Source organism: Uloborus diversus, unplaced genomic scaffold (assembly GCF_026930045.1).
Source record: "Uloborus diversus isolate 005 unplaced genomic scaffold, Udiv.v.3.1 scaffold_709, whole genome shotgun sequence".
Taxonomy (NCBI): domain Eukaryota; kingdom Metazoa; phylum Arthropoda; class Arachnida; order Araneae; family Uloboridae; genus Uloborus; species Uloborus diversus.
In genome coordinates this window covers 1-72,089 of record NW_026558911.1, presented here as the reverse complement: position 1 = coordinate 72,089, position 72,089 = coordinate 1, and the positions used below count along the sequence as shown (strand labels likewise).

Here is a 72,089-nt window from a genome sequence, read left to right as displayed (position 1 = left end):
CTCGGAGGCATTCAACTCTATTGATGTCTTGGAGAAGTCGATTTACAGTGATACTTGAAACGAATGATGTCTAAGACACATCGAATTCTGCAATCTGCAGTGGTACTTGGAATGAATGACGTCTGGGAGACATCAATTCGAAATAAAATGAATACCACCCCCACGTTTTCTAGACCAGTAGTTCTCAATTTTGTCACTACTGAAGATCACTTGGTACGTTTCCAAATACTAAGAGGCAGGGCCGACAAGAAGCCATGTCTGCCTAATCGGAAACTAGGGACCCGACCCTTGAAGAAGCCTTCGGGGTAGTATAAATTTGGCAAGTTTTAGGGATGGAGATGGGGCCTGGAGACCAAACTGACTAGGGGCTCATCTTGACTTTCAGCGGTCCTGTTAAGAGACCACAAATGACGGAAATAATACTTTCATAACAATTATTGAATTTGGTGAAATGAGATAAATCCAAAATTCTTTAAAAAATTTAATAACAACTATAAAAATGATATAGATTAATTTTCATTAGGCTGTTCGCGGACCACAGGAAAGTTGCTCGCAGACCATTATAACTGTTCTAGTCAAGGTCAAGGACTCAAAGTCATTGTGAAGTTGCCGTAACCGTAAGCATCTTTCTTATTATGTTATAGTGTTGAGCCCTTAGAGTCTATTGAAAAAGGGAGAATCGTACCAACTACCAAGTACCGACTTAGCAAAATGCATGAAAAAATATAATTTTGTGTGGTATCTATTCACAAAATGAACTAATTTTAACAACTTTTTGTAAAATGAGTTGACCAATACTGTAATTGACCTGAAAACGGAGGATTCAATTCGGAGTGGCAAATAGGATGGGAAATCCAAGAAGGGTAGATATAGGGGGGAGGGGAGACAGAACAACACAGTCCGCCCCTGTAAGGGATATTTCGATGTTCCAGAGACGATATCTATGAGGAAACTTCTTCACAGTTAATTCTCGGTATACTTAATTGTTGACGTTCGTTGCAAACGATTATCCCTTTTCTGATAAGGTGAAGATAGTCAACTAAATGAAATACCGAACCCCGGAAACTGAGTGATAGCACAGGTAAAGCAAGCAGAAAGAAGTGATTTGCCGTTTTGCTTTTAACAACAGATCGACCATTTGCAGAAAAGCAATCATAATCATGAAATGAAAATGGGAAGAGGATGTAATGGATGTAAGGGAATTGCAGACGAATTTTCTTACTGCTTAAACGGTCGTCCCAGAACCTCCATTTGTGCTTATAAACAGAGTTGCGAAGTCCAAGATCTGATGGTTGAATAGGCCAACTAGGTCAGGGCCTAGAGCCCTGCCTTTTAGGGCTCCCTAAATTGCTAAAATTGCTTTAGTCAATAATCTAATTAAGCTAAAACTGTACCGCTTGACTTACATCACTCCCCAGTGCCCCCTGTTCCTGTTATTTGTCATGACTTGCCCATGCTTGACTTACAGGGGAACTCCAAAAAACTGTTTGGCTTAAGATCCCGATTTTTTTTTTTTAATCGGGCCCTGGCGGTGTAAACTAGTTATTTCAACACTCTTTTAGGCCTTCAATGCTTACTTTAAAATATCTTTTTTTAATATTTAATCAAGATAAAATTTACGTATTAGTTCAAAGCAATTTTTAGATTTTTGAAAGGCGGTGAAAATTTGGAAAATAGCTTCCAGCAGTTAAATATGACTGTCACCTTTGGAAGTTTAAATGTGCTTTTAGCCTCTGTTATGGAGGACGCCATATTGAGTTATTTTTCAACAAGATCTTTAACGGTTCATCCGAACTATTTCTCATTTATTATTCATAATATTATTTCAAAATTTAAGTACAATTGGGTCGTTACCAAAAATGTAAAAGTATTTTTTTCTGATGCCGATGACATCACAAGTGATGAAATGCCATTCAGTGTTGCCATTCACAGTGCAAAATATTTAGTTCGCTTCTTTACTCACGTGTATTGGCAACGATATGGTTGATAGCAAGCGTAGAGCGCAATTTTAATTCGCTGCTTGATTATCATAATGTGGAAACGTAGTAGAAAGATGCGGCAAAGTAAATCATTTGTGACGTCACAAAGACCACGCCTTGTTTGAAAAATTGGACATTTAAAAGAAAATAAGTAAAAAATAACTGTTGGGAAAATGAAAGCATTTTCTGGGTCCATGTTATTTTTTTTACTTATTTTATCAATTTCTGTGACTAAAAGTAGTACTTTTGATTCAAGGAAACAACCCCATTGTTAAAATGTTATTTATTAACACAAATGTAAAATGGCAGCAGAAAGAAATAGAAATCATTGCTTAGAATAAAAGAGACACGAAGCTAATTTTTACAATAACTTTCTAAACGAAAATTTTTTTAAAGAGTAATTTTAAGATTTATATATCAGAATGAAAGATACATTAAACTAATTAAAAAATTTCTGGATGTAAAGTCGTTTTAAGATTTGGACAGCAGCCAAAAAATTCCCTTTTAAAACAACTATTAGAATTTTATTTGCTCACATGCAAAATGGCAACAGGAAAGAAATAAAAACTCCTGAACAACGTAATGTTAATTTCCGTTTTAATTAATATCTCCGCTAATTAAAGTCGTAAAACTACAAAATTGATCCTATTGTTTTCTTTGGAAAATTTCGAATTGATCGGGATGTCGTTCGACTCTCAACTCGCAGCGATTCTCGAGAAGATCGGTCTTCAGATGGACAGACAGACGGACGCGAACATAGTTCAATAGTATGGATGAGAAGGAGATAGAGAAAGAGATAGTTGTTTGTGTTTTTTTGATTTCCTTTTTCGTAGATCCAATTATAGCGTCTCATATTCGATTTTTCTCCACTTACACCTCGACCTGTATGTTCTGAAATCGGTGTTAGTACGGTTCCAAAGAGAGCGACAGAGAGAAAAAAAACACGGCTATGTCCTCATTCCACTCATACATTCATGTGAAGGTGCCCAAAGGAGTGAGTGACTCTTCGTGAGAAGGGGGAGCGCAGAGTTTAAATAAGCAGCTTTTCGCAGAACGACAATCACTCAGGTAACAGGAAAGGTAGAACCTTGGCCCAGAGTCAAAAATGTTTCGAACGGGGCCATCGGTCAAATCTCTCCTCTTTCACATATCGCATCATCTCACTACAGGCAAGGATGTCTTTTAAACATTCGTACTGGGCTTATTTTGCATGGGTCGTCCCGGGAGCTCAGTTCCTGTCCTTTTCAAGTTAGTTGATTTTTTAACTTAGGGGCTGATCATAGGTGACACAATTTTTTCGCACAAACTTGATCCTTGGTCATGAAGTGCCACACTTCACCTTACCCCCTTCTCTCTCTCCTTGCCTTATATCACGCTAGACGCTATATGTGTGTTATGAACACATTGTTTTCAAAAAGTTGCTTAATTTAGACATGGGTGCCACACCACCCCTAAGATCAAGGATTTTCATTTTTTTTTTGTTGCCAGATGTTTTTACATTGGTCTTTAAACTTTATTTTACCAGCAGACAAGCGTTCTAAAATATTTTTTTGTAAATAATTTATCGTCTGCTCTACTAAGAAAAGCAAAAACAAAAATAAAAGACTTCGCAACTCCAGGGTCGAATACGTTACCTTGCGGCAATTTATAAAATTACAGGAAAAGGGTAACACATTGCGTTCCACGTGTGTCTGCTAAGGTAAACATAGGCAGTTTGTTAGGAGTATTTTTTAACGCATTCAAAGTATCTTAATGCTTTCAGTAATGATTGTTTTCAGCAACAGAAAATGTTTTGTCCCTGAATAGTATTCTCGAGCTTCTCAAAATAATGTTCGTTTTCATTATTTCCCTCCAAAAAGTGAATAGATTGTCGTAAAAAGCGAAAGTGGAAACAAAAGAAAACTCTGGATTAACAAACCTCGCATTAGCATGAAATTAATAACGAATATGCTCGTCTGTTCGAAGCGTTTTTTTTTTAAAGAGGATAAAGTATTATAATCATATCAGAGGATAAAACATTATTTTACTGCAGCATTTAGTTGGAATGGACAGTATGCAAAATATTTTCTTGAAAATATTATAGCAGAACGAAATGAAAAATGTTTAACCGAGAAAGAACGTTTAGAATTTGAACTAGTAAAAACAAAAGTTGAGAATTTTAATCTCCAAAATAGTGCGCTAACTTTACTTTATTGCTTACATTATTGGCTGAAGAGTTTCGCCAAAAAGTTTTTTTGGGTGATAGTTTTAGTATTGTGCGAGCAAAGAACACCTAGCAAAATTTTGCTTATCAGTTAAATCATTTTTATAATGAGTGAATTAAAAAGGTAGAAAGATTACAGAATTTGATAAGTTTAAAGAAATAATGGAAGATCAGTAAAATATAAAACTACCTCCATATATTCGTGAGAATTTTGTTTATGATTTGCAAAACATGACAGAATTAAATCATTCAATTCAGAAATTAGAAACATACGAAACAGAAAAAATTAAAATGCACCGGTTCAGCAATTTGAGAAATAACTCAGCTACAAATGCGAAACAATTAGCGCTATCCAAACAAGACAAAAAAGTATCATCTTCCTCTTTTGATAATCAATTTCAATATCATGTACTTAAAATTATCCAGCATTAAATGTTATTCTTGTCAGACTTATGGCCACAATGAAGATGTAGTTATATCAAGAATTGATAAATATCGAATTCAACATCGAGGAAATGCATGCTTGAGAACTACGAGCTACGTGATTCGCATTAGTTTCTGACGTTTAGTAATGCTTCTAGGTTTCTCTTTTTTTTCTACGTGGGCCAGAATATCCCTAAGACTTAAAAAATTAATTTAAAAAAAAATTAAAAAAAAATCATGGATACAAACAAAAATTACTAGGCTTATTAGAATTTTATACACTACGGCATGCGGTTTTTTTTTTAACCTTTTTCATTCGCCATTTGACGGTGGTTGCAGTGCCCCCTACAGTTTGTTGAAGTTGCGAATACAGTCGACTCCCGCTACAACGCGATTCGACTTACGCGAAATGACTATAACGCGAATTTTTCACGAGTAACGAATTTTAGAGCTAACGCGAGTTTTTCGCCCAAAACACGAAATTTTTAATTAGAAAGTATCGGCTTCGTTATAGGCTTCTAAATATTGATTTCGTGAATGTTATTACATCCCTTTAAGCATCACTGACAGCGAAAGTTCTCACACCAAACTATTCTGAGCATCACGTTGTTAGTGCATCAAATAACCACCTCAGCATCTCTCATTTATTATTTTTTGCATTCTAAACATTACAGTTGACGAAATATAATGGCACCTTAGTGGCACCTTTATCTAAAGTTTGTGAAGATGGAATGAAAAAGAAAGTTTCTAATTAAAAAAAAAAAAAAAAAAGGCTAAGATTCTTGATCTGCTTGAACATCTATAAAATGTTGACGGTAGCGTGACAATAAGTATGAGTGAATCTTCCGTACTTAAATTAAAAGGCAAAACAAAAAAAAAATCCCGTAAAATTTCGGAACTTAATCCAGCGGCGTAGCGTCGGTTTCTTCCGCTCGGGGCAGGGACCAAATTTGCCGCCCTCTTACATTCTTCTTCTAAATACTCCCCCCCCCCCCCAAAAAGTGACATTTTTAATATTTTACAGAATGAAAACAGGATTTTACTATCCAAAACATGTTTCACATTTTAATACAAACTTACGTCATCAGGAAATATTGTTGATCGAAATATTTTTCAAAAAATTATTGCATTATCAGCGATAATATTTTCCTTAAATCAAAACATTTTAAACGTGATCAAAAACTGTATATACTGGTAGTAATTCTTAATAATTTTATTGGAAAGAAAAAGAAACAAAAATGTGATTATATAAATTACCTGATAGATACATATATATTTATGCTTGAAAAAAAAATCTTTTTAACCTAAACTATTAATTTTCTACTTTTCATCAACGGAAAATCTTTAACAACACTATCAACGTCGATTGTATCAGTCTGCTCTGTAAAATCGTTATATAAAATGACCCCTTGAATCCAAATATGACCACCGTTTCCCCCCGTCCCATTTTACAGTTTAGGAGATGGGGCTACTTCCTCCCCCTCCCATTTTTATCTGTTTTCGACTGTTTAAAAGCCGTTATTTTTATTTGGAGCGGGAGAGAGCATAGAGAAAAGAAAAGTTTAAAAACATAAACATTTGTCGCAAGGAAGGACCCTCAAGGTGGTACTCCTCCTAAAAACTTTTCAATAAATCATCAAAACGATATTTTTTCTTTTTTCCCACAATTTGTTTTCGATTGTACTTCTAGATGCAAAATCAAAATATCGGCTTCACTTCTATGAGCGCCATGTCTGAAAAAATGTACACGTTGAAGAAAAAATAATAATAATATATAAAAAATACATATTTGAAAAAAAATAAATAAATCTATGTTGCATATGAATCGCACCACCGACCTTTAGTCGCAAACCTTTCCAAAATTTTTATATTTATTAAAGTTACGATCACACATATTATTAAGATTTCGAATGAAATTAAGCATGCTATAATTTAGCATTAGTATCTTCTTTATATAAATAAAACACAAACTCCGAATTTATATGTCCAGAGTTAGCTCGAAAAATATCGGACCAACTTTAGTATGCCTAGGTTAGTGCTGGGAAGGTTTATAGACCTTTACGAAAAAAAGTCGATAAATAATTCTTCGCAAAAAAGGTGCACGCAGGAGCGAACTGACCTGCTGGCCAATGTGCCCTCGAACGTCATCTGTAAGTTTTCGTTTTTTTGGGGGAGGGGGGGGGGGGCGGGGGGGGGAGGTTACGCCCTCAAATTTATGCACTTTTTTTTCACACTAAAAACCTTTGCGACCTTAAACCTCATCTCTTTCGTTTTTTTTTTTTGGTGTCCTATGCGCCTTTTGTTATATATTTTTTTGCTTCCTCGAACGTGTTCGTTTGCTTTCCTTTTCTTTTTCGTCCTCAAACCTGTGCGCCTTCGTTTCTTGTTGCGCCCTCAAACCTGTGGGCCTCCTTTTTCATTTTGCGCCTTATTAAGAGAACAAATTTTCGTAGCCATGGTTAGAAATCGTTTGCGTGCATTCAAGGCGTCTTAAGCATAAAACTCAACTCTGCGAACTCCACCTTCCAATGGCCTCCGCAAGCAAGACCAACTTTTCTCTGAAGCTTTTTTGCAATTTACGACTGTTAGAGCTTTACCAACTGGAATAATATTTTGGAAATTCTATGGTGGAAGAATAGCTCAATGATTTGTTAATTCAAAGCTTTAACTGCGTTAATATTGCTTAAGGAGGTTATGATGGCTTTAGCATATGTTGCTACTAGCCATGCAGATGCATTAATGATTGTGTTATGTAATGTAACTTGCATCTGCAATAAGCTCTTTTTCTTTTTTAGAGAGTATTAAGCATCATTTCAAAATATAAAACCTGATAAACAAGCTGCATTATAGAAGAATTTGTGGGCTGTTTTTAATACTAATTGCAATTCATCGCATTGAAAACAGATTTGATTAAAAAGAAACAAGTAAGGTTTGATTAAAAAGAAGCTTTAAAATGAAGGTATACTACGTTCACTTGTGCAGCCAGAATAATTCTTGGAGTGGGGGGCACAGCAGTCCTGGCAGGTATAGAAATGCCCTACTGGGATCGGCAATTTAAGTTTTGTGAGAGATTGAATACCCTCCTCCTCTCAGGTAAAGATTTAGAATCCGTAAAACCCCTCCCTTTATGAAAATCTGGACATGGGGCTGCACCACACATGTCTTCAACACACACACACGCCTATCTATACACCAGACATGACTACACACACGGGCGCCTTCACACACATACACTCGTGAATCTTGATTGAGAAAAACATAATTTGAATTCATGACGTAAAAAAATCAAATTTAAAAACAAAAAATAATTTTTTTAATTGCGTCTTCAAACGTATGCGCTTTTGGGGGTTTTTTTACGCCCTCTAACCACCTGTACACATTAATGTTTTATTATTATTATTATTATCATTTTTAATTAATTTATTATTTATTTATTTATTTATTTTTATGCGCCTTTCGGTAGTCAAGGTTGGCGCCCTCTTAGGGGACCCAGTCCGCCCCTGACTGCTTGTCGATCTTTGTGATTTAAAATCCTCTCCAACGAGTCTTGAACACTCTGTTTCTTGTCTTACTATGTCAGCTCCAGTGATAAATGGTCCACATGCTTGTTGGTACCCAGTATTTCGTGCTTGTGGTTCAATGAGAAAAATTTCTTGAGACAATTTTGAACTGAAGAGTTTAAAAAAAAAATTTTTTTTTTTTTTGATGTTGATTTAGTGAGACAAAATTCGCTATCCCTAGCAAAGTGCCGTCTCAAAAAAAAAAAAAAAAAGACTTTAAAGAAGTGTTGCAGAATTTGCCGCCCCTAGCAAAGTGCCGCCCGAGGCGAGTGCCCCCTTTGCCCCCCCCCCCCCTTACGCTACGCCACTGACTTAATCTCAATGTTGAAGCTTACAGAGCAGTCTAGCAAAGTAAATATTATGAAAATGGAAGCTGCTCTTGTACTGTCGATTAAAGACATCTGAAAGAGGGGCTGTTGCCACAAATTGAAACGTTGTAAAAGAAAAGGCGAAGCAACCGGATTTAAAAATGTATTAGATAAGAATAACGATCTGATCATAGAGCATAAATCATCATTATCTTCATTTTTTAACTCATATTGTTAGTGTTTGTGCAGTACTATTACAGTGCAGCATTTTATTATTCTTATGTATTATGCGTACCGCTTTGTTTCATTTTACGTCTTTCCCTCGTATCGATCATTCATTTTGTGCATCTTTAAGTATTTAATGCTGAATAAAACAGTTTTTTATTTTTTAAATACAGTAAAAGTTCTTTTTTTTTTTTTAAGAAACAGTATTGTATAGTTGAGGAATGCTTTAAAGCAGTTTGAGGGGTGTTTGTAAGTGTCTAAAAGAATTTGGCTTGCTTCTAAAAAAAATTGTATACATATATTTTTCCACAACGCGAAATTTCGGCTTACGCGAGGAGTCTTGGAACGCATCCCTCGCGTAAGTCGGGACTCGACTGTAGAGTTATGGCACTGCTTTGATTGATTTTTCTCTTTCTGTGCATTCGATTTCTAATGACATAACATGATATCACATAATGCTATGCGTGCAAGCTCAGATTGCTCAGCTGTGAAAGGGATAGGCCATTAATGCTAAATGATTAGAATCGGATACTTTTAGGTTACAATTATTATGAGTGAAAACAAAACAAGGTCTAACCTTCTTTCACTAGTAATTGAACTACTTATGAATTCATAAATGTTGAATGCGGGCTACAAAGGTTCGAAAGAACTGATATTGATTTGCACAGAACATATTTTTCTCTACTTAATGAGCTCTTCAAAGAAAAACAAAGAAGTGAAGAAATGAATCGCTTCATGTTCTAATGATGTTTTTAAGAAAAATGAATGGCGTAATATTACTTGTGAGGATCACTCTTGTACTTAGAAAGGAGATACTTAAGAAACAAAGTAGCGAAAGTACCGAAAGATGTATTTTCTCACACACATTGTTTTTCAATCTTCCTGAAAGAAAGTACACGCAATGTGTCTACTAACTGCAACTGAAGATCTCGCAAGAAAGGTACAAATCCATTGTTTTGAAAACTTTTAGGAGTCGGGAAAAAAAAAAGTTTTAAGATTCATTTTTAAAGATTTTATTTTTAATTTAATATTATAATTGAATTTACTTCTATGAAACCAATTTCAATGACATTTTAGTAAAATATAATATTACATATGTGCAATCAATTGTTACGTATTGGAGATGTCCCGTACCTAATCTAAATACATTTTGGATAGGACAGCAATTTTCGTTAGGACAGGAGTCACTCATAACAGCTTGAAAGACGATTTTTTAAAAAGTGCAGAGTTATATAATGATTAGGTGTTGGCATCTTACGCCCAATGGCGCAGGTTCAAACCTGACTCCAGTTCAAGGATTTTCAAGATCCAGAAAATCAACTGCGTTCGATCATATCGTGTGATTATGCATTATATAAAAGCTCCCTTGAGTGTTCGTTTGGCTTTTAATGCTCAAGACAAAACAAAATTCCTCGTGCAGTTTCGAATCATAAGAGCCCAGATGCCTCCTTCTGATTTGAAAACTGGGCATCGAAATTCTCGGGTGGTTGCCATCCGCCAATATTGGTGCCACATAAAAAAAATGGTTGCCTGCCTTTGGGGAATACACTGGGCTGTGAATGGTTGGTAGCCGCTATGCAGCCCCATTAGAAACAAACAAAACATTTTTTTTTTTGTAAAATACTCTCCTTTTTTTTACTTTTTGGTCGGAAGTAAGGAAGTACCAAGAAAATATTTTTCACTCAAATTTCAGATTCCAAGAAACACTGAGCTCAAGTTCAATAGACTTTGAAGCTCAGCATCTCCGTGATTTTTTGCTTTCTGACACATCAGGAGAGTTGGTGGATATTTGCTATATAGAAAGCTATCACGCTTTTTGCGCAAGACAAAGTGAAAGAAAAGCTGATCGTTACGAGTACAGTAAAACCTGTAAAGTTGACCACCTTTGTAAGTTGACCACCTGTCTATGTTGACCACTTTTGTCAGGAACGGAATTATTCCTATCTCGTATAATGAAGGAAAACCTCTGTAACTTGACCACCTTTCTATCTTGACCACCTGTCTATCTTGACCACTAATGTACCCCAAATTTGGTTTGGAGTAATGTAAAAAACCCTTTGTAAGTTGACCACTTGGTTTATTTTTTAAAACTTAATTTAGCAAATTATTTTATTATTTTTTTATAGCTTTCCAAGAATATTTTTGATGCCAGACCAGCATTTTACCAACTAAATAAAACAGCAGCATAACTAAATCTCCTTGTAAGTTTAACCACATTGGAAAACTACTAAGAACCAGATTCTCCAAACTTGTTTTTCTTTTGTTGTTCTATTTGAGTTTACCTTTTGTACTCTCTGTTCAATGAAAACATATGTCAGTAGAAAAGTACAAAGTATTTTTTTCCAGTTGCAATATTTTTTGGCAACACTGGAATTGTGCTAGAGTAAAAGTTACTTGCATTGCAGTATTTCTGGTGCAAGGGATTAAAAAATAGGACATTTTCATTTTCAACTGCCTTATAGAGATGAGAGTCCAGTTTGTTGCTCTTTGTGTTATAATTTTACATAAAATGGCTTCAAAAAGAAAATTAGTTGAACTTGAGATTGATAAAAAGTATGAAATATTAAAATTAATTGAAAAGGGAGAAATCCAGAGAAAATTCGCTGACACATTTCCAAAACTAGTGTCTAATAAGAGCGCCAAACTTCAATAAGGAGTTATTTTGTTGAAAAGTAGATCATGGTTATAAATGTATTAAATGTGTATGAGAAAAAAAATAATCAAAAAATTTGTTAATTTTGATTAGCTATGAATTTTTAGGAACTGTTAATATCAAATAACATTTTATAAACAATGATATTCTTTTTTTTTGATCAATTTACTGAAATTTTAAATTTACATGACACATTATACGTCATTCTGAGAAAATAACCTCTAAAAATATTTGAATAACATTTTAAATTATTGCTTCAAAGTAATGTTAAACAATGAAAGTGAGTTGAACGGAAAGAGTAAGTGTCAATTAGTCAAAAAATGAATACATGGTGCAAGAAATGACAAAAAAAGAAAAAATCATTACCCCCTTTATAAGTTGACCACCTGTCTAAGTTGACCACCAAAGTACTGCACCGCAAGTGGTCAACTTACACAGGTTTCACTGTACCACCTGCTAGAGTACACACATGGCAGCTGCGTGTTGCAACGATTAGGAACGATTTTAGAAGCGACAAGTCTCATTTTTTGAAGCAGCGATGACGTAACGAATCAGTAACATTTGGGGCCCTGGTTCTTGTCGGTTCGAAACCTTTAAAAAAAAAAAAAAAATTCTTCGAACGGAGGGAGGGTGAATGTGCTATCTGACGTCAGTGTTCTGAGTGGTTAAAATTATAGCATTATGCTCTCATATCGCATTTCTGGTGATCTCTATTTCGTTCATGAAACTTTTACCTGATTAATGCATTTGCAGGGGTACCGACCTAAGGGGGAGGGGGGTGGGGTCATGGCGCAGACTGCGCCATTGAAATTTTAAGGGGGGTTGTTTTGAGGGATATTTTTCACTTTTCTAGGGTTGCTCTTGCTTTTTTTGGGGGGGGGGGTCTTCGTGATATTTGGGGGGGGGGGGGTTGAGCCCTTGCTCTTAGTAGGGGTAGGCACCCCTGAAGTTCGTATGGGAGCTTACAGGATCTCAGTTGCTTTCATAATTTTATGAAATTTTACAAATTGGACGAAATTTAAGCTATTTACTTACAAAAATAAGTTTTAAATAATATAGGGTTCTCGCCCTTTTTTTGTTAGAACTTAATTAGCTCTGCCTACACAAGTTAGGTAGACTAAATACAAGCCTATTATATCAATTCGAAGGAGATTGTACCTCTTTGACTTTTGAAACAGTTTAAACTAGCATTTTTGTGCGTGAAAGTATATAAGGTTGGGAGGGGGGGGGGGGGGGGAACGGATTATAGCTTCAAGCCGAAATTCGTCGACTGTCAAATTTATCTAGATAGTGTATACGTTCATTAGTTCTTTGACTAGTACTTAATGCTAGTTAACTAGTAATAGCTCCCCCCCCCCACTTCCGACATATTTTTATTATCATTCAATGACAGGTTCATTTACATTCTACTAGAGATGTAGAATTTCCGCTAAAAATTTATACCAACATTGTAAAACTTTTGAAAATAATTTTTTTTAGTTTGTTGCATACACTAATACATATGTGTAATATGCACACAACATTAAATGGCCATATAACTTAAACATTTCCCCTATTTGTATAATTCTGCACATAAATTTACGTTTTTGTGAGAAAACTAGCAAATGATACTTGATGTACAGAGAAAATAAATTATCTTATAGCTTACTGCTTTGTCAATCTTAGTTGTTTTTATGTGGAATAAGTAACATTAAAAAAAAGAGAGAAACATTAAAGTTTAAAGATTATAAATTAATGAGAACCCAATTTGTGCTGGAAATTTGAAATTTTTCAATTTTTCCGAGTAAGAATAAACTTTTTCTGAAGAAAACGTAACCCTCCCTCCCCCATAGTTTTAGGCTTTTTTTCCCTACCACTTTCCCATCTCTACATTCTACTGAGCATAAATTCATGGGGAAACCACAAGTAATTATCGTTATAGAGTATATCGTTGTATCGGATACTACCGCAGCGAGGTTTTACTGTAATTAGAAATTAACATTCATTCGAGTCATTAACTGCACGCTTCTTGTGAGAGCAGACTCTCACAAGAGGCGTGCAGTTTGTGAATGAATGACTCTAATAATTCGGAAGGCTGAACCGATTGCGACACCAAATCGGGGGAAAACAGTTCGGAGGCTGTTACGTTAATTACACTTCAAATGAAGAAGAAACCATTTGCTCACTAAGTAAATAATAAGACTCCTTGAACTTTTCGAGCGATGACAAGTCTCATTCATCGTTCGAAGGGTTCGTCAAGTTGCCCCACTTTCCCTTGAAAAATTCAAACGTTTCTTGAAAGAAAATGGCTTTTGCCCTCATCGATATCAGTTTTTCTTTTTATGTTTTCGAATAACAGCAACAAGTGTTTATTCGAATATTTTTTTTTCTCAGGTTATCATTTCTCTGGATTCGAAGGAGAGCTGGTTATGCGAAATTTGACCATGGAGCATCCACCTGCCATGGTCACCTGAAAGAAGGTGATCAAGTCAAAATATTTATTATTCATTCGATATCTTGGCGATCTACTTAGCTATCACGGCCAGGGACAACAGGGGAGGTGATGCCCGTGACATTTTCCATTTTCTGCCACAATGAAATGCAATGAGATTTAAAAAAAAAAAAAAAAATTGGTTAATATTTAAATAAAATTGCTTAAAAATCAAATTTAAAATTAATTAAAAATCAACCATATACATTTAGAGTATCATTCACTGTTATTGTTCTTTTCGATTTCACGTTTTTTTTTTTTTTTGTGAATCATATTGCAGAATTTCTAGGAGGCATTCTGTACTCCCACGGAAACCAGGGATGCGGAGTCGGAATTGGACAGATTTTGGGGTAAAAGAGTCGGAGTCGGGAGTCGAATATTTAAAGTTCTAGGAGCCGGAGTAGGTTTTTTTCACTCAAAGTCCGTAACACTGCCACTGCATGCGGAGCCGAAGTCAGACTGATTTTTCAGGTAAAGGAGTCAGAGTAGGAGGTTCTAAAATTTCCAGAGTCGGAGTCGATCATTTTCCCTTCAACTCCGCGGCATTAAGAAAGTCTTTTTATTCCCGCCATTTCACTTTTCCAGAGGGCAAGCAATGCGCATTTTATCGGAAAACAACAAAAACCACACCCTGCTTTTATGAGTAAAAACATTAATTTTTCGGAGCCAGGATGTCAATTGCCTTCACCTCTCCCCCGTCAACACCCAAATGATGGGCCTGACTCCTCCTTTGGTCTCTTTAAAAAAAAAAATATTTTTCTTTTCATTACGGCAGCTTTTTTATGTTGCTCCTATAAGCATTTTCAGTTACAGATGTAAACATATTTGCAATATTTGTAAAGCCAAGCTGCGACCTTCAGTTACACATGACTGTTTCATTCTTCGAGATAATAATGGCTCGAGAAAACAAGACCTGAGTCACGAGGGTAAGAAATGTCTCCCGCAAATTTATTGTTTGTGTGTTCTGGTGACATCTTGGTTTTGCAGCAATGCGAATGAATGAATGAAATTCGATAAGAACGAAATGTGTTCCTCTTATCACTCGAGTGCAGAGCGCTCGCCTGGAGTCAGCGCGTGCGTGTGATTGAAAAAAAAAATTACTTCCAATCAATAATACTTAAATGTAACGGTACCTTCAACTGTAAAGAAATTAGACATGAGGAATGAAATTGACTGTAGCTATTATTTAAACATTTAAAATCGCCCTATTTTTCTACTTAGTGAGTAAGAGCGGATATAAGGCGATCATCCCTCCCTTGAGGGATTTTCCACTGGTAAATTTTCGACATTGAAGTTCAAAAAACGAAATTTTAGGCGATCTTTGATAATGTTAAAGTTGGGGGAAGAGAGTTTTGGGCTCTTCCCCGGAATGCTTTAGAATTAAAGTCCGAAATATTCGTGATGAACATTTAAAACAGGATGCGTAGTACAGGGTTTATAAAAAAAATACCATACCCTTGAAAATTTCTGGATTCGCCCTTGTAATGAGTGAAACAATAATTAACAATGAATTAAACAAAATTTACAGAAAAATAAGAATAAGAAATTTTGACATGGCTCTTGTGCAACACTTTCGCTGCTGATAACTAACTTCTTGTTGAAAACGATTAAGCATCAGTTAGGCTTTCTAACAGCGATAAAATCACAATCTAACAAATTTTTGCTATCTTTTATCAAAAAATGGTGTGGGGGGGGGGAGCTTATTGGTCTATTTGGCCATATTTGGCTCCCCCACCTTACTTCTAAATTTGATGGAAAACTTTTTACAATGGACGAATAACGAATGATGTTATCACTGATTTATTCTTCCATTAATATGTAAATTTCATCGTTGATCCCATGAATAATTAACACAGGTTTTTGTATTATTTTTCTTTCTTGTACGAGGCAACTGAATACGGAAGTATTACACTGGGGTTCCTCCCCTCCCCCAAGAGTGAGGGCGCACAACCCCCTAAATATCGCGAAGACCCCCTAAAGCAGAAGCCCCTAAAAGGGAAACATACCCCTCCAACCCCCCCCCCCCCTCACGTGGACATCGCTGTATTACATGAGTTCACGAAAATTTTACTCTTAAATTTCAGCCTAAATTTTCCTTATAATCTCCCCTGAATAAGTTTCAATTTTGTTTGCGGCAGAAAAAAAAGAAAAAAAAAAAAAAAAAAAAACAATGATAGCATTTGAGAAGCAGTAATGATATTGCGCTTCCCAACTTTATGTTCAAATTTTCGAGCTTTGGTAATGAACTCTGTAGAAGGGGGTTCTTCAAAACTTTAGTTGTTTAGAATTTCCCCAAGAAATTGACTACCAAATTGTACAAACGCAATAACAGAGTGATTCAAATAAGATTCAATCAGGATGTTGATGGACAACGTTCCACATGACATGTCTTAGTTTCTTTCCTATTCGAAGTGCTATTAGCGATCCGAAATAGCGTTATGAACACAAAATAGTGAACTTTGTTCTTATGTAATGAACGCACTTTGCAATCACGATATTAAAAATCACATACTCGTACTCTATTCATAATCAGATGCGGTAACTTTTCAATAACTAGCTAAAGGGCTGGCTGATGAATAAATTATCCGTACTTATCGCGGTTTCAGTTATCTCCCGATGTCACCATCCACTTAACCCTTCAGATTCCTCGGAATGGGTGGGACTATCTTTTGCAGGAAGTGATTTTGATATCATTGGTGTTGTTAAGGGTATTAGGAAATAATTTTCCAATCCATTTTCTTTTGTTTCAATCGATTTAATAAATGCTCTACGGTTTAGGGCCTCCCCCTTCCCTCAAAGCCCAATATCTTCTTCTTTCTTTCTCTTCTTTTTTTTTTCTTGAGAGAGAAAGAGAGAGCGGGGGAGTTTTTTTGATAACACATAAACTATCCAGACATGTAATTTATTAATAATTCAGAGGCGATTTATTTTTATGGACATCAAATTTGCGGACCATCATGACTTTTCGGACCATTCATTTATCCCGAAAGATTTTTCTTTGAAACAATTCAATCGCTATACATATTTGAATCAAGTTATTTTGAGTATTTTCCATTTTGATTTTGTCTGCTTTAAAATAAATAGTTTCGTTCTACATAACAATAATTTTATCAGCGTCGAAAATTTCTTGATAATACAACTGTTCACATTTCTTGCTGCATAGATAATTTGCTTTTTGATGATTGTTTCCTGCATATTATTGTTAACCTCAAAAATATTACGATTTATGAGTTTATTTTGCATGACATTTATTTTGAACTAAAAATCTGAAAAAATAAACTGAAATTTATGTAACATTATGACTTTTGGAAAACATTTTTTAAGTGGTCAACAGAAACTCGAAAAGAGAAAACAATAATAATGATAATAATAACAAAAAGAAAGTTAAAAAAAAAAATGAAAATCTTCGCTTTGACTGCATTTTACAAACAGTCGTGTCCATTTATGGCGAAGTCGAAGAGACTCGATGAAAATTTCCAGGGGTGCCCATCCCCCCCAAGCTCAATGGCGCAAATTCCCCCCCAAAAATTTTCTCGCTTTCGAATTGGGTTAAACATAACAGTTTTTAGAGTGTATATATAACTTCCAGTCAAACTTACAGGGGGGGGGGGAGCGTTAATAAATACCATTTGAACTAATATGTTGTTGGATTGTTGACCTGCTTTGTCTTCCCTAATTTTAAAACGTGGACCTTGAGTAAACAAGTTTTGGATACCCCTGAATTTTGCTACACCTTATCATTATTTTTTTTTTCAAACGTATGAATAATTGCAGGGACAACTTTCTGGCTTGGGACGGAGCCATTACTAGATGTATACAATATGAACAGTGAAACGGAAATTTATTGTCACTTAGATAGGGGTTTCGGGGAGTTTCTCTCCCGGAAAATTTTCGAAATTGTAATTTTAAAACCACAGTTTTACACAATCTCTGGCGATGTTACGGGAACAAAAGGTTTGTTGGCCCCTTCCCGGTAGTTTTTCAATATTGAAACTTTAAAAGCGTAATTGTAAATAATCTACCGTTGTGTTAAAGAGGGCTTTCCTTTGTTTTCAAAATTATAGTTCTAAAACCGCAGTTTTAGACTATCTGTGGTAATGGTAAGGAAAGAAGAGATCCTAGGGCTCGCCCCTGGAAAATTTTTAAAATTAAAAGTCTTAAAAAACGCTTTGGAGGACAAGCAGTTTTCTGAAACTGAAGTTCCAAAATCGCAATTGTAGCCGACCTTTGCGACGTTAAGAAAAAGAGTTTTCGGAAGCTCTCCCGAAATTTTCTCGATATTGAAGCCCTGAAAACTGAGAGTGGGGAGGATGGAGAGGGGCGCTTCTCTTAAATTTCCCGAAATTGTAGCTTTAGAAACGCAGTTTTGATATATAAATTGATAATGTTAGTGGAAGGTGGATTTCGGTGCCATTCCCCCGGCAATTTTTTGAAGTTGATACTCCAAAAACGCAATTCTAGCCTTGTCTTTGATCGTGTTAAGGAAAGAGGGAGGAATCAGGGGCTCTCTCCTAAATTTTTCAAAATTGCATTACTAGAAACACAGTTTTAGATGACTCTTGATGATAAAGAGGGTATCATTCTGGCGTTACAGTGGGGGCGCTCTCCTGGAAGTTTTCCAAAATTGATGTCGCATAACCAAAAAAGATGGATCACACACACCATGACAGATATTTTTCGGAAATCCGCAAAAATGGATCAAGCTATTCTGCATACATCGAAAATCAGAACTCGAGAGTTTTAACGAATCAAATATCCTTATAGATATGGAAGAAAGTAAATATGATTTAAGAAAAATAACTTAAACACCTTAAGAACAGAATGTTCTACTTCCATCAGCGAAAACCAACATCACTGAAAGTTTTAATAAAAATCATCTAATGATAAATTGAAACAGTCAGTTTAAAAATGGTACAGAAGATGGGAGCAAAGTGAAATGAGAAAAATTCTTCATAAGCTTAAGCTAGTTAAAGAAGAAAATATATAAATTGTCGATTGGGGGGATAAAAAATATGTAATTCGCAAACTTCAAAACTAGTTCTTAACGATTGTCAAAATGCAAATGAATCAATGAAAGACTAGAGCATACTGGTCAGAATTATTACAAACAATAAAACATTTTTTACCTCCCTCCCTCTCATCACTGTCACACGTATTCATCATGCAGAGTTGTGCTACTTCCAGAAAATGTATAAGATATTGAAAAGAAAAGAAATCGTCTGATCCAGCTTTGAAACGGGCACCAGCTCCATGCCATCTGTGATGTTCCCTTCATTGAAAAAGAGACACGGTCATATTTTGGAAAGAGTACCAAGGTCGTCGCTGTTTCAAAAAACTGGGGGGGGGGATTCGCTTTTGGCGGCCCCTTAATTTTTTTCAAACGTATGTTCGAATATGCAGAAAGAGAAAAGATTTGACTTCTGGTTTAGCAACGATAGTCATATTACTAGACCTTAGTACAAGTAATATAAATGATCGTAAGGATAATATTCAATCAGAATTAGGGGGTGTCGCAGGGCTACCTTCTTGCCCTGCCTCACAATTTGAAGACATAAAAACGCAGTTTTAAACTATATTTTAAGTCTGGGGGGAAGGGGAGAGGTGTTCCAGGAGAACCTCTCCCGATAATTTTTCCAAGTTTAAGTTCCCAACACAATCGTAAGTAGTAAGTAGGCCACTATAGGGGCAGAAGGAGGAAAACAACTCAACAGTCCTGAAGGGGGCGTGGTCGTCCGCCATCTTGGATTTTTCTCGTAGTCTTCTACGAGGGTATTTTTAGGATGACATCACTGATTTCTCGTAGTCTTCTACGAGGGTATTTTTAGGATGACGTCACTGATTTCTTGTCGTCTTTTACGAGGGTATGATGACGTCATCTATGACGTCATGAACGACGCCATCTTGAATCATCCGCCATCTTGTATTACGTCATTTATCATGTTTATTCATGTCTGAGCTTGAATGGTTTAATTTAATTAATTTGTTATTTTAATTAATTTATTTTATTGAAATTATTCTGAAATATTTACGAGGGTAATATTCTAAATGCTCTCCCTGGGATTTGAACCCGTGACCTTTAGCTCCGAACGAGGATGAGCTAACCACTAGACCGGACTAAGCAGTTAGTAGGGAAGGATAATAAAGCTTTACATGGACAACTCTCAGTAGTGGCGCCATCTGTCGAAAGCTGGGAGCAATAAAGAAATATTTTTTGAGATGTGAGAAATATTGCTTGCTAGAAAAAAAATTAGTGGCGCCATCTATTGGATTATTTTGGAGGTAATGGAAACTAATTTAAATGGTTGAACGATGGTGGCGCCATCTATCGGATTATTTATGACATTTTTGTAAATATGTATATATATTTGTTTATTTTTTCTTGAAATAAAAATAAAATGTTTCTGGTGGGATTTGAACCTGGGACATAAAGTTTCCACAGTCGGCGGTTTGGATAACACGCGAGACCGCTCGGCTGTGGAAACTTACGAAGAACAAACGATTTAATGTTTATATACAAACACAGTTGACACCCAAGGAATATATTTGCATTAAATTCAATAATGAAAGTCAAGAGTAGATTAATCAGGCAACACAATTTTAACCCTGCATGATGAAGCAAAGAAACTTTTATTAAAATTTATTATTAATGAGTTTTTTTTTTATTACTTGTCTGAGCATGTTTTTTATATTAACAAAGTTTAGAGTGCGATACAAAGTTTAGAGTGCGTTTTGAGTTTCTGGCATACTTACATAATAGTCGTATAAAAAGAGGTGCCCAAACATTTTTACCTCATTGTATCGATATGAACTTTAACGTACGGATTGATCATAATCACTGCTGTGATGGACAAGGTTCTGAATCCTCTGTATCGGGATCCTCAAGTTCCAGGAAGTTTTGGAGGTGTGAATGCTTTACATCGTGCTTTAAAAGGACGCGTGAAGACAAAGGAGATCAAAACATGGTTGCAGACAAAGGACTCGTACACTTTGCACAAGCCTATCAGACACAAGTTCCAGAGAAATCGAGTCATCGTAGGAAGTATAAACGAGCAGTTTCAATCTGATTTGGTCGACATGCAGTCCCTAGCAGATACCAATGATGGTTACAAGTATTTACTTACTTGCCTGGATATTCTATCAAAATATGCATGGGTTGTACCGCTAAAAAGTAAGAAAAGTGATGAAATCGTATCCGCTTTTGAAATTATATTTTCGGAACGAACACCGGAAATAATGCAGACAGATGCGGGTAAAGAATTTACAAACAATCAAGTGCAAAAATACCTGAAGAAGAAAAATGTACACTTTTTTACAACAAACAATTCAACAAAAGCATCGGTCGTTGAGCGTTTTAATCGTACACTTAAGACAAAAATGTGGAAGTATTTTACAGAAATGAATACGAAACGCTACATCGATGTGATTGATAAACTGGTTTACAGTTACAATAATACGTGGCATCGAAGCATAAAAATGAAGCCTTCTTCAGTTAACATAGATAATCAAGATATTGCTTGGAAAAATCTTTACGGAGATCTTGAAACCACACCAAGGCATGGAAGTAAATCTTTACTTAAAGAAGGAGACACCGTTAGAATAAGTAAAGAAAAATTGCGATTTGAGAAAGGATATGAGCAGAATTGGACGAGAGAAATATTTACGATCCATAAAGTATTGCCCAGAAATCCCGTAGTGTATAAACTAAAAGATCTCACTGGCGAAGTGTTAGAGGGGACGTTTTACTCACAAGAGCTTCAGAAAATAACAGATTCCGGGTATTATCCCATAGAAAAGGTCTTAAAAACAAGACGGCGATTAGGAAAGACGGAATATTTTGTTAAGTTTCAAGGCTATCCTGAAAAATTCAATGCATGGGTGAATGATGTGAAAGGGATATAAAACAGTGCTGTACTTACCTCTTTCATTCAGTCGCAATCATGTCATTCTATGTGACGCTTATCAGTGACAGCTCTAGTCGCTTCTTCCCTGAGAATAAAACTTCTCATTTTATTACAGAGCTTCCTTCAAGTATTCATTTGAGCCATCATGAATGGGAAGTAGGTTTAACAGATATTATATACCCTCATTCGTGGTATAACATCAGGTCGGACAATAATTTATTTGGATTTGATTTAGGCGATGGAGTGGTACAAGGGCGACGAATACCTCCTGGTTGTTATGAAACAGTTCCAGATCTCTTGAAAGCTATGATTTTAACGACATTCAAAAATAAATTAGAATTTCACTATCATCCTGTAACAAAACGAGTGACAATCAAAACAAAAGAAGGTGGTAAAGTCATTCTTCACACAGGCATAGCAGAACTTTTAGGTTTTCATGCCGGAGAATATAATGGAACGACACAGAGTCCCTTTATAGCCGATCCAGCAGCTTCCTTTCCCGTCATGTATGTGTATTGCGATCTCGTAGAGCCACAAATCGTGGGTGATGTCAAAGCTCCTCTGTTAAAAATTATCAAAGTAGAAGGAAGAGATGGTGAAATGGTTAATGTTCATTATACGAGACCTCACTACTTACCTGTCATACGACAACATTTTCAAACAATTGAAATAGATTTACGTCTACACTCTGGCGAATTCGTTCCTTTTGAACGAGGCATGGCATACATCGTGCTCCATTTTCGCATGAAACAAATTGTATAAATACTGCATGACATTGACGTGCATCGTCATTTGTGTAAAAAACGTGAATCATGCTTGTTCCTTACACTTGCTGTCCGAAAAAATTTGAAGACTATTATGTCGGGCAAACCGGAAACGGTATGCCCTTTTATCAAGGACTGTCTCTGCAAAAGGGACACGGCCTTGGTGGTTTCTTCGCAAAACTTTTCCGCACTGCACTGCTTTTCCTGAGAAGTGGAGTTAAAACAATAGGAAAAGAAGCTTTACGAACTGGAGCCATGATTGCTAATGATGTATTAGCTGGAGAGAAATTAGAAAACTCAGCTAAAACAAGAGGCAAAGAAGTTGGAAAATTGTTAGCTAAGAAAGCTCTTAAAAAGGCGGATGAGATGATTGGCCATGGAAGGTTTAAAAGGAAGCGCAAAGCTTATAAACCAGTCATTCGAACCAAAGTCAAGAAAGCAAAAGGACGTGATATTTTTGACTCCTAATCAGAATGGCTTATTTGTTAAAAGATTCTCCTGAATGTGCTAAATCTGAACTTAATTTATTTACTTTACCACCCACGCAAACAGTTATCGAAAGAGGGCAGTGGATAGAATTTCACCCTGTTGCGAATGCATCTGATGGTAGTCCAATAGAATTTAACATTTCTGGGACCGGTGACGATTATTTAGACTTGTCACAGAATCTCTTATTTGTTAAAGTTAAAATTGTGAACGGAAATGGAACTCTATTAACTAAAGAAAATGTGGGTCCAGTCAATTTATTTTTACATGCCTTGTTTTCCCAGGTAGATGTTAGCTTGAATGAAAGATTAATTTCTTCGAGCAACAACACTTATCCATACAGAGCAATTATCGAAAAATTATTAAATCACGGATATGAAGCAAAGACGTCACAGTTGTCTTCTGAATTATTTTTCAAGGACACTGCAGGTCGAATGAATAACTGTGATTTGACTGCCGAAAACAAGACCCCTAACGAAGGATTTATTAAAAGAGCAAATATGTTTAAACTGAGCACTACAGTGGATATGATAGGGCGTCTGCATGTTGACATATTTCATCAAGATCGACTCATGCTTAATATGGTGGATATGAAAATCAAGCTAATACGAAGCAAACCAGAGTTTTGCTTATTGGGAGATGGTAACTTTAAAGTAGTCCTCGAGCAAGCATCGATGTTTGTACGCAAAGTTCGAGTCAGCCCTGGCGTGGTGTTGGGGCATGCTAAAAGCTTGGAGAAGACAACAGCCAAGTATCCTATTAACAGAGTTCTGTGTAAAGTATATTCTATTCCTGGAGGAAACATGAGTTTTGTGCAAGACAACATCTTTACTGGACAAATGCCAAAGCGCTTGGTCGTAGCCTGTGTGGACAACGATGCTTTTAATGGAAGCTATAAAAAGTCACCATTTGAATTCAAACACTATGATATTAATTTCATTGGAGTTTACATCGACGGACAACCGATGCCTCATAATCCATTGCAGCCTGATTTTACCAATAAAAACTATATTCGTGCATTTAACAATTTATTTTGCACTTCAGAAGATCGAGGACTTTATTTGTCAAGAGAAGAATTTCCCGACGGATACTGCTTATTTCATTTTGATCTGTCCCCTGACCTCTGCGATGGAGCTCATTTAAATCTCGTTCGACACAGTAATTTAAGACTGGAACTTAAATTTAAAGTGCCTCTACCTCAAACCATTTCCTTATTGGTGTATGCCGAATTCGAAAATTTGATTGAAATCAACAAAGCTAGAAATATCTTGTACGATTTCGGTAACTAATGAATTCTTTGGATATTCGTAGAGTATTGATTCGTCATCGCTATGCGTCGAGATACTTTGTAGGAGTTTTTCCTTGTGATAAGATTCCTTGCATTACATCGTTTCCTGCTGCAATAGTTGTTAATACTGATGAGCACACTGAACCAGGAACTCACTGGATTGCCCTGTTTATAGAAAACCCTCAAACTGTTGAATTTTTCGACTCCTATGGTTTGTCTCCTCAAGCCTATGGCCATCATATTACAAGATTTGTGAAGAAATATAAACATGTAAAATGGAATCAAGTACCTCTTCAAAGTTTGACTTCAAATGTATGTGGACAATATTGTATTTACTATCTAACCAAAAGATGTCAAGGTTTATGTATGGATATCATTGTGAAAAATTTATTTCAGAAAGTCAGTGATTTTCAATTGTATCAATATGTTAAAAAGAATTTCGGTGTAAATATGATTTTTAAGAAATAATAAAATGTTCTTTTTATTTTTAATTCTGAGTTCGTTTTACTGTCTGTATAATTTTTTGTCATCACACAATATTTTTTTCCAGCAAAACAATAACATATCTGGAATTTTTTTTTTCTCTTTCTGTAAATAAATGTTTATTCTATTTAATTTTTTTTATTGCAAGTATTTTTTCCAACTTTTTACATTTTTTCCCCCTTGTAGTCTTTTGTTCCCCCCTTTTTTTTCTATTAAACTTTTTTTTTTAATTCTTTGCATTTGACTTAAGGTAAATTTAATTTTTTTCACTTTTATTTAAAAAAAAACGATTATAAAAAAATTAGTAACACAATCCACACAAAGTTTTATTTTTCAACTCATATTTATTTAACACAAAACAAAAAAAGTTACAAATAATTTTTCCAGGCATATGGTTTTGCATACATTTTCTTCTGTCGATTAACAATGGGCTCTTTTACAGGTGATTTGGCATACATAGTTTTCTGTCTTTTAACAATGGGCTTGGGAACACTTTTTTTCAAATACTTGTTCTGAATAAACTCGGAAGGAAAATTTACATCGTCTAATACATTCAAAAATGCTTCATGTCCAATGGGTCTCGCTTTCCTAGAACGCAGTAAAAAAGTGACCAAATCTGTAATATTTGAATTCGGTATACTTTCACCTTGTACCAGAAGCTCATTCTTATCATTCCAGGAAACAGTTGATTGGTTGTTCTTGAGAAACTCTAGAATCTTCAGCGCGTGTTTTTTCCCTTTTTCTGGTGCTGTTTCCAGAATATCTTTCAGAATATCAGGAGGACCTCTTTCTTCCACCATTTCGGATTCCAAGGGTTTTGTAGAAGGAAATTTTACGAATTTTTGCAAAATTTGCAAGTACAACACACGTTTTTCTTCGTCACCCAGATCGCGGCGAAGTAAAATGGCATTCATATCCTTGTCCAGTGTAGATAAATGATCCGTAGCAAAGTGTTGCGTTTGATCCTCGGGTAACAACACGTATTTCTTTGCATTATCCATGAATGAGAGACGTTAAAACAGATAGTGCTGCAGGTATTAAAATACTTAGGAAACCGTCTCCTTTTTGAACGAGGATGCGTCGTTTCTTGAACAAGGGAACTTTCTGCTGCGCTAACACTCGCAGAGTCCTTTTATATGGTCTCAGTCTTTTCAAACGTTGTTTACTGAATGGGATGTTGCCGCATAATAAATTCTTACAGCATTCACATAGTGCTTTTATAACACTATTGGGAGCTTTTCTCAACAACGCAGTACGAAGTTTGCTGTTTTTTAAAAGCCGGAGCTGCTCTAAATTTTGTTGCGCAAAAGATGACATTCTGCTTTCAAATGACGTATTTGGTGGTGTGTACTGTTTATTTATAGAAAATTGGCATATGCAGCCGCTTTTGCCAAAGCGCAGTGCTTAAAATAAGAGGAGTGCACCGGACAAGAAACATAACTGCTTTCTAATTCATGAAATTTAGGGCAACCAACATCATTTAAATCCAGTACTTTTTTTCCAGACAACTTTTCAAAAAATTTGCACTTCTCCAAACCTTTGACGTATATGTCAGTAAAAGAAACAAATAACATAGTCAGAATGTGACGTAGAGCTTTGTAAGGTAACTCGCCACTTTCCCAGGACAATCCATGTAAATTTCGGATTATCCAAGAATAACTTTTTTGTTTCCTGTACGATAATTCTTCCCAGGGTCGAGGAGGTAAGAAGGACCAACGGCCATGGTAATTGTGATTCACAGAGTAAAATGCAAGCTCCTTAATAACATAGCTATGTGGGGCTAATTGAAAGCCCTCAAAATCAACTACAACAGCAGACATGTTTCCTCTTCCTGTTTCTACACCATAAATGACTAACGAGGCTCGTACGCGTAATTTATATCTCCTGGAAAAATTCCTGTGCGCATGCGTAAACGGTCATGAGTTTCGGGTCTAAAGTCTAGAAAAAGGTATCCGTACGCGGGACTTGTGGCATCACTAAATATTTCTAGAAAAGCCTTAACTTTGCCTGGAAACATTTGGCGAGCAAGGTGAGTAATTTGACTTTTATCTCTAGGGTTTTTGTACAGCACTAAATAATGGGAGTTTAAATTAATTGTTCGCATTTCCGTACTTTTATAAAAAATATTTTGAACTATGAATATGCAACTAATATTTCTATGGTGACTTCCTTTCGTAAAAAGTTTGGTCAACCGCGAATCGTTTCCTAGTTCTGACATCAAATCATCAATCACAATAACAACGTCTCGTACAGTATTTAAATGAGAGGGTAACCCTTCTACAAATTCAATATTTTTCATCTTATTAAACAAGGGCTGATAGACTCCATAGCAGTAAATAATCTTCTGAGGTTGAGGCCTAAACATGTTTTCTTCGATTAAGCGCTTTACGAACACAGTTTTGCCAGAGCCCGTGGGGCCTGAAATCATACACGTGGAAGGATGTTTCAAGTACGGGAACTCCATTTTGAATGATTGTCTTACGCGTATACAAAGCTTTTTATACCTTTAATAAAAGAGAAAATTATACCACCTTTTATAGGAATCCATTTGTCCTGAAAAAAGAAAAGTTTGCCCAGAATGGGTCTTTTTTTTTTTCTGTGTGGCCCTGAAAAGGGCCTTTGTTTTTTTTTTTTTCGTGGTTCTGAAAAGAACCTTTTTTTTTTAATATAGTCTCATAAAAGACTTTTTGCTATATAAGCATTCCAATTCATGTTAATTTGGGTGGCCCTGAAAAGGGCCGTTTTTTTTTTTTTTTTTTTCTCTTGCTTCTGGGAGTTAGAATCCGCTCTATTTTTCTAGAAGCCGTAGGGGAGTGTCAAAAAGTTCTCTTTTATAACTCTTTTGTCGTACACAATTCTGTACAATTTACTCTCCGGCTTGTTTATCACTCTCCTTCTTTTTGGATCTCTTGTGATTTTTCTCTCGTCATAAGTTTCAATTTTTGAAGTGTAATCTAGCTCACTGATAATCGCTTTTAAGCTATGAAAATTTAAAATCAAAGAATTTTTAAAATTAAGAGTAAAACCTCTTATTTTGCAATATGTATTTCCAGAAGCCGTCTCATATGCGTAATTCTTGGGTCCTCCTGAAAGATAGCAAAGAATATTTAATTAGGAAAAAATAGTCTTTAAAAATGGAGCAATTACGAAAAAAGAGTCATAAGATAAAGAATAAAATAAATACCTGAGACGAAGGTTTTAATTTTGTCCCCATTCAATTCATCAGTGAAGTCACCGAGAAAATTCCCCAATGGGGGGTCATTTAAGCCATTACTCGCATAAATTATGGAGTCTGTGTCATGGTACAACACAGACTCCCCCAACTTATCCATTTCTTCATAAAGTTTGAGTCTGGCCCAAGCTGTTGTAAAAATAGCTATAAAAATGTTGGTGGAAATGTCTTCCGTTACGAATTCTTCCACCATTTTATACTGTATCGCCGCAATTTCTGGTGCAGGAAAATAGACGTCTTGTACCTGTAACAAACAGAAAAATGAGGTATTCATTAACTCACGTTAAGAACAATCAATAAAGAAAAATTTAAAGAGAAGGGAAAAAAGATCAACTCTTACGTCTTTTGTGGAATCCAAAAAAAGTTTGTTGAAATGTTCCACTGTATGGACGTACTCTAATTTCGGTTTATTCATATTCATTCCCCACCTGTAAAGAAAAGAGCATTGCATTAAAATCTATGTTCATTTAGATGTGTGCTTATTACAATTGAAAAAAAAAATATTGCTTACCTCCCCCAAAAGCTGTTCAATGCTAATTTTGCTACTTGTCGTCGACCAGGGTTTATCATCACAGACGAAATATCTAAATGTACTCCTTCTTTCTCTGCATACTGGCGAATATATTGTTCTTTCTCTTTATCAGTCACGCACTCTACAGGCCAGCCACTGCTTTCCTGTTTTATCTTGAGAAAGAGATCAATATATGATTTAAATAAGGAGTCTGTCGAAGATTCAAAGTGATAAACTTCGTAAATCTAAAGTGGAAAAAAAAAGAAACATGTTAGCCTATTTGCTCGAAACAGTACTCTTGCTATTTTTTCTTTATTAAAAAACCAACAAACATAAAAACACAAACTTACGTCCATGACTTTGTATCCTTTTTTTATTGCCAGCTTCAGTTCTTCTGTACACCAGGTACCTATCAATGCTCGGTCTTCGCCTTGATGAGTACAGTTTTCTTGGGTCATGTGTTCAGTACAGGATCGGCACAAGGGAAACATTAATTTATCCTTGCATCTGTACGGAAGTATTGGCAAAAACAATCCTCTTGGTGCTAAAACTTTGCATTTTATTATTCCAAAGTATTTGCAAGGATCGTCAAAGTTTTCCGTTATAATAATAGGATGACCCACTGGGTAACGACAGTACTTATTCACCTGAAAAGTTTAAAAAACAATGATTAGAAAGAAGTGGAGGGAGAAAAATATATAAGTTAACAGCTTAAGAAACTTACCCATGGATAGAGAGAAGTAAAATCTACGTATTTTACTATCCCTTCGTAATACAATCGAATAGCATTCGTACGGCCTCCAAAAAAAGCATCACGAGGTTTTAAGCGATCTTGCACATTGTGGCATTTGATAAAAGACTGTAATTCTTCATTTATCTTCACTTCGTTTTTAAATTCATGTTCCCACTTTTCCACTACTTTGAATCCCATGGATTTTAGTTTGGCTGTAGTTCTTTGAGTTTTCTCATACAAACTGCTCATAGAAACTCCAGAGAGTGGATTTGTCACACTGGTGTCATAACAAGATGGGCACCCATGGAAAAAACAGCCCTAGAAAGAGAAATTATATATGAGGGAAAAACGGATGTGAAAATAAAAATTACTATATATTTTTTTAATACATAATTTTCTGAAAAAAAAAAAAAGAAAAACTTACATGATATTGGTAGACTGTCTTCAAACTTTCGCAGTAACCATCTACTGAAATACCGCTCAATTTCTTCTCTCCCAATCCGTTTAGAGCATGAGCTATACAAATGCCTTCCATGGTTGCCACATAGTCTAACCATCTAATTGCATCAGCACTATAATTGGTAGAATTTATGTAGCCTCGTAATGGAACCATGGCTATAGCATTGGGCTTGATATGTGATGATCGATACACTGCCATGCATGCCGATGCAATAGTAATGTAGCTAAAGAAAAAATGTATCAAAGTTAAAAAACTAAAAACAAATCTCGAAAATTAAAAAGTGTAAATATATTTAGAAAAACAAAACATACGTACCAAAACGGATCCACCTTTGCAACCTCCAAAAACTGCTTTCGGAACTCTAAACAACAGCGACGTAGTATATTTACATCAGAACTAAAAACATAATAAAAATAGTATTAGACAAAAGAAAATACAATAAAAAGGGGAAATATTTAATTATATTTTAAAGATTGCGTACCGACAGTAGGCCAGGATCTCTTCTTGAAAATTAAACTCTTCTTCTGCATGCTCACTGTACCAGGAAAGAAACGACTCCCGGACAGAAGTTGACATAGTATCGGGGCTGTAAAATTTTTGCTCGGGCATTCTTCCTACGTAATTTTGATATTCACGCACGTTGAAAAGATGCGGAAAGAACCCCTTCTTCTGCTCTGTCATTCCGAAGCACGACGGAAGCTTCGATAGAGCCATTGGTAAAAAGTTGAACGAGTCAATGACCCGCAAGTTGAGACACTTGAGAGTAATGGACATCACTTTTGATCCACATGGAATTACATCTGGTGTCAAACCTTGTTCTAATAGCCAGCTTAACACAAACTGCCCATCGAATCTAAAAAATAAAAAAAAATAATTAATTTACCGATGTGGAAAAATAAGAAAGAGAAACATTTACTTGTGAAAGATTATACTTACCCTTTCATGTTATGAGCAATAGCTGTATACCCCTTATGCTCTGGTGAATATAACCATGCACAAAAATCTTGACAGGCACTGTAACCTTTAAATATCATTTCTTCACCACCTGCGTACTGAGCGACAGCAAAGTTGACTTTATGCTCCCCCGAAGACTGGTCTGTCTCAAAATCAAAGAAAATGAGCTTTTCGGAGGAAGGCTTTGGTTCTATGGTGCGTAAGTAACACCGGTGTTCACTAGCTATGACGTAGTTATCACAACTAGGACATTTGGTGGTTCCGCATACATGCTTATCCTTTGCACATTCTCGCCGCAAAATAACCTTACAGCATTTTCTACACTGATACATCTAAAAAGAATAAATAAATAAATCAAAATAAACACTATTGGGCCTTCAAAATATGGTAACTGAAACTAGGTACGAAAAAAAGTCTTTAGAGGGACTTACCACATCACACAAGGATAGCTCTTGATTTCCGCTAGTAGCCTTATGAGCCTCGAAACAAGCTGTAGAGCGACATAACCGCTCGCAGTCCAGACACCTTATGGGTTCCCCAAGCGTGCACTGCTTCCTTAAGCAAATGTGGCAACTATCTGGGCAACGATGAGCATGAGCATTTTGATAAGGCTTATCGCAGGACTCGCAATAGAAGTGGGAGCCATAAAATCCTCTTAGATTTTTGATGACGTTAAAATGCTCCTTATGTAGATACAAGTTTATTCGCTTGCCCCGATTTGGACCTTTGTACGAAACCTAAAAAAAGGAAATATATGAAAATAAATAGCACTAATAAAATAGATATCAATACGGAAATGTCAGCATGAATGAATAAAAATATACCTTGTTCATTTCTTCTGTTGATATCACTGCAATTTGTACCCCTAAATGTTTCTCAAACTCTGCTATTTCCGCGTACGTACAGGGACCTAAAGGTACACCGGATGCAGCATGTAACTCCTTAGCCCGGTTCAACAGAGTCAGGCGATTTCGTTTTTTAAACGATTCGATAGCCGTGCGGTCATTGTCCAGGTGAGCTAATGCACAGACAATGGCCATTGCACAACAGAGTCCTTCACTGTCAGTCGGGATTGTAATGACGGACCTTTTATTAAGACAATCCACGTCCGGGTTTAACATTCTCCGTCGACCTGCTCCCACGTCTCGACGAATAGTGACCACGTCAGCTGAAAAACCGGAATCCAAAGCAATCTCGTCCTTCGATTGCAACACTTTGAGAATTGCAGCCATGACTGTTTCCAATGTGAGATCTGATACAGGCATCAGTCGTGTTGAAATGGGCTTGTCTAAACCGTCAGCTTGAATATAAATACGAATCAGATCCGTCGGCCTCAAATCTTCACTAGCACGACGAATTATCATTCTGAATAGTTCTCGAACGGAACTAATTGCTGCGACCAACGGCTTACCGCGAAGTTCCTCGGGCAACTTCTCCAGATCTACCTTAGCTCTGAAAGTTTTCTGACTCGCCTTATATTTTTCGATCCAACGCCCTTGAATCAATTCCATTTGCAATGCAGCTTCCATCTATATAAAAAAGAAAAACGTGTTACTCAAATTGTCAAAATTCCACAATTAATTTTGTTAATAGTTTACTTACATCTTGAGCGTCATCTATTTCTCTTTCATCAAATTCGGGTTCAGCATGAGAAGGACCTGGGGTATTCTATAAGGATTGAAAAAAAGAGAGTCATAAAAAACGCGGATTGCTCAATACAGTAAAACTAACTTCATAATAATCATAAAAAAAAGAGTTACCTCAAAACCCGAGCCATTTTGGTTATTCACCTTAAACACTTCTGATGCTTCAGCAAAAGACTGGGTGTCTTCTCCAATAACCTAAAATAAAAATATCGTAACATTCATGAAATCCGCTATGTGTTAAAAATAATAATAATAAAGTTTAAATAAGTATAACTCCTTACATCGTTGTCATCAATTTCGTAAAATTCTTGAGTCGGCTCTCCTATCAACTGTAAAAATAGAAAAGAGTTTTAAAATAAACAAACTCTATGAAAAAGACAAGTACATATGGAAATTAACTCAAAAATAAATTCTAAAGCTAAAGCTATTTATAAAAAGAAATGCATAGACAATTAGAAGAAAATTTTAAAATACTTACGTCGTCGTCAGAATCCCTTAGTTCTTCAGCATACTGTAAAAGAGAAAATAAAAATTAATGAACTCGCCTGAATATCTTTAAAGCTAAAATAAAATGAATAAGACAAATTTACTTACATTGCTAGAAGCTTCATCCAGTGTTCTCTTATTTCCAATAGGCATGTTGAATACTCGACAGAGGGCAAGAAAAAATGCCAACAAACTGTTGCTCAAAAATTCTGAAACTGAGATAACCAACTGAAGGAATTGGTATTTATGTGGTCTAACCTATGACGTATGTGATGTCGTCAACATGGAACTCGCCAATCCCATTAACGGGAACGACATGACGTCAGCAAGAAACAAACAGTTGTAGCGCCCTCTAACAGTCATAGTGCACATGGATTTAAATCCTGTTCACTCTTGTCTGGACTCATTGCCTGCGTGTTCATGACATGAACAACTTTGGGCAACCTTAGACGAAGGGGAAATATGTTGAGTCATTTGCTTTACATGTTTGTGCAAATCTTGGAGCCACTTGAAATAGAGCAATATCATTGCATTAGTTTTTCACTCTCATAAATACTTTAAATATGTTCGAAAAAGAACGAAACAAAAAAATTAGAGTTACTTTTTTTTTTTTTAAACACATTTATACCTTTTTTTTTTTATGAATTGTAATACTAATGTTTTAGATTGTTTTTTCCTTTCACAAACATTGTTCGAATTGAAGTACTTGAACTTAGACTTTTTTTCCTCTAAAAGTATATATATATTGTTTAAATATCCATTATATGCTTTTGTAAAAATATTGTAAGGCAATGAAAACACAAACTTATTCTGAGCAATGACATTTTATTTGGAAACTAAATATTTACATACAATCATTTTCTGTACATAAATACAAATTACAGTTGAAGCAATTATTCAAAAAATTCGAATGCATCCGCTGGGCACAGTTTCTCTCGGGCTAATCTTAATATTTTATTTAATTGAGCTTGTTTTAAAAACAGTTCGGTAAGGTACATTGCAGGCTTCATGTTCAGGAAGGGCTGTTCTTCCCATAGCTTCTCTCGAAATGATTCTGCGATATCCTCTATTTCAATTGTAAAGGCTACCGAATTGAAATCCTCAATACGATTTCCCCACAATTCCTCAGCCAATATTTTGGGCTGCTTGAGACCTTTTTCTTTCATGATGCTGCATATGATGAATTCCAACACGTTGAAAAGGTACTGGGTACCTAAACCGCTATCTAGAGATTCAGGTAGAAGGTTCTTGGCTAAAGGTGTGTCCGCGATCGAACTATAAGCCGAAAAGAAGTCCATTGCTGCAAACTGGTGGTCTAGAAGAATATTGGAGATAGGATTGTATTGGCGGATCATTTCATCCCACTGCTCTGCAGACAGTGTTAGGGATCGGGTGTTCGATTTCTCTGTTTGTGCTAAACGGGTGAACTTAAAATTCGCAAAATCAGAGCTCTCGATGGTCAGTTCATGTTCAAATAATGTTTGCAGTTCCCTGTTTGTTTGAGGCAAAGTTTTCCTTCCAAGAAGGTACGGAATCCACCAGGCGCGTAGAGTTATGCCTTCGGTCGTAGGGTAAAACTTCTCCCCGTATTTTTGAAACTTCCTTACATGAAGACTAACAGTTGACTTGTAAGTAGCTGCATACACGAAAACATCCTCTCCAATGGGAAACATCCCTTTCGGTATGTTTTTCTCCATAAAAGGTATCCCAGTTTCTTCATTTTTTGAAGATTTAGCTATTCTTTGCGGTTCTTCACTTTTTCGTTTCAGACTGTTAGAGTTCATCGTGAAATAAAATTGTAGATCTTAGTTCAAGCGCTGTGCGAAGGAAACTGATGTCTGGTGTGAGCTGGAGATCTTATATGCTTGCTGAAATGATCTCTGATTGGTCAAGTTTTCTGTGACGTAATTGATGACGTATGTAACCATTGCTTAAGCATGTAGCAAAATCTTTTGTTCGACATAAAACATGTTAGAACGTGTAGGAACGACACCAGACGTCATTAAACTCTTGTTTGACAGAAAAAACATTCAAGTCTTTCATAAATAACGTACACCTACCGAAGTCGCCATGGCATGGTTGGTAAAGCGTGCGCCAAATCATCTGTGGTTCCTTTATGCATTAGGGTCTCAGGTTCGAATCGCACCAGAAACATTTTATTTTTATTTCAAGAAAAAATAAACAAATATATATACATATTTACAAAAATGTCATAAATAATCCGATAGATGGCGCCACCATCGTTCAACCATTTAAATTAGTTTCCATTACCTCCAAAATAATCCAATAGATGGCGCCACTAATTTTTTTTCTAGCAAGCAATATTTCTCACATCTCAAAAAATATTTCTTTATTGCTCCCAGCTTTCGACAGATGGCGCCACTACTGAGAGTTGTCCATGTAAAGCTTTATTATCCTTCCCTACTAACTGCTTAGTCCGGTCTAGTGGTTAGCTCATCCTCGTTCGGAGCTAAAGGTCACGGGTTCAAATCCCAGGGAGAGCATTTTAGAATATTACCCTCGTAAATATTTCAGAATAATTTCAATAAAATAAATTAATTAAAAAAACAAATTAATTAAATTAAACCATTCAAGCTCAGACATGAATAAACATGATAAATGACGTAATACAAGATGGCGGATGATTCAAGATGGCGTCGTTCATGACGTCATAGATGACGTCATCATACCCTCGTAAAAGACGACAAGAAATCAGTGACGTCATCCTAAAAATACCCTCGTAGAAGACTACGAGAAATCAGTGACGTCATCCTAAAAATACCCTCGTAGAAGACTACGAGAAAAATCCAAGATGGCGGACGACCACGCCCCCTTCAGGACTGTTGAGTTGTTTTCCTCCTTCTGCCCCTATAGTGGCCTACTTACTACTCCCGAGTAACATAGGCTATATTTTAACCGACTTCAAATGTAGCATGAGACGATTTATTTGCTTAAAAAAAAAAAAAATAGCAGTCTTTGTATTTGTGTATGTTCTACTGTAGCACCTAAACTATTTATCCGACTTTCATGAATAAGGTGTCAATTGATTCGGTATTATGGCCCAAGTAACGTACGCTATCAATCGACTTCAACAATAGGAGGAGTTGATTTTACCTTGTAAAACTCTATTTTAAAGGATTTTTTTAGCGTGGGTTTTAAACAAATTTATTAATAACCCGACTAAGGGAACAAAGGGTAAGAAACAAGTTTGGTGTTGATTACTATTATAGTCTTATTAAGTAAAATCAATCTTTTGTTGTTTAAACTTTCTATCAGCTTCATGTAATAGCAATAAATTAAGTTTACCATTCTTGTATATCAAACTAAAATGCTTACCGTAAATTACTCACGCTGTTATTTTTTCCATCTTAGATTAAAACGGAAAATATTTAAATAAAACAAAAGATTAAAAAACTGAATCCCGACTACGGCAAAAAAACCTAAAAGATAAGAAACAAGGTAGGTGCTGTTTAATATCATCGTCCTATTGAGTAAAACCAGTAATTTGATAGGTTAGATATTTCTATTTATTTAGTTCTATTGAAATCCTCTGTCACTTTCGCATTAATAACATTATAATTCAATTCATATACCGTAGTCGTGCGGTATAGTAGAACTGTAGTTGAGAACGCACGACAACGGCATTTGAATTGAATTATAATGTTATTAATGTAAAAGTGACAGAGGATTTCAATAGAACTAAATAAATAGGAATATCTAACCTATCAAATTACTAGTTTTACTCAATAGAACGATGATATTAAACAGCACCTACCTGTTTCTTATCCTTCAGGTTTTTTTTTTTTGCCGTAGTCGAGTTTCAGTTTTTTAATCTTTTATTTTTTAGAGCTACAACTTCCGAGGGAGTGCTCCAAACCTCTTCTCTCCTACCATTATCAAAGACAAGTAGAATGCATCTTTAAGACTGCAAATTAGAAAAAATTCTTGTTGCGGGCCCTAGAATCACTCCTCCACGTCACATCACAAAAAGAGCGCATTGAACTCCGTTTTTAGCACTACAATTTCAGAAAGAAATCCGCCGGACAACCCCCGAACCATCCTCCTCTGAACATTATTGGACATAATGTTTGCGTTTTGAACGTTTCAATTTCGAAAAACGGGCGTGGGAGAGGGAGTCGCACCCGAGCGCATAATATTACGAAAGAGTTAGAATGCATTTTTAAGATTACAAATAAAGAAAAATTTTCTGGGATATGGACCCTCAAATATCTCCTCACTCTAACATCATCAAAAAGATCGCCTAAAACTGCATTCTTAGAGCTACAAGTTCGAAAAATAGACAGGTGAGCGACACCGAACCTCTTCATTCCTAACATAACCAAAGATCGTCTAAAATGCGTTTTTAAAACTAAAAATTTCGAAACATTTCCGGGGGAGAAACCCCCGGACTCCCTTTACTTCGGAGTTAATACTATGCTTAAGGGTTGTTCATATCACTTCCTTTTAAATCAGAAATCCTATACAGCCGCCACAGAACAAACAGTACTTACAGAAATACCACTTTGAGGCGACGATTATGCATACATTTGTTGAGAAAAAGGCTGTAACCTTCTCAATAATTTTTACTTATGATAAACTTGTGTCGCCTAGTAAAAATTCCTTAAAAAATGCTCTGCTGTGAGCAATAAGATGCTTTACTGTGTGTCTGTAAATTCATCGGTCGGCCGATAAGATAACTTTGTTGAATAACTGTCCAGGACCTTCTAAGGCCCTAACAGCTGCCTGTAATAATAGTTTGTAGGGGACAATGAACACGTAAAAGCAGGGCCGCCTCCAGGGGTGGCGTAGAACCGTGGCTGCCAATTTTAATTTAGGGATGAACAAAGTAAAAAAAAAAAAAAAGAAAACCTTCTCAGTATTTAAAAAAATTAAATAGAAGTAACAAAATACCAAGTGACAAAATCCCGTGACAAAAAATATTTTCTCATCAAAATTTTGAAAGAAAATGCAACCCTTGAATATTAAACCTTTAAGTATTATTTAGGAACATCCACGGTTCTTTATTATAATTCACCTAACTAAAGGCAGCTGAAATTTTTCAAGACATTCTGACAAATTAAAAAAAAAAAAAAAAATCAACCAAAAAAAGTATTCAGTACATAGTAAAAACCTATGACAAATTTTAATTTAATACAATGAATGAATAGCTGGATAATAATGGCGGTTTCAATAGGGGCCGTCGAAGCATGTTTTAAATAGAAAAAAAGTTAAAATGCAGTAAGGGAGATTTAAAACATTGCAACGTAATGAATACTAAGTGTTTCAATGTATAAAACGAAAGTAAAATAAAACTTTATTAAGCTATTCTAGCTGGAGGATATTTAAAGTAAAATTAAGTTGGAATAAGATCTGGTGTCCCTGAAAAGTACCACATCAGTCCAAAATGCTGAAAAATATTTTAACGAATCTCAAACTCTTTATTTTCAAACAACTTCAAACATCAGGTTGGAAATTTAAAATTTCACTATGAAAAAAACAAAGACCAAAATGATCTCGGAAAAGATATACTGGGGGAGGTTTTTCCCATAAAATTTGTATCAATAATTTAATAAAAAGATAGAGACTTAGCAAAGAATGCGAAAGGGAGAGACATCCTCTAGCCTTACCCTTCATTTTACACCTTCAAGGTAGATTAGAAACATGTTTAAAACTTCTATTTTGAAAGAGTGCAGGGGACGTTTCTAAATCGGAACCCAGTCCCATCTCATATCGCCTATCGTTATCAAAGATGGCCTACAATTCGTATTGCACATAAGACCTTCAGAAACTGACTTTAGGGGGGGGGGAACAATTGATAGGGGGTAACAAACTTTTTGAAGAACTTCAATTTCAAAAAACATAGCCCTCCCCCCAAAGATCGTCAATTGTCACCTAAATTGGCACTTTGGGAACTTCAATTGAGAAATTTTGCCCTGATAGAATTCCTGAACGCCCTTCTCCCCCTAGTGTTTCAAAACAATGCTTACGCATACGTTTTAGAGCTCTGATTTTGAAAAGGTTTTGGGGGAATTCTCCAAATACCCCCTCCCGCAAACATCGCCCAAGATCATTTCATAAGTCTAGCAATGCGTTTTTGAAGCTATAATTTTGAAAATTTTCCGGGGGAGTGCCCCCGAACCCCCCTTCCCCCATCATCAGCAAGAATTTTAATTTTTACTATGCAGGTGTTCGTATTATTGATTCTTTTTCTCCACATTCGTAAACGCAGTTATCCTAATTTGAATACTCAAATTCTAACGGTGACTCCCCACTAAAACTAGAAGATGTATCCGCTGTATCTTTTATATCTGAAAAAAAAAAAAAAAAATTAAGGACGGTGGGAGCGTCTTCTCTGCAAGGAGCAAGTCTTAAGGGGCCGGTTGGCCTGTAAATGCCAGGGCCGGTTCATGTTGCCCCATCCGCCACTGTGTGAGTTTCTCAACACGTTAACTTTTTCCAATAAAAAATATAAAAAAATCATCTTATTATTAGTTGACATTTTTTAATTTTTTACAGAAAAGATATTTAAGTAAGTGCACAAACTAATGATCAGCAACGGAAAAAAAAATCAATTTAAACTGAATGAGTTTTATATTTACATTTCATAGAAAAATGTCAAGGCTGTTTCCTAACTTATCTACTTCGAAAAATTATGAAGATGTTTTTAAACTTACATGTTATCAACTAATAATAAAAAAGAAAACAAAATACACCTTTAAAAATTTTACTTCATAAAACTTTTTACAAAACTTAAGAAAAACAAAAGTTATCTTGAATTTTGAAGCAATGTTTGGCAGATTTACATGCTGACAATTTCAATTTTTGAACAGGTCGTATTGAAATGGGCCGCGCCGAAATGGGTTTCGCGCTGATATGGCCGCGCCAAAACGGCGGCGCCGAAACGGCCGCGCCGAATAGTTTCATTCCGACCTCGGGTGTTCCCGACTTCGTTGTCCGTGCAACCAAACACAACCAAAGGTAAATTACAGCTATTTTTCATACGCCAATTTCGTAAATTTTCTGGAGACGATCCCCCCACCCCTTCCTCTGATGTCACCAAAGACAGACTATAAAATGCGTTGTTACGACTAGTAAATTTCGGTATCTTTTACTTTCTTCAAAGTTGAAACATGCAAATTGCTCTTCAGGGGCGGCACATTAGGTCTTAGCTCACGGGCGACCGACACCCTAGGATCGGCCCTGGTCCCGAAGGATTGACCAATTAAACAGTTTTATGCTGTCGAAAGGGGCATAGCAAAAAGGAAGTCCCCTTTGCTTGAGTCAGAAGGGGTCCGTCCGATTTGCTCTTAGAAGTTATATACTTCGGACAGAAGACGAAACTTAAAACTACAGAAGTGCAGCTGGTAAAAAGAAAAATTTATCTGGCTGATTCTTCCAACGCCCCAAAGAATAGACAACTGCTCATTTAGGAATGGATTTTCTTGGTTATATGTTTGAATTTGGTTTCAAAAATAGTGTATGAATCAAGACTAGACCATCGTAGTCTTAATACACAAAACAAAACATAAAGCAGATATTTTAGCTGTATACTGTAATTATCAAAAATTATAAACGTGCATCTGTTATGCATTCGTTTTTGTTTTTTTTTTTTTTTTTATAAATTGTTTAAAAAAATGCATAAAACTTTGTTGAAAGCACTTAAGTAAATAAAAGCAAACGATTTTTATAGGTTTGGTTAATTTAAAAATTTGGGGCCCCCATTAAATTCGTGGCCCAAGCGCTCATGTGCCTTTGTACACTAGGACGGGTCACTGTGAAACAAAAAGTCATATTTAACAAAATTTATGATATATACTCGCATATATATAGGTAACTGATTAATATTTCTAATCATGATGTATATGACAGGTCTATTGGAAAAAAATAAGATACAATTTCGGGGCCTATGTCAAAGCGGGGCCTGTGGGATATAATTTGCCCTCTTTTTGTTTAGGCAAGAGGCACTGAGAAAATATTCATTCTACATAAAAAGACAACTTTTTATTTATCTAAACCATGACATAAGGCAGGTCTGGCGAAAAAAAACGAATTAAAATTTTGGGGCCTATGGGGGTTACGTTACTACAATAATTACTATTTACAGAATTCGTAACACTGCCCCCTTCCTAAGGACTGCACGTCCCGGGCAGTACAATCCCCAGAAAGGGTGCCAAACTTCTATCACAAGTTCACAAATACACACATTAAATAATAACCAGTAATGCATAGGAAACACAATAATAACAAGAAATATTACTAAACATTAAAAGCAAAAAAATTATCTACAACTTTTATGTTATCAAACATGGTTGTTTACGTAATACTCATGAGCTATGGCCATAATATGGGGCTAACCGATCATAATGTACAACCCTAGGTTTTGCATTAGGTGATTTTTGGATCCTCACTACGACGTCATTCACTCGGTTAAGAACTTTATAGGGTCCATCCCAATGCGACTGCAATTTGGGTGAAAGACCTTTCCGTCGGATGGGATTCCATAACCAAACCTTGTCGCCTTCGTTGAATTCATGTCCAGTAGACCTTGTGTCGTATCGGGTCTTCATCTTCTCCGCCGCGATGTTGATCGAGGCCTTCGAGATAGGAAGGCCATCCAACTAGCAAATGACGTCATCGTTCGTCGATCCACAATGATATTGGGAAGTGAGCGCTTTGATTAGTATTTTGGTTTAATTAAACTATTTGGTTTATTTATTATTGTCTTCTACTATTTTAGTAGCATTAAAACTTCTACTTTTTCATTTGAAAACATAAAAAGGAACCAATAATCATACATTAAAAAATACACTGAGCTTAATTCATAGTATTTCACATAAAAACATTTATAAGTCTTACAAATTATTCAAATAACTAAACACGATTTTATTTTACAATCTTGTAAAAACAAAGTGATAAATAAACATAGTTTTATTTTTCATTTGAAATTTTTTTTAACCCTAATCGCATTTTAACTACTCGTATATTGTATTGAAACATTGAGTCTTAAGAAGTATTCAAATAAATAAACTTTCATTTTACAATTACATCAAAACAAAAAATAATTTTACCATTGTATTTGAATAAGAATAAAATGAAATTTTAAAATATAAATAAACATTTTTACTAAAGTAAACGAGAAACATAACTGCAATATGTTTCAAAGACATAACATCAAATTAAAATACATAATACCAGATTATTAATGTTAACTTAGCTTAGCAAATTTATGCTTTTAAAAAGACATGAATGTTTGGGTGCCATCCCCCAAAGTAAACGGTGCCCTACCTCCTTCAATTATGAAAACTTCAAGAAAAATACCCCCATAAACATCTCCCCCATCTCCCTTAAAATTTCAAGGGCACAGTTATTTATAACTATAGCCGTTGAAAAAGCTATCATTATTATGAGACTATGATTCTACCCCTCCCCCCTTCGGTGGGCACTCTCGAAAAGTTACACAGGAATTCAACTTGAAAAACGTTAATTAAAGAATGAATTATACAACATCATGAATACTGTATGTTGTACATCAAAAAAAAAAAAGTATTCAATATCAAAGCAGCCTTTTTTTTTTTTTAAATTGGAATTTGGCTACTTTTCCATTTTCAGCTTTTTCTGCTGCTAATGATTCTTGTGTAGTGGGGGGGGGGGGGGCTTTAATAGTTCATCATTTTAGGCTTTTGAAAAATTATTTTAAAGAGCATTAATTGATGACAAATAACCTTTTTCAAAAAACTTCTCATAGAATGACCATTTTATCAACTTTCTTCAATACTTAAAACTTCATATATGTTAAATTTAGATCAACATTTTGCTGAGTAGGCTCTTTTAGGAATTCAGTGTGACATTTTTGTGACAGGAGGAAGGGAGAGGATAACAAGAAGTGTGACATCATGCGTTGTTTATAACAATATGCTCATGTTGAACAGCGTTACATGTAACAAGGAGGGGGGGGGGTATTCAAAATTTTGCAACATCCTTTATGGACAGCCTCTTAATTCAATTTATGTTACAGTTTCAGAGTTCCTGAAAGCTTTTTAACAGAAAACCCCAAGGAGTTCAAAAATTATATAGTTCAAGACATTTTGCCTTTTTTAAGCATAACAAACAAGCATAGAGCATTTGGCAAAAACACGTTATATCCACTGCTAAAAAGTAATCTTTCGCAAGCCCAGAAATCATGACTCAACCGTTAACTCAACCACAATTTGTACATAAATATCATAAAACTTAAAGACAACAGTGCCAAAAAAAACATATTTTTTTTTTAATTTGCGCACAGAACCAGCTTGTTTGAATAACATTGCAGGGGCGTAGTTGGGGGAAAATGTTTGAGTATCGAACCCACCACCTCCGGCGTTCAAAGCTAATCTTCTTACCTCAGAACTACGGAAGCCCATCAAGGAATGTTTTTTGATCAAAATAACACATGCCAGTGTATAAAACAATTTAATCGAAACCGAAAATATAAGATTAGTTCAGTCAAAAGCCTGTTTCAATAAACTTGTTTACATATTAACTGAATATCAACACCAAGTTACGTTGCTTCTGATAGCAACAAGTATATTCGCGGAAAATTTTGACACGTGTATATTGTCAGCTTGGAAAATCCATTTCGAATAAATGCGTGTACAAGGTTGAAAAAATAAAGAAATAAAAAGTTGCAAGTTAACCGTTTCAAATATTAAAGCAGTATGCTGAAATTACAAATTACAGACAAAGATATCAGAAAAGAAACTGACAATTGTTTGTGTAATGGAGGAAAAGTTACCTTAACTGCATGAAGCATAAAATGTTAATTTATTTATCTGAGAAAAGTACTTACCTCCGAACTTCAAAATTTATTCCATGAGGCGCCCGATTTTTTTCTTCTCATGCAGGTTGTTCGGTAGCGCAAATCGCTGACTCCCTTTCACTTAGCAGACACTCAGACACTTACAAGACTTTTTATATATATATATTTTTTAATTGCTTCTACATTCCGGTACGTTTAAAGGATGAGATAAATCCAACAGTATTGTGTTCAAGAATGTGCATCCGAAGTTACATATTTCCTATTTCATCTATTTCAACCAGAGAAAGCAGCACTACTGTGTGCCTGCAAACTGCACTGCTTTCAAAGTTTCGCGCCAAGTTCAAAGATCGACGACTGGTGGCGTAACGAAGCGGGGGGGAGAGGAGTTGTCTGGCCTGTTATCACGTGGGTCTCGTGTTGATTCGCTCTCGTGCGAAGTTATGAACGTCTTCCAACCGGGCCTGGAGATCCTGGATGTACTCCTCAGGCGATGCAGGCGCATCCGGAGGACGACCGAAGACGAGATCACAAGGTAGCCGAAGCTCTCGTCCAAAGAGCATCTGAGATGGGGCAAATCCGGTAGTCTCGTGGACAGCACTGCGGTAGGCCAGCAGGAACAAAGGTAGCTTCTTGTCCCAATCCTGTTGATTTCTGGATACCATAAGCGAGAGATTGTTCAGAATTGTGCGGTTAAATCTCTCCACCATGCCGTCCGATTGTGGGTGTAGTGGTGTTGTCCTAGTTTTCTCAATTCCGAAAATTTGACATAGGCCCTTAAACATAGCAGAGATGAAATTCCTCCCTTGATCGGAATGAATCTGCAAAGGTGTTCCATATCTCGAGATCCAATGTTGGACTAGAGTCTCTGCTACGGTGGTAGCTTCTTGATCTGGAATGGGATATGCTTCCGGCCGTTTGGTGAAGTAGTCGATGGAAACAAGAATGTATTTGTTCCCATCAGCAGTTCTTGGTAGAGGACCCAGGATGTCGATCCCAATTCGTTCGAAAGGAGCTCCAACGTTGTACAGATGTAGCTTCCCTCTGCTTCTCTTCTTCGGTCCTTTACGAGCAGCACAGGCGTCACAAGAATGGCACCACTTCTCCACGTCATCCTTCGCCTTGCTCCAGAAGAAGCGCTCCCGAACTTTATTGAGGGTTTTCAACACACCAAAATGTCCTCCAGTCGCACTACTATGTATTTCTTTCAGAATAGCTGAAATCCTTGATCGGGGAAGTAGTAACTGCCACCTAGATGTTTTGCCGTCGTCAGATTCCCATTTTCGGTGTAGCACGCCGTTCCGTAAATGGAGCGAGTTCCATAAAGCCCAGTATCTTTTTGTTGCAGGACTGAAGATGGAAACGTCCTGCCAGCTAGGTCGCAGACTGTCACTTTCCATGAACTCCAAAATTGGTTTTATGTCGGGGTCTTCAAGTTGATCTTTTCGAACTTGGTCGTCTCTCCATGGATCAGGTTCTGATGAAATTGGAGTCACTGTCACCTGATAGGCGTTAGGGCTAGTCGTTCCATACTGTTTCTCGATTCGGGAACAATAGTGGCAGTTCTCAGGACAGAGTCTCCTTGATAAAGCGTCAGCATTACCGTGAGATAACCCTTTTCGATGCTTGATCTCCATGTCGTATTCCTGGAGCCGCTGTATCCATCTGGCTATCTGGCCTTCCGGATTTTTGAAGTTCAAAAGCCAAGTTAATGAGGCATGATCTGTCCGAAGCAGAAATTTTCGGCCGTAGAGGTAATGATGGAAGTGTTCTACAGCTTTCACTATGGCCAGTAACTCCTTTCTGGTGACGCAGTAATTTCGCTCCGACTTTGATAAGCATTTGCTCCAGTAAGCGATGACATGTTCATTTCCGTCAATTTCTTGGGATAAAACAGCTCCGATGCCCCACGTTGGGCGCCAAATTGTAACGGATTCGGTGCGACTTCCACTTTCTTGAAATGAAGACACAGTTCTTGATAAAAACACAGGAAATTTATTTACACTATGTACAGGAAAGATCGTCAACAACTGCTAAATTATTCATCAGCAGTTAAGCAATTATCACACAACACCGTAAACTCAACGTTTACACACGTACTTCCAAATACGAAAACAACACAGCGAAATGCCTCGCAATAAACAGAGCAAAAACGCTCTCAGTTCGAAATCTCAATCGAAACTCTCCTTTTTATCACGCAGGACGCTATAAACATCGAAGAATTTTCCACAACATTCTTACCTCTTCTCGAAATGCGTAGACCGTTATCAAATTTTATCAATGAAAAGAAAAGAAAATAGGGGATCGTATACTTTAGCCGAATGAAAAGGGGTTGTATATTCATTACGGGAAACAATTTACAGGTTACGTTACTACAATAATTACTATTTACAGGATTTGTAACAAATATGAATATCAACCCCTTCTGCAAGTTTTCCGGATTTTTCGCATGCAATGAATGTAAGGGAAAAAAACGGAAACGAACAAGTTCACACTAGCCAAGGGCACTCACTTTGGCTCCCTCCCCCCTCTAACTTAACTATCACAGGTGCTATGAATTCAAAGTCAATTATACATTATTTGCTGTAAACTTCTTTGATAGGGAACATTTTAATATAATTAAGATTTTGATGCAATCTGCAAATTGTTATCAATTATCAGTTCATTCAGGCAAAATTAAAAAGGCCAAAAAAAAAAAAAAAATTAGAGCTCTGAATATATTATTATCATTAGCATACAAATGAACTCACACCTATTAGACTATAAAGATTTAGTACAGTTAAGGAGTGACACAAGCTAGGAGCATAAAACAATCGAAATGGAAAAGCTTACAGTTCCTGGAGCCGATGACTACTGATTGCGAGTAGTTGGTGGTAGCCAAACGTATCATTTTAATTTTTTCTAGGAAATGGGGGGGGGAGGGAGTGTGCAAAGGCTGAAACTGGTCGCTCAAATTCTCACGAGCCCCACAGAGCATAGGAGCAGTGACTCAACATCTTTCCACCCATCTTTTCCCCTTTTTATTTTATTTTTTTTATAAAACTAAAAACTGAGACAGATGAAGGTGAAATTAAATTAAATGAAAAGGATTATAAAATCTTCAACATATTGTTCAGAGAAAACCAATAAATTAAAACATCAACAACATAAGAGAAGCGCACTCAGATTGTATTTCATTTACTATTCTCAAGAATATAAAAAAAAATCAACAGTCAAAGAAACTCATTTTGAAACAACATGTATTATCTACCATGTTAAAATCTGTTCTGCGTCTCTTTCAATGTGAATTTATTGCGAATGTTTACAGCAAGCAGAATTTTCCAAACATAACAACAATACAGACGTAAATTAAGATTCAGAAGAAACCCTACGAAAACGGAAATATTTCACAACACAAAAAACAGTAAATCGTGAAATTAAAACGAACTAAAACTTTAAACAGCAATATTTCGCATTGCAATTTCTACCTCACCATTTAGTCCAGTCAATAGGTAGAAAAAAACGGGCTTGCCTTACAAAAAATGGGGTCAAAGATTTTATTTTTTAAATTTGTGTATACTAGTGCCAATATGAAAAAACCAAGTTATCCAACACGAAAGACCTCGGGAGAACTTTTGGGGGCCGAAACCCCCCAAAAATTTGTGACTTTTTGTAGTATTTTCAAAATATCTCAAAAATGGTTAAAATTACAAAAAAACTTCCAATGCAAATGTTAAAGAGGATTAAATTTCCTTCAACTTTTGTCATTACAACATTTTTGTAGCATGAAAAGCAAGCGAGTTAGAGCTTCTTGAAAGTCATACTTTTTCTGAACCCCTTCAGCGAAGTGCGTGAAAGCGCATCGGATAACGGAGGAAAAAAGGAGAAACGCCGGCAGTCTGACCTTGGAAATCATTTGTCTTTCACAGCTGAGGGTAAATGCCTTGTTCCCTTTAATTTAAACAAAACACCCCCATTCCATCCCCCCCCCCTTTTTTTCTCCAAATGAGATGAATCGACTCAATAGCTACTCATGTTGGTCACTTCAGGGTTTGAGCGAGAGTATGTTTTATCAATTTGTGTGTTCTGAATTACAATTTTTTTCCTAGAAATGATTACGCCTGACCAAGGTGTTTTTTTTTTATTATTATTATTATCATTATTATTTGCGAAATCAGTTTGCATGAATGCGAAATAAAGATTGTGAAGGAGAAAGGAACAGAAAATCTTCAAAGATGCAGCGCAAAACGGCAAAATGAAGAACATCAGCGTTTTTTGAAGTTCTTAAAAGAAGTGACAATTCACACTGCCTGTCACAAATGCCATATCAATGAGCAATCAATCTCTTCCCTTGAAGTAATGGTTGAACCTAACATGTTAACTAAATTCCTTAAGAAAGATTTCTGGCAAATTATAACAAAAAGAATTGTCTTATTCTACTTCTTGAGACATATTTCGAAGAGTGTGGTATTGAAGTCAGGCAGACTCAAGATGATGCCGACTCACTCACTTACTGCTTTTTCAAAGGCAAAAGAAATTGAAAAGGTTTTTATAGTGAGCGAGAGGACAGATGACAGCTTTAGGACAGCCTTTCAGCAACTTGTTCTTTTTAAAACCTGGAAGAGGGAATGCTTGTGATTTGTTTTTTCCCCACTAAATCTTCCTAAAGTTTGACCCCAGCAATATTCTTTTCATCCATGCGTCTAGTGAGTGTGATACGACTTCGGCAATCTTTGGCCAAGGCAAAATTAAGTTGTACAAAATAGTCAAAAAAAAAAAAAGAAAAAGAAAAAAGAAAAAAAAAAACCTCCTGAAATTAAGGAAGCTATTGAAGTATTTATGGACCCAATCTGTCATCATGATGCCTTCCTTAGCTGCAGCTGGAGAAAACATTTTGCAAATATTATACACAGGTGACGTAAAGTATTTGAACCTATCTTTGGATACTTTGCAATTTAATCTTTTTATAAAACTAGTATACAGGGCTAAGATAAATCTCTGCAGGGCTACCTCCAACGTGCGGGGAGGGGGGGGGATGCTGGACGTTATCACTCATATCGGTTCTACCACCAAATTCAAAGTTGGTTGGGCAACATAATTGATCCAGAGAAATGGGGTTGGGAACGCAGGACGCAAGGTCTAATGCATGTTGACACGAAAAGAGATTCAGTTACTCAGAATCTTTTGAAGATTGTACCTTGTACCTGCAAGAAAAATTTTACTGTAGCCTGTTCTTGTCACAAGGCAGGTTTAAAATGCTCCAGCACGTGCAAACACTGCAGTGGCACAAATTGTGAAAATGTTGCAGAAATTTCATCTTTGGATGAGACTGCTGAAGAAGATAATTTGTTCCAGGAGCTTTTGACCGCAACAAGGAGATGAACAATTAAAGGACCAAAGCTTTTTTCTACCCCCTACAGATTCTGGGAGGGGGCCGTTTTGAAGGTTCAGGGAGAACCTGAACCTTCAAAACGGCTTCGAAGAAGATAAACAGCGTATTTTGTTATTATTTCTCTATTTGCTTTAAGGTCGAATGAATCTCTCTGTAATTTAGATGTATGTATTAATCTTCTACAGTTGGATTTTCATTTTGTAAGGTAATTCTTTTGGGTTTTTCATGCCTCAAAAAGTCAGTTTCTGCAGAATTTTTTCAAAGTGTTCATTACGTATTACTATTGTACCTTTCTTTATTCATTTTTATGTCTATTGTTTGCTTATTATCACCCTAATATTTATTCATTCACATTTATATTCGAATATTGCATTTTCGCTTGTAATAGAATAGATGGTACGAATTATGTGCTTTAAATGAATGAGAAGATTTTGTAATTCAATTACAAACTGCAATATAAATCATATGTTATTGGAGTCTGACTGAAGACTATCTCTGTCAGACTAGAAATATTAGTTCGTGAGCGGTGGGGGAGGGTTTATTATTATTATTGTATCAGAGCATAGGATGCATGACTGTGTTGATTGTTTGCTTATTAGCTGCCTAATATTCATTCCTTCACATTAATATTTAAAAATCGCGTCTTTGTTTGCAATAATTAGATTAGAATGTACGAATTATATCCCTCAAATGAATGTATATATTGTGTAATCCAGTTACAAATAACAATATATCATCTATTATTGGAGTCTGATGAAGACTACCTTTGTCAGATCAGAAAAATTAGTTCGTGAGCAGTGGGGTAGGTTTTTTTTAAAATTATTATTGCATCGTCGTATGAGCTTTAAATGAATGCGTATGCGTATATATGTATTTCAGTTTCATAATACATCGTTTATTTTTGGAGTCTAGTGGGAACTAATCTGTCAGCCAGAATTGCTACTGTGTCCAGCGCGAGGGGGGGGGGGGGTGAGCAAGAAACTCAAACTACTCAAGATGTCGATAAACTCTCCTGAAACTTAAGTTTCTATTCAAGTTCTAATAATTACGACGCCTTGCTTTCGCTGTGAAAGCTTTTTTTTTCGGAGTAAAGAAAAATGACCTATTTTCAAAGAGCTATAGCAAGCTTGTAATTTGTGCTACAAAAAAGTTGTAAATTACAAAAGTTGTAGGAAATTTTATGTTCTTTAAACTTTATATTTAAAACTTTTTTTCTAAGTTGAACCATTTCAGAGATATTTTGGAAAAAACAAAAAAAGTCATAAATTTTTGTGGTTTTTTCGGCCCCCAAAAGTTCTCCCGGGATCTTTCGTGTTAGATAACTTGGTTTTTCCATGTCGGCACAAATATGTACAAATTAAAAAAATAAAATCTTTGACCCCATTTTTTGCAAGGTAAAATGTATCTATTGACTGGACTAATTTAAAGGGGCGGCTCTGTTTACATTTTACTCGGGGTTGCTATAATGTCTCCAGGTTACCATGCTGTTTAATAGAAACGCGCTCGTTTTTATTTCTCATTTCGCCAATAATTGGTTTTGTTCGGCGATCCTAACCGGTCGACCACTGAGTAACCGGTTGCTAACCGCTGCGTTCTATCATCACCGGTTACCGTATTAATATGAAGCACGTGATCATTACATGTCACGTGATCGATTAACCGGTAGCTACCAGTTGAGCTCGACGAACGCAAGCATTCCCCCGCGTTCGACGAACCTCACCGGTCGACCGGTTACTAACCACAGCGTTCTATGATCAACCGGTTACCATTCTAAGCAGTTGAATGGAGCACGTGATCATTAGCTGTCACGTGGTTAACTAACCGGTAGCTACCGTAACGTAAGCGTTGAGAGCGTTTCAAAATTCGCCGCCGGGAACATTGGGCGCCGAGCATTTTGGACGCCGGTAACATTGGGCGCCGAGCATTTTAGGCCCCAGGAATACTGGGCACAATATGCTTGGCGCCCAAAGTTCCCCGGTGCCCAAAGTGCTGGGCGCCCAAAGTACTCGGCGCCCAAAGTGCTCGGCGCCCAAAGTTCCCGGCGCCCAAAATGCTCGGCGCCCAAAGTTCCCGGCGCCCAATATGCGGCGTCCAATAGTTGGCGCCCAATCTTCCTAGACCGTGTTAATTTTGCCTGAATGAACTGATAATTGATAACAATTTGCAGAATGGACCAAAATCTTAATTATATTAAAATGTTCCCTACCAAAGAAGTTTACAGCAAATATTGTATAATTGACTTTGAATTCATAGCACCTGTGATAGTTAAATTAGAGGGGGGAGGGGAGCCAAAAGTGAGTGCCCTTGGTTAGTGCATTCTTGCACCCTTTGAACTTGTTCGTTTCCGTTTTTTTTCCCTTACATTCATGGCATGCGAAAAATCCGGAAAACTTGCAGAAGGGGTTGCTATTCATATTGTATTGTAATTAACTCTGAATTTGGAGCACTTCAGAAGCGATTGGTAGTTGGGGGAAAGGGTTCCAAACATAACAACAATACAGACGTAAATTAAGATTCAGAAGAAACCCTACGAAAAACGGAAATATTTCACAACACAAAAAAACAGTAAATCGTGAAATTAAAACGAACTAAAACTTTAAACAGCAATATTTCGCATTGCAATTTCTACCTCACAATTTAAAGGGGCGGCTCTGTTTACATTTTACTCGGAGTTGCTTTAATGTATCCAGGTCACCATGCTGTTTAATAGAACGAGCTCGTTTTTATTTCTCATTTCGCCAATGTACTGTAATTAGTTTTGTTCGGCGATCCTAACCGGTCGACCACTGAGTAACCGGTGCTAACCGCTGCGTGATCATTAGATGTCACGTGATCGATTAACCGGTAGCTACCAGTTGAGCTCGACGAACGCAAGCATTCCTTGCGTTCGACGAACCTCACCGGTCGACCGGTTACAGACCGCAGCGTTCTATGATCAACCGGTTCTTTTCTAAGCAGTTGATTGGAGCACGTGATCATTAGCTGTCACGTGCTTAACTAACCGGTAGATACCGTAACGTAAGCATTCAGAGCGTTTCAAAATTCGGGAGTCAAGGTTGGCTTCCTTTTGGGGGACCCAGAGTCCGCCCCTGATGAGAGCAGAGACTACACAGTTTCATTTGTTGAAAGCCAGGTCTTCTCCTTTTTTGTTTTGCTTTGAATTTAATAACAAAAGTATTTTGATAGTTTGCTGTCTCCAAAGTTTTACTGATTTCCCCCTTTTTTTGCTGCTCAACGGTGCAACAAATGCAGTATGCTTTTCCAACAGTTCTATTGCTGCTTTTTCCAGTGATATAAAATTCATCGAAAAGAAATAAATTTAAGAGAAAATGAAATTTCTATTCAATTTTAAATTTGCGGAGATCCCATTGAAGATTTCAAGGGCTTATGGGAAGGGCTCTTCCCATGACGTCATCTCACAGGTTATTAAACGCTTACGGGAGAAAAGAGAGTTGTTGTTCGCCATTTTGGAGAGGTCCTCGGAAATTGGACCTATTTCACATACTTGTCACAATCTGCCGCCATCCATCCCTTGCACCTCTTTCAAAACATTACCGTTCTTAATTTATTAAATAACCCATTTGGACGGACCGAGGTAGGTGCCTATTTTTATATTTTTGAGAAATATTAAACTGCTTATGTAAATTATATTGCGGCTTCAAGCTGAGTTGAAAATACTTTTGCACCAACTTTTTTTTTGTTTTTGTTTTGATTTTTCCTCTATTTTTAAATATTAGTTGAGTACAGTTATGTTGATACAGCTCTTATTTATTGCCAGAAATTGTTTAAGCAGTCAAATACTTTTGTGTTAACAAAGCTTCATACTGCGCAATTCAAGCTTTGTTTTCATCCGCTCTTTTGTTTTTGTTATTATTTGAGATAGAGTATGAAAGTGCATTCGCATGCTCGGACTACCGAAATTATTTGATTTTCTGCTATAAATACTTCATGTCTTGTACTTCAGTACGTGCGATCTTCAGTTTGTTGTGTTTTCATTGTATGATCCTTTCACCATATTAGGCTTACGTTGTCATTGAAATCCTCATATAGTGAAACGAGAAATAATTCGAATTTCAAGTTAGTACACATTTGATGATACATTTTTATGAAGGTTATTATATTTTTTTGATTGATTATGTTGTAATTATAATGCTATAAAACTTTAAACTGTCGTTTCAAAGATCTTCACACGCCCATCAGATTAGTTGGCATTTGTGTTAAAAATGCTTTGCGTGGTGCATTTTTATTTGAACGAAGAATTTACCTATTGTATTGCTTAAACGGCTTTTGAAAAGATCCGATAAAGTGAAATTTATTTCCGGCGTGATGTGTTTGTTCACTTAAATTTTTGATTTTTGTTAACGATTTCAAATTTTCGTACGTTTTGTGATCAAGTAAGTTATTGTAGTCGATATTTTATCAATTCACGACATCGCATTTTCAATCTATGTGTTTTTGTAATATGTGAACAAAACTATTGGTTTGTGTTGACAGATGGTAAATACTGCATGATAATTCTACTGTGTTGCCTAATCTGTGTTTAATGTAATACTGAAAATAAAATGTTAATTGCATCAATGTAACGCTTCTAGAAATTTTAATTCTTAATTTCAAATGGTTTATTTATCAGATGAAGTATAATTTAATTCAGGTGGTGAAATTTTTGCAATGTGAAAAGCTTGAACAATATATAGCAAATGCAATAGTGAAATTATTTGCATACTATTAAACTTTTTATAAATGTTTCCCTAATATTTAATATCTATATTTTTGAAGTAATTTAATTTTTGATGATCCATTTGCAATTATAAAAATGATTAGATTTTCCTGGACTAATCCTTTCCCTTGCAAATGTTCAACAATCACAGACCAAAATAAACTGAAACTTTTTTGCAAACTAAAATAATCTCTTTAACATTTTCTGCAATAAGTGCTGTACTCAAGTTTTATGAAAATAAAATGTAAATGTCACTAAGTGTTCAGCGAGATTTCCGAAAGATTGTTGGATATCTGTTTCATACAGATCAAAACAAAACATAGTACTGTGACAAAACTTTTCAATTTGTAATGAAAAAAAAAATCAGAATAGTCTGTTAACTTGGGAAAACATCTAAAATTAGGATTACAGACTTCCGGTCTGTAGGATTACTGTATACCATAAAGTTCATCCTTATTAAAAGAATAAAGTGCTGTTTTGCAGTTGAAATATTCAGAAACGGGTACTTTTTGTGGTGTTGTGTACAGGACTGTAGAGTCGGAGGGAAAATGACATACTCCAACTCCAGAAAATTTGGAACTTTCAACTCTGACGGACTTGCTCCTTCACCCCAAAATCAGCTGGACTCCAGCTCTGCTGCCCTGGTTGTGTATTGAACCTTTGAATGATTGCAAATGTTCTTACTTAAGCTCATATCACTTTCGCCACATTAAGCGGACAGACATGCGTTTTCTGAAAAGGGAGAAGCATTCATATATAGGGAATTCGAGTAAAGCAGTTATCAGTACTCTCATCCAATAGAGAAAGCGCACTTTTTTTATTGGTCTCGTGGAGACCAATGAAATTAGACTCCCAACTATATGGACGACGGATATCTAGCTTCTCGTCACATTGACGGGTCCCGTACAATAAGGCTTCAACGCTGACCCAAAACTGGTTTTAGGGAGCTCACTCGCTGTACTGACCATGTGTGAATGTTGCTTTGCCCTCCTTGAAAATGTTTTGTTAAAAAGTATGGCATTTTTTTCTCATCTGTACCTCAGGCTTTTCTTTGGTTTGTGTAACATCAGAAACAGGTTGAACAGAAATTGTTCTGCATCACAAATTGTATACTTTGCCATATTTGATGCATATTTTATTAATGGAGTTTCTTTTGCAGGGAGCGGACCGTTCCCTGGGTGCAGTGCTCTGTACTCAATGACTTCTTCTGATCAGCATGTCTGCAGTTTCGGGGCTAAATGCAAAGGCGGAGAAAGGAAGGTCGAAGTATGTTGCGTTAGACATAAATAGCCTTTATAAAGGAAAAAGTCTAGAAAACCCCAAAGCAACTGGTAAGAATGCTTTTTGACAAGGGATAATTCTTTTGATTCTGAATAACGTTGTTTTTGAATACAGGATTTTTAAATTTTCAGTTCAACCTAAACATGGATTACAATCACTGGGTAAAGTCGGCACTGGTCGCCGTATGCCTCCTCCTGCTAATTTACCAAGTCTAAAAAGTGAAAATAGTGGCAACAATCCTAATATAAGTTTAGTACCAAGTGGAGGTCAAGGATGGGGCAGTACCACCAAAGAAAAAGGCAAAGCAGAAGAGACCAATGGAAATCAGCAGCAATCACCGCAATCGCAGCCAGCCTCTTCACTATCACAACCTACTCAGAAAGTAAAGTTTATTTTTGAATTTTATGACAGTTTCCCAAACTTTTCCTGTTTACCGTACACTTTTAAAGAACTAGAATTTTCTCATGCCCCCCCCCCCCCAATCTATATCGTGAATAAATATTTTCACACTGGACACTTTGCAGCACTTCTCGCCTTTCTCTCTGGCACCTTTTCTGAGATCACCTGTGTTATGATATTTGCTTGAACTTTTTCATTTGATTTTTTAGCTAGAGCATTATGAAAGCAAAACAAAATAGGATTGAGTGCTTGCAAATTGTGCAATGTTACATTAGTTGTAGAAAAGTGCAGGCTAGCCTCTCTGCAGTGTATGCTTCTGATTGTGTATTGATATATATATGGCAATTTTCTTTGTGGTAATTGATAGGGATGCACCAATTGGCCGATTACTGTTTAATTGGGAAAAGATAATCAACTGATCGATTATTGTAACAACTTTTACTTTTGAGAATTAGTAAATAGTTTATTTCTGTGGAGATTATTTTTCTCAATTTTTGTAATTAAAAAAAAGATACACCAGAATGCTATGAGCTAAATTTCTTATCTAAGAAAAATTATTCTATTTTGTAAACTGGACATGAAAATTCAAATATTTAGTTAGTGGATGGTCTGTGAACACTTTTAAAGTTGAACATTTAGTAGAGTTTAAAGCTATATTATTATTTATTTCACAATCCCTTCTTTTTTAAAACATGCATTAAGTCTATTAATATCTTTCAAAATATTTTTATCCCTAGTTCTATTTCATTATTTGTATATTACATGTCATCTTATGTTGTAGATTTGTTCAGCATAGTTTCTTGTTCTAGGCATAATTCAAGTAATTTTTTATTTAAAAAAAATAGCCCATTCGGTATGTAATATAATCGACTAAAATGGACAGTACCTTTTCCCGTTGACTAATCAGTGCATTCTTAGTAGTTAAGCTGTTTACTGGATTTGATTGTGAGTAAACAAATAAGTTGCTAAGTTTTAACATAAATCTCCAAAAGTGGTGCTTTGCAACTTCCACAAAGCTTGGAACAACTGTTGTCCCTTTCGGCTATGTTTTTCAAATACTATGAAAGTGCTTTTTACCATTCAAAGATTTATACATGTTCAATTAGTACATCATGATCAATTGTAAAATCAAATTTTATTTTTTTTTAAAGAAAAGTTTAATTAAGTGAATGTAATTTTATAGACAAGTACAACAAACACAGTTGCAACATCTGGAGTAAACAAAACATGGAGCAGTGTCACATCAAACCAAGAGGATGGTGGTCGAGAACAGAACTTCTTGGGCCAGCAGTCGCCATTTTTTCCTCAGGAATTCCCCAAGTTAGCTGGTGGAGATGTACCAACAGAAGGCAACCAGAAATCCAGTGCAGATACTCAATATGGACCAGGACCAAGTCTAAGACCTCAAAGTACGTTAATACCTCCAATAATCTGCATTTTAAAACTTGGCCAATTGTCATTAAAAATAGCTTGCTTTTAAAAGGTTAAAATTTCTGTAAATCTCATACGTTTTTATTTTTTTCCTGCCAGGTTCATGTATTAACTTGTCAAAAAAAAGTTAAATGTTGATAAAGAATTTATAAAGCAGTGTAATTGATTTGAGTTAGCTATCATGAGCATATTCATTAGGGTGCATCATACGCCCCATCAATTTTTTTTTTCGTTTACAAATGCTTTGTCCCTAAGCTACTTTTATTCTACATACAAAATTAATAATTTGTGTGAAATTTTTCCCATTTTGAACAATATCTATGTGTGCCACCTGACAATTGAAAGTTATGAAAACTCAGAAAAATAACACACTAAGCAATTTTTTACATTTATTTAATTATTGAAAGAATTATTTGATTTATTGAAGCCAATTTATTGTATATTTCATAATATTACTTTGTTAAATATTAGAGTTTGGCTTAAAAGTTTGTTTTTAATCAATTTTTTTACTCGATTTTCCTCCTTTTGCGAAGATTTGGCAGTTGTTTTCGATCATGCTCAACTACTTGTAATATATTCTGGTAAGGATCTTCAGTTTTGACTGCCATTAAAAAGTCATTGGTCAGCTTTATTCCTCACTCAGCACAATCGTTTACTACATTTATTCCTTTCAAATTTGTTTTTGAAGTCTGATATGAAATACAATTTGGCCACTGTTTAACATCTTCCACCATGAATTCTGAATCTAACTTCAAAATTAAAAATAAAAACCAGGAATCAATGCCAACAAAATCAGACAGTGTTGAAGAAAAATGAATTTCTGTTGGAAACTGTGGTTTTCCAAATCCCATACCAAATCTGTGTTTTGGATTAGATAGATTAGCTGGTCTAATGGCTAATATACTGTCAGCAAGAGCAGGTCGGTCTGCTTCAGGCACTTTATCACTCCATAGTGCTAGAGGTACAGTTTCTTCTGTCAGATACCAAAGGTGATTTTAAAAATATTAATTGCACTTCCAGAAATTTCCGAATTAATAATACTATATTTTATAAGTAAAATAAAGAATTGCAAGTCATTCCATGGTGCATCGAAGACAGAAGTGCACATCATCCACCATGAACTATATACCAAAGTGACAAAATTAACAAAATTTTAAAACTTGTTGATGTGTAGTTATTGTTCCAGTTGGTGGTTCTTGGATTTGATGTTGAAATAAGCAAATTTTGATTAAATAAATTAATTTTGCCATCTGCTTTATATAAAGCTCCTAGACATTTAAAGTCTGCTGCAGTTATCTCATTTGGATCGTTTACTGAGAATAAAAGACAAAGTTAAACAAATGCTAAGTAGTCACCTCTGCAAAACACAACATTTGATTTAGCTAAGTTGATAACATTGTTTTTGCACTCGTGTGCTGGCGTCATTTTAAATGTGTTGCTAATGATATAACATCAGGTCGTTTTATAATATCATGTGGAATAAAAGCATATGTACCAGTTCGTATTGTACGATGATGATTTCTGGTATTATGAGCATTATAAATCTGATCTCTCGGATCTGTCTCATCACTTGTATCACTTACATCACTATTTTCATCTCTTTCAATTTCATCAATAATAGCTGAATTAAAACTTGTATTGAAGTTCCTTGTTTCCTTGGCTATTTTTTCACAAAATGCTGCTTTTGATATTTCATGCATTTCCTGACACTTAATGTTTCAGTATAATATTTTATCGTGTGAGCTAAAGGTTGCTAGATGATCACTTTTCATAGATTGAAGAAAAGCTAAATCTTCTGGATTTTTTATAAGGCATTCTACATTTTTAGGCCATAATGAAAATGTTTTAGCTAATTCTTCTTCCATTTTCTTTACTTTATTAATGGAATTTGTTGTATTTCTTCTTTGAAGAGGAATTGCTTTTAGTTTTGTGTTGTCTTTACGAAGTTTTAGTATTTTCTCACAGGATTTACTTTTAGTAATCATTGGAATGTTTGCTTTTGCATAGAAATCAGATATTTTTGACAAGGCAAGTTTTGAAGACTCCCATTTGGTAAGATTCTGATCGGCACCTTTCTCAATATGACACATCAAGCAGCGAAGCACTTGCAAGCTAGTGGGGGAACGTGAGCCCTTAAATTCCGAGTCCTCTTGAGTTATTCCAAGTCCAAATAAAATTGAAGATTGTCTGGTTTTGACTTTTACCTTTTGTACAGATGAACAAGGCTTTGTTTGTGGAGAAAATGTCACTGATTCAACAGCAGCTAATTTACTCATGTTTATTGAAAAATTTCACAATATGTTACTTTCGAAAATTCATGGACCTTATGAATTAAAATAGTATAGATCAACTTATTTAAGTGGTGTTTACAACACATTTGCATAGAATAACAAGAAGAAAACTTAAAGAACTGGCATTAGCAGTTGTGTGATAGAAGAAAATGGTAGAAAGTTGAAAACAAATAGTGAATCTAAACTAACAGTTACAAAAGATGTTATGGAAAGTTACTGTAAAAATGTTAACAGTTGAAGTTAACACAGGTAAAATGTAAATGAAATAATTTAAAAATTATTTCTCAGTATTGCACTTTGAGTCACTTTTGATGTTATAACTGTTCATTTACCTTAAAAAAGAAACTTTTTGCTTGAGGTGGGATACCTAAATCAATTTTGATTTTCATAAAAATTCACAGGAATACTATCTAGTGGTATGAGAACATTTTTAAATTAGGGACAAAACAATTTTAGACTAGTCGGGCAAATGATGCACCCTAATATTCATTGTAACAATCGATAATGTTCAATTCGATAAAATTCTCTCTACCAATAAGTGCAGCCAGAAATGATTTTCTCCTGTCTCCCAGAAAGTAAATTCTCACTGTGCTGTACTCTTGCTGGTAGATAGAACTCGATAGTGTTAAATATGAGTATGCCCTTTAATTGCTTCTACATAGTGTCCGGTGAGCTTAGGTTAATCAGTTTGGCTTATTCAAATGCAATCTTTGATTTTTACTCTGCAAATACTGTACGCTCTCTGAATGAATTCTCAAGTGGAAGAAACGAAAAAGAAATTTTTTTTTGTTCTGCTTCTTAGACTGATATAACACGGTTTTACACAAATCCTAGGAATCTGTCAATAGGCTGTCCATATATGACGTCATGCTTTAAAGGGAAGGAGATTTAAAATTGACAAGGGGCTAGGGTGGGGTAACACGAAGTGACATCACGTATGCTATGCGAGTTTATGATGAAATGTGACACGAATAAGGCTAAAATCATAAGTAAAAAATACTTCCTTTGTTTTATTTTGCTCTAAAATGTTTTACAAAAGGTGTTAACTTTCCGAATAACAATTTACACAATCCTACTTTCTACGGATTTCATTTTTAAATGGGAAAAAGTTTTATTTAGTTATAATCCCAAAAGAGAAAACACAAGTGAAGAACTCTTCACTTTATATAGACCACATTCCAACTTGATTCTGACTGCTAATCTCATAGCCTTTGAAGAACACTTTCTAATTCCTTTCTATGCATTAAGGTTGTGTCTTCCTACTCATTCTAATACAAGGTTCAGTAATGTTTTCTTTCTCCCATGAGGGGGGGGGGGACTTGTAATGATCTACTACAGCTGAAAGTAGCTATAGTGCTGCTTTTCTTTTTCTACTTCGTTAAGTCAGTTTAGCAGGTAGCATGTGTAAAAAAAAAAAGAACCCAAGTTTCTCGTCTTTTGTCAAAAATATCAACGTCGAATTCTTCCAGATGTTTTCATTATTTTATTGAAAATATTTCAATAGTAAAGGAATATTCTATCTTATCTGAGCAGCTCAAAGTGTCGTGGTTACCGGATCTTCATATTAAATCACTGGTGGGAGAACTTGAAGCCACTTAACATTGAGATTATATGCCATAAGTTCGGGACTTTGGAAAAGAGATGTGACGCCCAGAGTGTCCTGAAATCCGGGTTTTGTGTTACAACGTTCGACTGTACTTACTCAGTTTACTGTTGGTTCAAAATTTAACTGCAAAAAAATTCTTAGTTTAAATGGATACTTTATTGGGCATTCAAGAAGATTACTTATTGTTCTCACTTTGACCTATACATTTTTAAGATGGCAAACTGTACTGTACCTTTTGGCACAGCCTGCCTGTCACATGACCTTTTTTTTTTTTGAATGTCTACTTGTAAAGTAGCAACGAAATTTTGATTTTCATGTAAACATTTATCAGAAATTGAACTTGTTTTTTTTGAGAAAAGGTTAAAAACTCGATTTTTGGCCAAATTTTTTAAACTTAGATGAAGGAGGTCAGGTGCTGTCCGCTAAAAATATTTCAAAGAACTGAAAATGCTACTTTGGGAGATCTGTAGGTGATTTAAGGGGGAGAAGAAAGTCATAATTCATTCATCCCCATTTAGTGGGAGAAAGTCATTCATTTCTCCCTAACATCCTCCCTAACAATCAGTCCTAAAATGTTTTTCCTGTTAAAATTATTTAATTTTTAACTTCAATATTAAATGTTTTAAATTTTTGGAAAGCTTGGTGCATGCAGGCATTGTAAACTTATAATGAGGAAAGAATGAGAAATCGAGTTGAAAGAGAAGTCTGGGGAAAATGTTTAACTGGACAGGGAAAAGTTATATTGCTCTAACTAATGCCTGCTGCTAAAAAAAAAAGAAAACAATCTGGCCATTACCAAACTGTCATGACATTTCACATTAATCTAAAGCATAACTAGATGCTCTAAAATTTGTTGAAACTTTTAATGCAAATTAACTTGGATACAATTATTGATTATGATAACTAATAAAGTGTTTGAAACAAATTTTAAGTTTAATTGATTTATTTTTTAAATAGCGGAAGGCAGCTGGGGACGAGGGACACTTCAGCAACAGCCACCTGCTGGACAGGCAGGAGGCCAGCAACAGAGCAGTGGCAGTGGCGTGAACGGTCCCCAGGCTTCGTCGGAAGCACAGCCTCTCCCTTCACGAGACCAGCGTCCTTATTCAGCCTCTCGAGGGGGAAATATTCCATCTGGCAGCGTTTCATCAACCTCATCACCCGGTGGTCCCCCCATGGGTCCTGTGCCATCCCTCGGCCATGGTCCAGGTATTGGTGCGCAGATGGGGCCTGGATCTAACATTCATCCTCCGCCGCAGTTTCGTGGGATGATGCCTTCATTTGTAAGTACCACTCCCTTACCTTCACTTTTTTTTTTTCTGTCTCTTTCATAGTTAGACAATATGAGGCAGTGAGAAGGAAAGTGATGTAAGTAAATTTTGTGCAATCTGGAGCTCAAAACGGAGGTTTTCTTATCAGTTATACTAGTTATTTTGAAAATTTTAATTTTGCCACTTACATCCCTTTGTTTTCCATTGTTTTGTATGGATGCGCATGATGTGTGCAGATACATTTGCTTCGAGTATGTACAACGTTGCATTGTCCAATTATTGCTAATTAGTATTTCTGTTAAACATTACCTTCATAATCTGTTGATAAATTAATGAAAAAAGTTCACTTCTTGCTTTCATGGATATTTGTAAAAAGGCATTGAATTACAAAAATTTTGCCTACGAACTATGCATTGTCTTTCGTACCTGCAGGCTGCATGCAGATACTTATTCTTACTTTGATTTCTGAAATAATGGTTCAGTTGGTACCTAAGTCTATTTTTCTCCATGGGGGGGGGGGTGGACTTGCAGGATTTTATTAATTTAAAGTTAACCTTTAGCCAACGGCGGTACATATGCTGTACCGACAAAAAGTGCTCTCTTCCTACGGCTGTGGTACAACGTCTGTACCAGTCCTTCCCTTCCCCCTCCAGTTACTTCCCGCAGTTGATAATCCTTTCACACACGCCTACACTGGGAGAAAATGAATGAAACGCACTACACCCCTTTTGGGGGTCTGTCAATCAGAGGCGTTTGGCATAGTTTTGTTCCCAGTGAAGGAATGTGTGGCGAAGTTTCGAAAAAGAGGGGAGAAAGTTAAGCAGAAGTAAAATACTTGAAGGAAAGAAAAATTTTTGATAGCCTTTTTCTGTTGAATAACCCAATAGTAAGGCTTCCTATAATTAATAACAGCATATTTTACTGAGTACAAAACACCTATTTAGTTTAAGCAGTGTAGATATTTAGGGAGCAGAGCGCAAGAAACATCATTCTCCAAAATATTTCTTTTGTTGTGGTTTTATAAAAATAATTAAACACTTGAAAAGCATATCTTATCTTGCTAACTTTTCGAAAATGAATATCATGCTGAATAAGAAACAACTTATCAATTTGCGATTTGCCACGTTTCATTTATTTCTTTATTTACATTTTAACTGAAAATTATTTGTAATACCGTTTCAACAAAACATGGAAAACATTCTAAAATCAATAAATTTGAAAGAGAGATTCAATTAAGAATCTGTGTCGTGAATCTTTTGGTTTGAAAATTGAAAGTTAGACTAAACGTTTTTTTTTTTTCTTTTTTTTTTTTTTTTATAAAAAGAGTCACTAGCACAGCCAGAATTATCTTCTGGATGGGTTTTTCTGTTCAAAACGAGCCTTTTCATATGTAAAAGTTATTGCACTAGGGATGGTAAGAATGTTAAAATCAAGGGCTCTGAGGGGTGTTTTTACCCCCCCCCCCCTTCGCTACGCCTCAAAATCTATCTAATTGATCACTTATTGAGTGAAAAGCATAAAAACTTAATTTTGATATTTTAGAAAATATAAATGTATTTCCTTGATATTTTGTCTATAGCGAATATTATTTCAGTAGAAAGTCAAAAGGACTAAGGATATGCTGAATGAAACAAAATAAGTATGGTACACCGGGGCACGTTTACGAGGATTTTTTTTTCGCTGAATTTTTTAATTTTATGGTTCAACTTGGGAATTCTTAAACGTTATGGCCTTATAAAGCAGTTAATAAAGTATAAATTTGTGCATTCAGTTTTCCCCCTGTTTGTATTTGAGGGGCTTAAAATGTTAATTTTTAAGTCAAAGTCGGTTGCTCCTCTTCTTCCTTGTGCAAAAAAAAAGAGGTTAAGTGAAAAAATTTATAAGAGCACCTGATATATCTTACTCAGTTTTCAATGAGAGTCTAATGTCTGTTTATTTTTTTGTTTTTTTTTCTGTTAATTAATTCTTACATTTGGAACTGTTTATGCCAGTAAAAAATGGAAGAAAGAGGTTGGTTTTCTGTTTACTCATGCCGTATTTTTTTTTTTTTTTACTTATCTTCTCTTACTCACAAATAACAACGTACTGGGTAGTGAAAATGTATTATAAGATAGTACATAAATAGGAAATGTTGAAAAGAGGAAAGACTTGGAATCTAAAACAAATTTGCCCAGATATTTTTCTTGTGCATTGTGAAGGGAGCGGAACTTAATCCTTCAACAATTACTAGAGGTATTTCAACCACAATTAGAAGAAAGAGTGAATGGGGATATCAGGGGATTTGTAGGCTGTCTCTCCATATTATCTCACTCGACAGTGATTGACTTTGAAACGCCAGCTTCATATACAAAAAAGGGTGCCTTGCATGCTCTAAAAGATAGATAAGCGCTAACGTTCTTTATGTAAATGAATACGGTGTTCAAGCATATTCCGCTTGCACCTGCTCAGAAAAGCAAAGCAAGGAATTGTTCGCTATTATTGTGGATTCTTTCTTGGACACACGTATTAGTGTCATTTTTCTGAATAGCCAAGCTGAAAAGCAAAGTTGCCTCCCTTGAATCTAAGGTATTCTACATTGTATTTACAATGGCTTTGGTCTCAGTTGAACGCTATTTACCTCCATATTTTAGCGCATAGATAAGGACATCTGTCATTTATTGAATCCAGTGGTCTACCTCACAAATAGAGTTTGATATTTATTATTTTGTTGTCGTTAGCCTTAGGTTAGACGAGAAGCGTTATTTCAGTGATTTCAATTTTAAAACTGAACCAAATATACTTACAGAAAATCTAAACCTAGAGAACCCCATAAGGAACAAGGAGGGAAAAAAATTATTTTCAAACCATTGAATAAGTGATGACTAGCCAAGTATAGTGTCCCACTATAGTAACCCTGTATTGCGGAGAGCTCAGCGGTCGAAGTGGACATCGCCCCCTTTATGCTGTCCTATTCGGGGGAAGGAACTAAGAAAGCTTTGAGCCGTAGGGAGAGGAAAAGATAATTGTATAGTTGCCGTAGCCTAAAGGTTAAGTTTCTAAAAAACATAGTTAAAAGTGAAATGAATTTTATTTAATGGTTTTAAAATGCATTATTTTAGAGCATTCTTGTCCATTGAATCCCCCGCCCTTTTTTTTTTTGAATCATTTAGTTCTAAATGCCTTGTATGTATCTTTTTTGCTTAGAAATGTCCTTGCTGTGAGTGAAATTTTCTATGCTGTATGTAAAGTAATTAACTTTTTTCATTGATTGCTTTTGTTCTGTCTGTATATGTTCATTTTTTCCCACATGTAGACCTACCATTGTTTTATGATCTTAATAAATGTTTTGGTTTCCTTTTTGAAAAGCAGAAAATTTTAAGAGAAAATTAAAACTAGACTTTCTAATGAAGTTACAGGTTTTGTTTGCATTAGTTTGTTTAGTAAAGTGCTAGAAACTTTAAAAATGGGTATCATCAAATTCCTTCGTGGTTACAAAAATATTGCCTAGTTTAAAATATACTTTTTAAGGAAAAATAATTTTTAATGAAATTTTTAATCTGCTGTACTGATTAGTATTAATATTGTAATTGATTGATTACAAGCAGATTTATAACAAGTTGTCCTTTGAAAAAATATATATATACATGCGAAGCAGCGTTTTTGGTTTCCTGAACAGTGATTTTCTCCTGTGTTTTTTTTTTTTTTTTTTTTTTTTTTTTTTTTTTTTTTCCGAGCAACTTCTGTCATTAGTGAACAGTTTGGCAAGTCTGCATGTGTAGAGACTAATAAGAAATCATAGGCAAAATGTTATCCCCATGATCTCTTATTTGACCATGCTATAATAACATAGTATAATAACTATTACGTTCTAAACACATATATCTTAATTTCAGATGTTTGGAAGAAATAACTACCCTTCAGGTTATCCTTCAAATTATCCTAATGTTCCTCCACCCTCTCAGCAGCAGAATGCTCGTCAGCCATATCCGTATTCCGAAAATAGGCAAGTATTAAGTTAATTTATGTAAAATCAAAATGGCCTTGCATAGAAAAATTCCAATAACAGCTGTACTAGAAATACTATTCTTCTGAGGATTTATTGCTATTTCCATTTTTTACTGTAGGCGATCTCAGCCTGTTAGACCACTTGCAGAAGAGGAAGCTTATCAGCGTCCTGCAGCAATCATTACTGAGAAAGCTTTGAAAGGATTCGATGAAATCCTACAAAATGATACTACAGACACTTGGGCCACCTCTCATGGAGAAATAGATTACAAGTTAGTTTCTTCTATTGTTAAAGTTTTTTTTTTTTTGTAATATATAGAAATTAATTCAGTATATTTGAAATTGTGAAGCTATCAATAATATCATTATCTTGCACAAAATGCTACTAAAACCGATCTTAAAGACACATAGATTTCAACCTTTACTTATAATCTGAGATATTTATTAAATTACTAAAATAGTAGAAAGTATTGATTTGCTATTATTTTGCAGCTTGCCATATTTATGTTCATTTTCTCATTGTGTACGAAACAAATGTTTTCTAGCTATAAAATTTTATGTAATTAAATTTTCAAAGTTAAGTGTTGTCTGCCAAATGATGTTACTTATGAAATGAGTATTAATGATTACTCCTTATCTACAACCCACTTTTCTGAGGCAGCAGTTTTGAATGTATGTATATTATTACTACTCATTGAAATTGTAATTGCATATTTCCATGAAGAAACTGAATTAATTATAAGAATATTGAAAGCCTCGGCATTTTGCGATCAAAGAACGCTACAGGCTATTCAAACATGGGCAAATACATTTAGTTATCATTCAAAGAGAAAGGAGAACTTAGTTCGGTTTTTGCTCAAGGGGGGGGGGGGGGCCCAGTTGGGTATTAAAAGCATTCTTTTCATATTTTCCAGTTTCTTTATTGAACAGTATGGATTTATAAGGACCTATAATGAAATAAGATTGCTAAGTTTACTGCTGAAAAATGAGCTCTCTTGTGTCTTAGCATTATAGTTCAATAGGCATTCAGCTATAAAAAGACATACGTACATTAGAGAACAATGTATTCTAACGTCCTGTAGGTTATTGAAACTGGTATTTGTAATCAGCTTTACTTGAATGCAACAGTTTATGTTTGAGATAATTATTAATAATTTCTAAATGAGTGTTTGATATTAGAAATTTCTTTATCCACTTTTCTAATTTAATATTTTTGTGTGTAAATTATTTACATTTGTTTGTGGAAATTGTCTCAGAATCATTAAATAATAAATAATGGAGTGGAAGATTAAGATTAGGCATGATACCAACATAAATATATTGATTTGATAGTAACAATGTGCCCATCAGTTTCAAGTCGTTGGCACTCTTTCATTGCAGAATCTATATTGCTGCTATTGAAAAGAAAATAAGGTTAACATCAGTAATTCAACTTTAAATGCAACCTAACAAAATATAATAATCAAATAGCGCTGCTTTTTCCCCCTTCCTCCAAAAAACCTATCCTCTTCGTAGATTTTGAGAGGACCCCAAGCCTCCACTCAAATTTGAATTTTAGCCCTTTAATATCACAATATTAAGTTGCAGCTATATTGGTTTAAAAAAAAAAATTTGCCCTCACTTAGATTCAACAGTGGTAATTTTTAACTGAGAAGTGATTATATCTAGAGATGAAAATTGCTGATTACTACTATCTCACAACCCACTTTTCTGAACCCTCAGTTTAATTATATTTTGTAAATGCATGTGTTATTTGATTTTTTGATATTCTCTGATTTTATCCCTTTAATATCAGTGTTAAAAACAGCTCCTATCGATTTTAAAAATTTTGCGCTGAGGGAATTAACTGTGGTAATTTTTAAAATTTGTCAAATTAACTGAGAAATGATGATATCTAAAGATGAAAATTGCTGATTACAACTATCTCACAACCCACTTTTCTGAACCCTCAGTTTAATTATATTTTGTAAATGCATGTGTTTGATTTCTTGATATTCTTTGATTTTTATCCCTTTAATATCGCAGTATTAAATAACAGCTCCTATTGATTTTAAAAACTTTGTCCTCGGGGAATTTTCTAACAGTGGTAATTTTTAAAATTTGTCAAATTAACTGAGAAATGATGATATCTAAAGATGAAAATTGCTGATTACAACTGTCTCACAACCCACTTTTCTGAACCCTCAGTTCAATTATATTTTGTAAATGCACGTGTTATTTATTCTTTGATTTTAGTCCTTTAATATCAAAGCATTAAATAACAGCTCCTATCGGTTTAAAAAATGTTGCCCTCACTTGGGGGAATTTTTCAACAGTGTGGTAATTTTTAAAATGTGTCAAATTAACTGAGAAATGATGATATCTAAAGATGAAAATTGCTGATTACAACTGTCTCACAACCCACTTTTCTGAGCCCTCAGTATAATTATATTTTGTAAATGCACGTGTTATTTATTTTTTGATTTCTAATAATAAAAATTAAAGTTATTAGCTGCAAAATGATGGTACTAATGAAATAATGGAGGTGATTACTTGAATTTTAAAACTCTCATAATAACCCTGTAGGCAATAATTTCCTTTGTATGACTGCAATTCTTGAATGTATGTTACGTACATTTTTTGTGATAAAAGTACCCAGCTCAAAATGTTTATTGCCAAATGATGAAACCAAGAGAATGAATAATAATGCTTACTATATGTCACAACCCACTTTTCTGAGGCATTACTTTGTTAACATTATATTTTATGCAGAATATTAACTGCAAATATTTAATTAGTTATTCTAAAAAATCAAGGAAGTAGTGAAACATGTTTTCTTTGTCAATAATTCAGGGATGAAATGTTTTACTGTCATATTTTTAGCTATATCAATTTAATCTCTTGTATGAGATAAGTGGTGCACCACTGGTGTATCAAAAAAAAAAAAAAAAAAAAAATGCCAATGATGTTGCAATTTGTTTAAAGAATATATTGTTGAATTATTGTGATTTCATCGTTCTGAATTTTGTATTATAGTGCAAAATTAGTCTTCAGTGATGATGAAGAATCTCCTGTTAGTCAGAAAAAGATAAAAGGTATGCTATTTTTTAAATTTCTTTTTTTTTTTTCGTATTTTTTAAAATTAAAATTGAGGGTATGTTTTCAGAATTCATAGGCATGAGAAATCACTTACATTGCTTAGATTTTGGGTAATCAATTTGAATTAATTGAGCGTATGTTATAAGTAAATTAATTGCAATAAATGTAAGGTACAAGGTGTGACTTATTGATGTGTATGGGCCTATTGCCTGTCATTTCACGCCAATGTGCTCAAAGAGTGAAGTAGGCTGTTCTGCTACAGACCTAAAACATTTTGGTGAAAATCCTACCATGCTGCTCCAGATTAGTTTTCTGTATGTTACTGGAATGGAAGTTTCCCATCAAGCGGCACTAATTCTTAGAAATGTTCCCAGACTAAAAATTAAATATTTTGCCATTCAATCTGTTTGCCAAAATTTCATTTAAATTTTGCATTACAATGAAGAAATCTTAAATACGTAAAAACTTGACAGTTTATCTTCATATTATTGTAGAATTAATGAAAAGAAAATGAAAGAAATTTATCTGTTAGGATGTCTTGAACCGTCCAACACCGTTTCATAAAGTATTTCTATAATACTATTTTGAATCTTTCAATATGCATTTATGATATGTGAGCATATGTTATTATTAAAAGGCTCTGTATAATAGCTCAGCTCAAATCTATTATATTGTATAAGTGATTTACTTTTGTTAACTAGTCAATTTTGTCAGTTCTTTATATTTCTTGATGGTATATCCTCTTTCCTTTAGCCGCGATAATGATGAAAAAAATGCCAAGGTTCCAAAAAATGATAAAGAGCGAGATAGAAAGTTAGAACGTGAAAGAAGTGTTTCTGATCGTGAGCGCGATAACAGAAGAGAAACAGATTGGTCACGAGAAGGAAGATGTGAAAAGAAAAACGAGCCTGAAACGGATTGGAATATTGATCGTGCAGATGGCTTTGAACGTGACAGGGGTAAGTTAAACTTAGAGATAAAGCATGTGTTCCACAGATATTTCTACTTATTCATTTCCTGTATATTTTACAGGTAATATAATATTTTTATTTTCAACTGGTTTATATGCCTTGTTTACCAGGTACAAGTTTGTTTAAATTAAGCTCTCCCAACTGTGAGGGTCTTGCATGGTGTTGTATGGTGGAGAGCAACAAGAAATTTGAATGAAATTTTCCTGGCCATACATTCAAGATTCATGGAAGAAAAAAATGTGATACAAAAAGTTGATAGTGGTGTTATAATGCATGGGGAAAAAAAACACCTTATGTTAGTTTCTGTGTTATTCTTGCGGTTCTAAACATGTACATAATTGTTTCCATTCAAAGTTAAAAGTTTCGCAACAGAGTAATAAATCTCGACTGATTTCAAACTTGCTCTGTAATGTTAATGATCCTGTGTGTAAATAATAAATTCATAAAGTTTTTACCATAATTTTCCTTTTGGTATGACAAGAGAAAATTGGAATTTTAATACATATTTTTTATTCTTCATATATTATTTTTCTCTTTAAAATGTTATTCCACAGGAAATAGCTGATACAGCAAAATAGCACTTACACTGTAGACCTCGCAAGCTGCAACTTTAAAGTGAAGGCATAAAATGAGTCTTTTTGTTGGAAGTGGGTTCTAGAAAACCATTACTATTAATTTATTAAAAGATTTCAAGCAAAATCAGTCTTAAAGACGTCTGCTTTTGGGGCTGTGTTTTTCTCCCTTCTTAAAACTTAAATATTGTCGCCTCTGAGTAACACTGACATCTAATCCTTTGAGTACCACTAAGATATCCTACTGTTGCTCTGAGGTGATGCTATAGACAATTAAAAGCTCAAATAGTAAGAGCAGTACAAAGGGAAATTGAAATCTAAAATTAAGTTGATTGAATTTTTGCTTATGAGACTAACTCCATCAATTTAACCGAAGATTGAAATTTACGTTAGCTACACTTTAAAACAAAATTAAATCCAAGCTATGCCACTGACCACCGTATATTATCACAAAGGTGCTTATATAGATGCAAAATCTTGGTGGCAAATGTTTTCTCAATATGTTAGCTTCATTCAGTAAATTACCGCCCATTAGCCAGGGCTAGAGCAGAAATACATGAAATACACCGCCAGCTCAGTCATTTCCAGCCGAGAACTGCCGTTTCGTGCCTGTCACTTTCCTGTGCCGGGCTGATGAGTGCTTATAAGCACGAAACTGCAGTCCTCGGCTGGAAATGACTGAGCTGGCGGTGTATTTCATGTTAGCTACAGCTTTTGGTGAATTTTTTTTTTCCCCACTTTTTTAATTCCATTTATGCAGAATGATCTGAGGTATTTATCAACTTTCCAAATTTTATTCCCAATCAATAAACTTTTCTGGCAACCCTCCCAGTGTGGAAGTTTAATTTCGACAACCCCGTGCAAATTTTGTTTTCTGAAAAGTACTTTATATCCTTCTCATAGTTGTGTAAGGCTATGTAAAATATTGGTAATCAGTCTTAATTTAAATGTTAATTTGAATTTTTGTAATTAAGTTGGAATCATGTGCACATGAAAACTAATAGAAATGTTGGAGATGCATAAATATAGAAAATATGCATATGGTTGCAGTTAGCACTATCTGTTTATATTATTCTTAAATCTTTTTACAGAATAAAAAATAATTATATATTTTAAAACCCGTTTCTTTGGTATTAAAATCTGTTAATTATCAAACTTTAATTGTGAAGCCTACCTTTGATACCTTCTTTAGTTATTCATTTAGTAAATTCTTGATGTTTTTATTCCTCTTGATAGTTACTTATAAAAGAAACATGCAATATATTCTTATGCATGGGAACATATCTTATGAAAGATAGTTCATTTGTAGAATTTGCTTTTGTTTGGGTTATTTTGAGCACCCAACCCCCTATTTCAATTAGGAGGAAAGATGGAAAACATGGCCTCAACCCCCACAAGGGAGGTCACCATCTATGGGTGGTGGTATGGAAATGCAGCGGCAGTGGCAGCCCGCTCAACAGCCTCCACAGAGGCCTTTTGACTACAGAGGGCCACCACCTCAGCCACCTGGGTCTGCCTATGCCTCTCCCCATGCAAGAATGGCAGCTGGTCCTGTTCCCC

General features: G+C 35.4%; 2 protein-coding genes across 2 annotated transcripts; one reads left to right on the top strand and one right to left on the bottom strand.

Moving 5' to 3' along the window:
* Nucleotides 1-29,643: 29,643 nt before the first annotated feature.
* Nucleotides 29,644-32,918, bottom strand: LOC129233770 (uncharacterized; the record flags this gene model as incomplete). The annotated part of the gene is made up of 7 exons (XM_054867749.1): nt 32,874-32,918; nt 32,758-32,790; nt 32,394-32,474; nt 32,236-32,301; nt 31,426-32,162; nt 29,995-30,075; nt 29,644-29,902 (listed from the first exon to the last, which is right to left on the bottom strand). Coding segments are annotated over exons 1-7 (1,302 nt in total), but the record flags the coding sequence as incomplete, so codon positions are not given.
* A 19,456-nt stretch (nt 32,919-52,374) lies between these two features.
* LOC129233769 (protein PRRC2B-like) lies at nt 52,375-72,082 on the top strand (the record flags this gene model as incomplete). Its single annotated transcript, XM_054867748.1, has 12 exons — nt 52,375-52,523; nt 54,805-54,976; nt 55,058-55,308; nt 56,509-56,734; nt 61,611-61,936; nt 65,797-65,906; nt 66,028-66,180; nt 68,924-68,982; nt 69,054-69,096; nt 69,740-69,945; nt 70,068-70,126; nt 71,891-72,082. Coding segments are annotated over exons 2-12 (1,740 nt in total), but the record flags the coding sequence as incomplete, so codon positions are not given.
* Between the last annotated feature and the right edge of the window lie 7 nt (nt 72,083-72,089).